The 72089-nt window shown below is 36.3% G+C and overlaps 1 protein-coding gene across 1 annotated transcript; it reads left to right on the top strand.

Moving 5' to 3' along the window:
- Positions 1 to 33314: 33314 nt before the first annotated feature.
- On the top strand, positions 33315 to 34543 carry LOC137777359 (tigger transposable element-derived protein 1-like). Its single transcript, XM_068564157.1, has 2 exons — positions 33315 to 33671; positions 34439 to 34543. Exons 1-2 carry the CDS (start codon positions 33315 to 33317, stop codon positions 34541 to 34543), a joined length of 462 nt encoding a protein of 153 aa, XP_068420258.1.
- The last annotated feature ends 37546 nt before the right edge of the window (positions 34544 to 72089 follow it).

Raw genomic sequence — 72089 nt, 5'->3', positions numbered from 1 at the left:
TTCTACCAAACATTTAAAAATAAAAATAATTAACAACAATCCTTCTCAAAGTCTTCCAAAAATTTAAAGAGGAGATAACATTTCCAAACTCATTTTATGAGACCAGCATTACCCTGATTCCAAAGCTGGATAAGGATAGCACAGGAAAAGAAAACCATATAGTCCAATATTCTTGATGAATATAGATGCAAAAATTCTCAACAAATTATTAGCAAACAAAATTCAACAGCACATTTAAAAGGATAATACACCCAAGTTGGATTTATCCTTAGGATGTAAGGTTACTTCAACATACACAATTCAGTAATGTGATACACCACATTAATATATAGAATGAAAGATAAAAATCATGATCACTTCAATAGATGCAGGAAAAGCATTTGACAAAATTCAGCATCCTCTCATGATAAAAGCCCAACAAATTGGATATAGAAGAAACATATCCCAACACAATAAAGGTCATATGTGAAAAACCCACAGCTAACATATACTCAATGGGTGAAAGTTTTAAAAATTTGCTACTAAATTTGGAAACAAGACAAGGATGCCCACACTTACCACTCCTAATCAACATAGTACTGGAAGTCCTAGCCAGAGCAATCAGGCAATAAAAATAAATAAAATGCATCTGTATTGGGAAAAAAAATCTAAAAATCCTCTCTCTGTGCAGATGACATGATTTTATGTATGGAAAATCCTAAAGACTTCACCCCAAAATTGTTTGATCTAATCAGAGTTCGGTAAAGTTGTAGGATACAAAGTCAACATACCAAAATCAGTTGTGTTTCTATAAACTAACAATGAAATATCTGAAAGAGAAATAAAGAAAACGATTTCATTCACGATATCATCAAAAACAATAAAATACTTAGGAATAAACTTAACCAAAGAGGTAAAAGATTTGTACACTGGAAACTGTAAGACTTCATGAAAGATATTGAGGAAGATACAAATAAATGGAAAGATATTCCATGTTCATGGACTGAAAGGATTAATACAGTATTGTTAAAATGTCCAAACTACCCAAAGCCATCTATAGATTCAATGCAATCCCTATGAAAATTCCAATGGCCTTTTTTATAGAAATAGAAAACACACCTAAAACTTGTACAGAACCAAAGGAAAAAAAAAACAACCAACTAACAAACAAACCAAAAAACCTGAATAGCCAAAGCAATCTTGAGAAAGAATAACAAAGCTGGAGGCATCACACTTCCTGATTTCAAACCATACTACATAGCTAGAATAATCAAATCTGTATGGCACTGATATAAAAACAAACACATAGACCAACGGAATAGAATCAAGAGCCCAAAAATAAACCCACATATATGTGGTCAACTAATATTTGATAAGGGAACCAAGACACTCAATGGGGAAATGATAGTTTCTTCAATTAATGATGTTGGGAAAACTGGACAGCTACATGCAAAAGAGTGAAATTGGACCTCTATATTACACAACTCACAAATATTAAATCAAAATGGATTAAAGGCATAAATATAAGAACCCAAAATATAAAACTAATAGAAGGAAACATAGGTTAAAAACTCCTTGATATTGGTCTTAGCAATGATTTTTTTTTATATGACACCAGAAATACTAGTAAGTAAGCAAACATAAACAAGTGGGACTACATCAAACAAAAAGCTTCTGCACAGCAAAAGGAGCAATCACCAAATGAAAAGGTAACATATAGAATGGGATAAAATATTTTGAAACCATCTTTTGATAAGGAGTTAATATCCAAAATATAGAAGGGAGTCATGCAACTCAATAGCAAAGAAATAAACAATCCAATTTAAAAAGTAAGAAAATGACTTGAGTAGACATTTTTCCAAAAAAGGCATATAGATGGCCAACTGATATATGAAAAGATCTCAGCATAACTAACCATCAGGGAAATGCAAATCAAAATCACAATGAGATACCACCTCACAGCTGTTAAAATGATTGTTATCAAAAAGAGAAGAAATAACAGGTGCTGGTGAGGATGTGGAGTAAAGGGAAGCCTTGCACACTGTTGGTGGGAAAGTAAATTGGTGCAGCCACTATGGAAAACAGTACAGAGGTTCCTCAAAAAATGAAAAATGAAACTACTGTATGATTCAACAGTCCCATTTCTGGGTATATATCTGAAAGAAATGAAATCACTATCTCGAAGAGACATCTATACCCACACGTTTACTGCACATTATTCCCAGTAGCCAAGATATTGAAATAAACTCAGTGTTTTTTGATGGATTAATGGATAAAGAAAATTATATATATATAATGGAATATATTTTAGCCATATAGAGGAAGGAAATCCTGCCTTTTGTGACAACATGGATGGACCTTGAGGGCATTATGCTAAGCAAAATGTCAGAGGAGACAAATACTGTATGTTTTTACTTTAATGTGGAATCTAAAAAAGATGAACTCTAGAAATAGAGATCCGAATTCTGGTTGCCAGGGGCTCTGGGTGAGGGAAATGTGGACTTATTGGCCAAAGAGTATAAACTTCCAGCTATAAGATGAATCATTTCTGGGGATTTAACGTACAGCAGGGTGACTATAGTTAACAGTACTGTACTACATACTTGAAAATTAAGAGAGTAAATCTTAAAACTACTTACCACACACACAAAAATGGTAACTATGTGAGGTGATGAATGTGTTAACCAACTGTACTATGGTAAAGATTTTACAATATATATGTGTATCAAATCATCACGTTGTATACCTTAAACTTACATGTGTTATGTGTCAATAGTATCTCGATGAATCTGGAAAAAAAGAGAGAGAAATTCTTCATTAGATTACGCATATTTTTATAAGTGTTGAATATGTTGTGGAAGGTTATACACTACACCATGGAGAAATGGGTTATCTCAGTAAAGTAGAAATAAGAATGGAAATTAGATCATTATCTTTTTTTAATATTTTTACCTTAAAACATACATGTATTATTTTTGCAGTTAAAAAATTGAGTACAATGAAATTTAGAAAAAAATGCAATTTGTGAACACCTAGAGAATTAATGATGTTAACATAATTTCAGAAGTATGAGAACTGTTCTCATTACATGTCTCAGTTTGGATTCTCCAATATCAGACCCTGAAAAAAGGCTTTATGCTCAAGTAGTTTACTGGGGAAGAATACTAAAAAATTCTTGACTATATAAAAGAACACAAGAAGGGATGGAAGTCAATATAGGGTACGATATGAAACACTTGGCCACTGTGAGTTATTCTGGCCAAGGGCCAAAAGAACTAAGGTATCTACATACCAACTCTAGTCAAATAGACATTAATTCCTGAAGGAGACATTAGCTTTAGTCTTTTGAAAGTTCGAATCAGGGTATTTCATCACTTTAAATAGAGTCTCGTCTGCAGTTTGTGAACATTTAGTTGTGTGTGTGTGTGTGTGTGTGTGTGTGTGTGTGTCTGCACGATTTCTCTATTTTTACAGTGAAGTTTAACTGATAATCTATAGGCAAAAAGATGAGCCTAAAGGCAGGCAGACTGCAATTTCTTATTTATACCTTTACGCTCTTTTTACCTGATAACTGTCAGGTTACATATATACATAATCTTATATGTTTATATCAGTTTCTATTTTAAAAGAATTTTTCTTTTTCCTAGATATGGTTATTTTATTATTAGGCACAATGTCTATAATATTTTGGAAATTCAAACACACTTCAACAGTTTAAGATTCTCTTTCTATTATTTTCAGAATGGACCATGCACATTTGAAAACTTGAGAAATCTTTCTCAAATATGTGAAGTTGTTATCTTGTTACCCAGTCTTTGTAAATGAATTACAAATAGACTAATTTTTAGCAATAAATATACTCAATTGAATTCTCATTTAAATTTTGGTGGCTTTGTTGTTGAATGAAAGGGGGAAATCTTCATACAGATCTAATGATCAAGCTTTCTGTGCACTTGCCACATTCTTTGCTGGCCATTGCTTTGACATCCAGCTGACTTCAAAATGACTGAGCAACAAGGTGATTTCTCTCTTCCTTCTGTCTCTTTTATAGTCAACCTTGTTTAGCGCTTGTTTATTGATTTTTTTTCATTGTAATACAATATGAGTTTGTTTTTATAGTACTGTTCCAATAGGTTATTATTTCCTTAGGTTTGTAGAAGGACTAATGATAAAGATGCCTGTAAGTAACCACAACAGGATGTGCTAGTATATGGAAAATTGAAGTAATTAATACAAGGTGAAGGGTAAAAGACAATTTTATTTTACTTTTTTAAATCTTGAAAATGGCTGGAGAAAAGCCGTGTATGCAAGAAACACTGGTAGTCTCTAGGTAAAATATAATTAGAGTCTTTTTCCCTCTATAGCTCTATCGAAGCCAATTCATCTCTTAGGTATTCTGAATTGTAAACCTCATTTCTGAAAATGGATCTGGGAATGATACCATGATTAGAAAACAAACTAAAATGCAATTAGTAATAATTGATTATGTGACTTAAGCCCATTGCTGGTAACATCTAATTTTAAGAGAAATAAACTTCCTTTCAATTTCTTCTGTGCCCATACTTTACCAATTATAAACCTTGATGACCTAGTTTTGTCATATGTTTCATTCCCTCAGGAAAACAAAATGAACCTATACGAACTGATGTGAACTTCACCTTTCCAGTATTCACTTTAATCCACATCAATATTTTAAGAGAGTTAATGGCGAAGCCCTTATCCTGCTGTGCAGAGTTCTGTAAATAGCCAGACGAGGCCCTTTATCTGGAGGAGCTTTTTCAGTCAGAACTCTTTGTTGTGACAGATATCCAACTTGGCCCAACTTAAGCAAAAAAGGGTATTTATTATCTCTAATAACTCAGAAGTCCAGAGGAGGATTCGTCTCTGGCTCAAACAAATCTAGGGATACAAATGAGGTCACTGGGTCATTCATTTATTTTTTTCCTGTACTCCCCTCCTTTCTTCCCTCCTCCTCTTCTCTCCCCTCCTCTCCTATTCCATGCATTCCCCTCCCCTCATCCCCTTCCCTTAGCCCTCTTTTGTGCTCTGTTGGTCTCATCCTCTTCTACTGAAGCCAGTTTTGTAGCCCTTGATTCATATCTTGTCAGCATAACAAACTATGCCAACCTATTAGCCTGAAAGTTTTTCTTTCTTTTGTCTGAGATTGGTGTTAAGTCATGGTGTCTTCACAAAATTAATTAAGTATCCTTTGAACATTTTTTTCCTATGTAAAATGTAATATTTTCCTTGGAAACCTTGGGAGAAATGACCATAAAATCATCTAGAACAGGAGCCATTATTTTAGGCAATATTCTAATAACGTTTTAAATTCTTCCATGTTTATGGGATTTTTAGTATTTCTATGCTAGAGTCAGTTTTTATAAATCATATTTTCCAGAAAAATTACTCATTTTATTGAGGTATAAATTTTACTATTACAGATTTTGTGTTTTAATCTTTCCACTTGCCTCTCTATATCAACCTTTCATCCATCTTTGCACCCCATAGACCTATATGGACTATATGAGTGAGATGCCTTACCCTCTAGCTTCTTGTTGGGTTCAGTTAGTGGGAAGCCATATCAGGATATGGGAGGAAAGGGAGGCCAGGTACTCACTACCCTGGCTCTCTCACTGCAGTTCAATTCAGGCTGTCAGTGTCACTGATGGTTGCCTTGTATTCAGCATTGTTATTCCATGTACTGCATCAGGCTTTGTGGTTTCCCTATACCTGCACATTCCTTTATTAAAACCTCCTTGAATTATCTGTGCCATATGTTTCCTCCTGATACAGAATTGAAGATACAGTTTTTTGATATTGATATCCATTTTTGTCTTTGCTATTTGTGGTGGTTTGTGTGTGTGTGTGTGTGTGTGTGTGTCCCCACTTGACTGGGCCATGGGGTGCCCAGTCATTTGGTCAAACATTATTCTTGCTGTGTCTGTGAGGATGTTTCGGGATGAGATTAACATGTGAATTGGAAGACAGAGTAAAGCAGATTGCTCTCCTTAATGTGGATGGGCCTCATCCAATCAATGAATACCTGAATTGAACAAAAAAAACTTAGTAAGAGGGAACTCCGCCTGCCTTACTACTTGAGCCAGGGCAGCAATCTTTTCCTGCATTTAGACTTGAACTGAAAAATCAGCTCTTTTTGGGTGTTGAATCTGCTGGCCTCCAGACTGGAACTTACATCATTAACTCTCCTGGTTCTCAGGCCTTTGGACTTGGACTGGAACTGCACCATTGACTCTCCTGGGTATCCAGCTTGACAACTACAGATCTTGGGACTTCTCGGCTTTCATACTCACATGAGCTGATTCCTTATGATCTATTCTATCTATCTATCTATCTATCTATCTATCTATAGATCTGCATGTATGTGTGTTTGTATATATATATGTATTCCTGAGCCTTAAGATCCAATGAAATTTACCTGGCTAGGTTTTGGACTTGCTTGAGGCCCTTCACTTCTTCCTTCTGACTTCTCCCTTTTGCAATGGGAATGCCTATTCTATGGCTGTGCCACCATTGTATTTTGGAAGCACATAACTTGACTGGTTTCACAGGTTCACAGCCAGAGAGAAGTTTTGCCTCAGGATGATTCATATCTTGAGTCTCACCCATATATGATTTAGATGATATTTAGGTGAGACTTTGGACTTCAGACTTAAAGTTGATGTTGGAATGAATTAAGAATTTGAGGCTGTTGAGATGGAATAAATGTATTTTGCATGAGAGAAGGACATGAATTTTGGGAGGGTCAGGGGTTGAATGCTATGAGCTGAATTGTGCCCACCACCCCCCCCCCCACCAATTCATATGTTGAAGCCCTAATGTGACTATTTGGAGATAGGGCTTTTGGTGGTAATTAACGTTAAGTGAGGTCATAAAGGTGGGGCTCTAACTGGATAGGATTGATGACTTTATTAAAAAAGCAAGAGAGACAGATCTCTTTCTCTCTCTGTGCACATGCACTGAGGAAAGGTCATGTGAGCACACAGTGAGAAGACGGCCATCCGTAAGCCAGGAAGAGAATTCTCACCAGGACTCAAACGTGCTGGCACCATGATCTCAGATTTCCAGCCTCCAGAACTATGAGAAATAAATTTCTGCTTAAACCACCCAGTCTATGGTATTTTGTTATGGCGGCCTGAGCTAAGACACTGTTATATCCCCTTTAAATGTGTACAGTTTATAATGTGCATATTCACTATTTTTATTAGATTTTTCATAAGTATGTCAATTTTTTTAAAAGAGCCACGTCTCAGGTTTTTATACAATTGCACTTATCATTCCAGTTCCTAAATCATCTACTTTAGCTTTCATCACTCAGTATTCTGTTATTTCTTTTATTTTGTTTTATTTTGTTTCCTTTGTTTTCCTTTCTTTCACTTTCCCTTTTGCAGTCAAAATAATATTTTGAGCTGAATGTTTTGTTCATTTTCTGCCTTTTCCTGGTATTCACATTTGGAAAGGACTAGACCTTTCACCTGAATATAGCTTTCTTTAGCATACACCGTGAGCTGCATTTATAGATTTTGAAAGCCGGTAATTTTATTTTGATGTGACCATAGGAGAGGAGATCCTTCTGGAACAAAGCAGGCATATACACGCTAACTTTCCCAGTGAACCAACTTGCTTATCTACAAGTATTTTGTACATACATGCATGGAATAATGTTTTTCAAATATCTGATTGGATTTTTTAAAATGAAATCTCTTATTTAGAATTTTGTGCATTTTGGGCAGAAGGTAGTCTGTGCAATTTGCTTTCTATCATTACTGAATTTTTATTTGTTCTGTAAAAATATGGCAAATTTTGTGATTCTTCCAACTATGTTAGGGGCAAAAAAACCCTGGGCTTTGTTTTCAGGATGCAATACTGTATGTAACACATTAATTTAACATCATTATTATATTATTTTAATTCTCAATGGCCCAATTTATTTTTGTCTCTTTGATTTATTATTGATTGATAATAGTGTATCAGCACAATACAGAAACTTTAAATGAGTAAGGATGATTTGAATAATAAAGTTTTAATGATGAGAAGAATCTTGAATTTTTCTTTACATTATTTTGTCTCTAAGTAGACAACAATTTGTCGCACACATACATCTATGTCACACCAGTTGTACTAGTTTCCTATTGCTGCTGTAACAAATTACTGAAATGGCTTTCACTGGGCTAAAATCAAGGTTTTGGTAGGGCTGCCTATTTTCGGGAGGCCCTAGGAAACAGTACTGTTTCCCTTGCCTTTTTCAGCTGCCAGAGGCCTTCTACATTCCTTGGCTCATGGCTCCATCCTCCATCTTCAAAATTAGCACAGCCTAGCATCCTCAGATCAATATTTCTCTCATTTTCTTTGTCTGACCCCTACTTCTGTTGTAATAGCTCCTTCTCTGACTCTCCTGCCTCCCTCTTTCACGTATATGGACCTTTGTGATTTTGTTGGACCCTCCCATATAATTCAGAATAATCTCTCAATCTCTGAATTCTTACTCACATCTACAAATTACTTTTGACATGTAAAAGAATATATTCACAGGTTCTAGGGATTAGGATATGGACATCTTTAAGAGGCCATTATTCTGCCTATGATACCAGACACTTCTAAAATGTTTTTCCCCAAGCCTTTCATGGTTGAAAATCATATAACTACATGGCTAGTCAAGAAAGTGTTTAATAAAGTGAATTTTAGAATCACTGTATGATGACTTTCACATTTCATTGGCTTAATTATGCTTCAGTAATGGGTTATTTTGATTTTTGTATGTTAATCTTCAATTCATTTATCAGCACAATGATGATTTTTATCATGTTTGAAAATGTGCCCAAAAGTTTCTAATTAGAATGATTACTAACCTGTTAATGGGCAGTATGAAAAATATAAACTCATTGTACGTTTTTGCAAAGGTGGAAGGATTAATTAATTACTTTACCTTGTCATCCATCCCCCAAGGAAGAATAACATAACTGCCTTTCTTCTGTAATTTAAATGGATGTGATTTTTAGCTTCTTGGAGCTGGTAAGGAAAAGATATGACACATTATTTGTCAAATATACAATAAACCATATTTTATATGCATTGTTTTTCTAATTTCGGCCCCAAATATAGTTAAGGTATGAATAAAGTATAAAACTGGCATCTTTTATTTATTTTTAAGGATATATGCTAGCATCAAAAAGCTGTAAGCTAAAATACTTAATATTGATCTTTATTTTCTGCAGAGTTCATCAAACCAGAAATCTCTAGTCATTTCTTTTAAAACATTTGTGTATTTGCTCATTGACAGATAAAATATTTATTTATCCTAGCCCTGAACACCTTACTAGCTAAAAGCCTGGCACTATTTTTTTAAAAAAAAGGACGAAAAAAAGGGTTCTGAAGGCTTTGTATTTATCAGCCAAAATATAAAACATCTCAGATTGATCTGGCCAAGAACAACAGCAGCACAAGTACCTTATGAGAATTGTCATTTTCTAAAAACTAGATTCACTGTCACAAATCTTCTAAAGGTCAAAGAAATAAGAAGATAGGAAGGAAAAACAAAACAAAGCAAAAACCTTAAGTCGTATATTGAGCTTCATGGCTTTCCCGTTTAGTTACACAGTGATTATTAACATCAAAATATGACCTAAAAGGTGAGGGGGATTAAAAATTAAGCTTAACTTATTTTCAATAGACTGTCTTTAATAATATAGATCTTAATGGTAATGATATTACATGGTTTATTCAAATGACCAAATTGCCATTTATTTTATAGATAAATATTAAGCAGAAAATTAAACACTGTCCTAAACCAGAAAATAAAGAGCTACTGAGGCTACAGGATTAGGATGCCTCTTACAGAGTATAAGTAGTGAATAAACTTCATGCTGTGAACTTGTAAAATATGGACCCTGGAATAATTTCCACTTGATCAAAATAATAATGAAAAATATGTAGGAGGGAAGGGGAGAAGTAAGAGAACTCAGAAAAGAGGAGATGATCTTGAGCAATTTAGAAGGCCCTTAATTTACATATTTTCTTAAAAGTTTATATTTAGTTACTGATCCTGATTTTTGGAAAGGGTATTAGTGGGTGAGGATGAACATGCTTTTTTTTTAAGGCTTAAAGCTATTTAAACATTACAAATTTGAAGGATGCTAAGCGTAAAAATTTGTTTTAATATTAAGTATATACAGAAGAATATTTATAGCAAATGTAGGTTAAAACAAATAAAAATATAACCAATATGATCATATGAATGCTCAGTTTAAGAAATAAAGCATCATCAGGGGGCTTCCCTGGTGGCGCAATGGTTAAGAATCCGCCTGCCAATGCAGGGGGTCTGGGAAGATTCCACACGCCGCGGAGCAACTAAGCCCGTGTGCCACAACTACTGCACTCTAGAGCCCACGTGCCACAACTACTGCACTCTAGAGCCCACAAGCCACAACTACTGAGCCTGTGCACCACAACTACTGAAGCCCGCGTGCCTAGAGCCCATGCTCCTCAACGAGAGAAGCCACCACAAGGAAGTGTAGCCCCCGCTCACTGCAACTAGAGAAAGCCCGTATGCAGAAACGAAGGCCCAATGCAGCCAAAAATTAAAATAAATAAATTTTAAAAAAAGGAATAAAACATTATCAGGAATCTTAAAACTCCTTGATTTCTCCCTCACCAATCTGATCCTCCTTTCTCCACCATAAATGACTGTATTATCAATTGTATTTATATAATTTCTTTGCTCTTCTTTATAATTTTACCATGTTTAGCTTTGCATGTTTTTGAATGTCACATAAAATTGTATATCCTTCTAAAGATTGCTTTTCAAAATTATCGACAATAAGTTTCTAAGGTTCATCCATGTGTGTTTCTATAGGTTGTCCAATGTCAGTGTAGAATAATCTAGTCTATAAATATACAAATATTTATAACCCAAGCTTCTTCCATGGATATTTGAATTGTTTCCATTTTTTTTTCCTTTCACAGCACAACATTTCTATGAACATTCTTGGATGTGCCCTCTGATGCACAGAGGTAAGAGTTTTCTCTGGTGTACATGAACAGGAGTAAAATTTCTGGGTCACAAGGAGTGAAATTTGAGTTGACATTTTTCAGTTGACTAAATATGCCAAACTGTTTTCCATAGTGGTTATACTCCTACCAGCAATCTATAGAGGTTCTTGATCCATATCCTTGTGAACTTGGTATTATCAATTTAGTTTTTCTCCAAGCAATGGATGTAAAATATTGTCTATTTGAAGACTTTAGTGTGTATTTCCCTGACTACTAATGAGGTTGAATAACTTTTGGTATGTTTATTACTCATTTGTTTTCTTTTTATGTGTTGGATCTGTTCATAATTTTCTGTACATGTCCTCTTGTGATGCTTGTCTTTTTCTTATTGATTTGCAGTTCTTTTTATCCTTTTGGTACTAAACATTTATTAGTTGTATATGTTGCAATATATTTTTACTTTATGGTGTGTATTGATGAACTGAAATTCTTGATTTTGAGTAGTCAAGTTTATTGACCTTTTATTATATTTCTTGCATCTTATTTTGTGTCTTGTTTTAGAATTCCTCCTTTCTTCTCAAGTATCTCAAATATGTGCTGTGGTAGTTTCATGTGTCACCTTGGCTAGGCTATAGGACCCAGTTATTTAATTAAACACTAATCTAGGTGTTGCTATGAAGGTATTTTGTAGATATGGTTAGCATCTATAATTAGTTAAATTTAAGTAAAAGAGGTTACCCTTGATAAATATGAGTAGGTTTCATCCAATCAATTGAAGATTAAAAACGGGTTTCCTGGAAATGAAAGAATTCTGACTCAAGACTGCAGCATTATCTCCTGCCTGAGTTTCTAGGCAGCCAGTCTGCCCTACAGATTTTGGGCTTAAGACCATAGCTTTACCTTCTGCTGAGTTTCTAGACTGCTGACCTAATTTATGGATTTCAAACTTGCCAGTCCCCACAATCATGTGAGCCAATTATTTAAAATTAATCTTTCTCTCTCTCTTTCTCATCTATTGCTTTTTTTTTTTTTTTTGTAAACCTGATGGATATATGTGCTTATGTTATTTTCAGAAAAGTTTATTTTTTCATGACTCATATTTAGAACTTTTAGCAACTTGGAATTGATTTGGTTGCATAGTCAGGTAGGGATAATATTCCCAATACTACTTACTGAGTAGCCCCTCTTTACCAACTAAGATATAATAACAGTTCTGTCCTAGACCAAGTTTCCATGTACATGTGGATTTATAACTGGTTTCTCCATTCTATGTCATAGTCTATTCATCATTTACTGAGGTATGACCAAGCTACTCTAATTACTAGAAAAAAACCTGGTATCTACTAAGACCATAAAAACTGTAAAGTGCCATACAAATATGCTGCTCAGGTTTTTTATCACATTAAATGATATGGATCAACGTAGAGAAAACTGAAAATTAAACATCCTGAACATTTTTATCAATAAACATTAACTACATCACTTATTTAGGAATTTTAAAAGTATTTATATATGGTATTTAAAATTTTCTCCTTAACACTCTTACAAGTTTTTTGTGATCCTTCTGTATCTGTTTGCTATTGTAACTAGTATCATATTCTAAATCAAATATCCTGTCAATACAAATGTAATTAACTTTTTATTTAGATATTTTATATCTGGTAAACTTTCTAAACTCTATCATTATTCTTTGGGGTTTTATGCATAGATAATCATATATGTGACTAAAACAATATTATTCTTTATTCTCTAGTCTTCATTTATTTTATGTTTATTTCTTATATATACATAATTCCATATCTTGGCTATTGTGAATAATGCTGCAGTGAACGTGCAGCACTGAGTGTAAGTACCTCTTTGATATCTTTTTTTCATTTCCTTTGGATAAATACCAAGAAGTGGGATTGCTAAATCCTAAAGTAGTTCTACTTCTAATTTTTAAAGGACTCTCCATACTGTTTTCCACAGTGGTGGTTCTGATATACATTCTCACCAACAGTGCACAAGAGTTTCCTTTTCAAATTATAGTTTTGTCTGGGTATATGCCCAGGAGTGGGATTGCTGGATCATATGGTAGTTCTATTTTCAGTTTTCTGAGGAAACTCCATACTGTTTTCCATAGTGGCTGTGCCAACTTACATTCCCACCAACAGTGTAGGAGGGTTCCCTTTTCTCCACACCCTCTCCAGCATATGTTATTTGTAGACTTTTTAATGATGGCCATTCTGACCAGTGTGAGGTGGTACAATACGTCATTTTAGTTTTGATTTGCATTTCTCTAATAAGTGATGCTGAGCATCTTTTCATGTGCCTACTGGCCATCTGTATGTCTTCTATGGAGAAATGTCTATTAAGGTATTCTGCCCATTTTTCAATTGAGTTGTTTGTTTTTTTGTTGTTGAGTTGTATGAGCTGTTTGTATATTTTAGAGATTAAGCCCTTGTTGGTTGCATCATTGCAAACACTTTCTCCCATTCCATAGGTTGTCTTTTCATTTTATTATGGTTTCCTTTGCTGTGCAAATCATGTAAGTTTGATTAGGTCCCATTTGTTTATTTTTGTTTTTATTTCTATTGCCTTGGGAGACTGAACTAAGAAAACATTTGTACAATTTATGACAGAGAATGTTTTGCCTATGCTCTCTTCTAGGAGTTTTATGGTGTTATGTCTTATATTTAAATCTTTAAGCCATTTTGAGTTTATTTTTGTGCATGAGGGTGAGTTCTAACTTCACTGATTTACATGCAGCTGTCCAACTTCCCCAGCACCACTTGCTGAAGAGACTGTTTCCCATTTTATATTCTTGCCTCCTTTGTCGAAGATTAAATGACTGTAGGTGTGTGGGTTTATTTCTGGGTTCTCTATTCTGTTCCATTGATCCATATGTCTGTTTTCATACCAATACCACACTGTTTTGATTACTGTAGCTTTGTAGTATTGTCTGAAGTCTGGGAGAGTTATGCCTCCTGCTTTTTTTTTTTTTCCCCCTGAGGATTGCTTTGACAATTCTGGGTCTTTTATGGTTCCATACACATTTTTGGATTATTTGTTCTAGTTCTGTGAAAAAAGTCACGGGTAATTTGATGGGAATCACGTTAAATCTGTAGATTGTTTTGGGTAGTATTGCCATTTTAAAAATATTAATTCTTCCAACTCAAGAGATAGGGATATCTTTCCATTTCTTTGAATCCTCTTTAATTTCCTTTATTAATGTTTTCTATTTCTCAGCATATAAGTCTTTCACCTCCTTGGTCAGGTTTATTCCTAGGTATTTTTATTTTTGGTGCTATTTTAAAAGGAATTATTTTACATTCTTTTTCTGATATTTCATTGTTAGTGTAAAGAAATGCAACCGATTTCTGAATGTGAATCTTGTATCCTGCTCCTTTGTTGAATTCATTTATTACATCTAGTAGTTTTCATGTGGAGTTCTTAGGGTTTTCTATATATAGTTTCATGTCATCTGCATATAGTGACCAAAAGGTACATGCACCCCTATGTACATAGCAGCACTATTCACAATAGCCAAGGCATGGAAACAACCTAAATGTCCACTGACAGATGAATGGATAAAGAAGATGTGGTACATATATACAATGGAATACTACTCAGCCAAAGAAAAAGAATGAAATAATGCCATTTGCAGCAACATGGATGCAACTAGAGATTATCATACTAGGTGAAGTAAGTCAGAAAGAGAAAGACAAATGCCATATGATATCACTTATATGTGGAACCTAAAATATGGCACAAACAAGCCTATCTACAAAACAGAAACAGACTCACAGACACATAGAAGAGACTTGTGGTTGCTGATGGGGTGGGGGGAGGGAGAGGGATGGAGTGGGAGTTTGGGGTTAGCAAATGCAAACTATTACATTTAGAATGGATAATAAACAACGAGGTCCTACTGTATAGCACAGGGAACTATATCCAATCTCCTGGGATAAACCATAATGAAAAAGAATATAAAAAAGAATGTATATATGTGTATAACTGAGTCACATTGCTATACAGCAGAAATTAGCACAACATTGTAAATCAACTATACTTCAATTTAAAAAAATAGAGAATTAAAAGAAGTTCCCTTTTCTCCTCATCCTTCCCAATATTGATCTCTTGTCTCTTTAATGATAGCCATTCTAACAGGTGTGAAGTGGTATCTCATTGTAGTTTTGACTCGAATTTCTCTGTGAGTTCATTTTCGTGAGTTCACATGGCTATTCAACACCAATTTATTGAAGAGACTATCCTTTCTCCATTAGGTATCTTGGGTCACTTGTCAAATATCAGTTGACCATATATGTGTGGGTTTATTTCTGGTCTCTTTATTCTGTTCCACTGGTCTATGTGTCTCTTTTTATGCCAGTACCATACTGATTTGATTACTATTGTAGAATGGATTGAAATGAGGAAGTGGGACACCTCCAGTTTTGTTCTCCTTTCTCACGATCTCTTTGAATATTTAGGTCTTTTATGACTCCAACAAGTTTTAGGATTGCTTTTTCTGTGCCTTTGAAAAATGCTATTGGACTTTGGTAGAAATTGCATTGAATACATAGACGGCTTCAGGTAGTATGAGCATTTTAACAATATTAATTCTTCCAATTCATGAACATAGTATATCTTCCCATTTGTTTAGCCTTTTAAATTTCTTTCATCAAAGTCTGGCAGTAAAGATGTTTACCTCTTTGTTTATGTTTATTCCTAAGTATTTCATTGTTTTAATGCTATTGTGAATGGGATTGTATTTTTTAGTTCTTTATCTGATATTCCATTGTTAGTGTATAGAAACACAACTGATTTCTATATGTTGACTTTGTGTCCAGCAATTTTTGAATTCATTGATTTGTTCTAACAGGTTTTTGGTGGTGCCTTTAGGATATACTCTATAGAAGATCATATCATCTGCAAAAAGAGATAATTTTACTTCTTCCCTTTTGATTTGGATTTCCTTCATTTTTTTTTTTCCTTTCCTAATTTCTCTGGTTATGACTGCTAGTACTTTGTTGAATAGGAGTGGTAAGAGTGGGCACCCTGGGACTTCCCTGGTGGTGCAGCAGTTAAGAGTCCGCCTGCCAATGCAGGGGACATGGGTTTGAGCCCTGGTCCAGGAAGATCCCACATGCCATGGAGCAACCAAGCCCGTGAGCCACAACTACTGAGCCCACGTGCCACAACTACTGAAACCTGCACACCTAGAGCCCATGCTCTGCAACAAAGAGAAGCCACCACAATGAGAAGTCCATTTATGCAACGAAGAGTAGCCCTGTTTGCCTCAACTAGAGAAAGCACACACACAGCAACGAAGACCCAACCCAGCCAAAAAAAAACAAAAACAAAAAAGAGTGGGCATCCTTGTCTTGTTCCTGACCTTAGAGGTAAAACTTTCAACATTTCACCATTGATTATGATGTTAGATGTGGGCTTGTCATATATGGCCTTTATTGTGTTGAGGTATGTTCCTTCTATATCCAATTTATTGATAATTTTTATTATGAAAGAAGGTTGTATTTTGTTGAATGCTTTTTCTGCATCTATTGAGATGATCATATATTTATAGTTCATTCTATTAATGTGGTATAGCACATTTATTAATTTGCATATGTTGAATCATCCTTGCACCCCAGGGATATATTCATCACGGTGTATAATTATTTTTAATGTGCTGTTGAATTTTGATCTCTAATATTTTTTTTGAAAATTTTTGCTTCTATATTCATCAGGGCTATTGGTCTGTAGTTTTCTTATAGTGTGCTTATCTGACTTTACTATCTGGGTAATGCATAAAACGAGTTTGACAGTGTTCTCTCTTCTTCAGTTTTTTGGAAGAGTTTGAGAAGGATAGCATCAATTCCACTTTAAAACTTGGTAGCATTGACCAGTGAAACAATCTGGTCCTGGGCTTTTCATTGTTGGGAGAATTGTAATTACTGATTCAATCTATTTACTCATTATTGGTCGGTTCAGATTTTCTGTTTCTTCACAATTCAATCACTGTAGGTTGTGTTTTTAGAAATGAATCTATTTTATCTAAATTATCCAAATTTGGGGCGTATAATAGTTCATAATAGTCTCTTATAATCCTTTGCATGTCTGTGCTATCAGTTGTAATGTCTCCTCCTTTGTTTCTGATTTTATTAGAACCTCTCCTCTTTTCCTTAGTCTAGCTAAAAGTTTTAAAATTTTGTTTATCTTAAAAAAGAAAAAGAGCTCTTAATTTCATTGATTTTTTTTTTTCCTATTCTTTTCTGGTGTCTATTTCACTTATTTATACTCTGAATTTTGTTATTTCTTTCCTTCTTCAAACTTGGTTTAGTTTGTTCCTCTTTTTCTAGTCCCTTGATGTATAAAGTTACACTGTTTATTTGTGAGATTTCTTTTTCTTAAAGTAGGTGTTTATCATAAGCTTCTTTCTTAGAACTGCTTTTGCACCTCCCATAAGTTTTGGTAAGTTGTGTTTCAATTTTTTTGTGTATTTCAAGATACTTTTTGATTGTTCTTTTGATTTCTTTTTTGACCCATTGATTGCTCAGGAGTGTGTTGTCCAAATTTTACATATTTGTGAATTTTCCAGGTTTTATCCTGTTATTGATTTCTAGTTTCATACCAATGTGGTCAGAAAGATTCTTGGTATGATTTCATTCTTCTTACATTTGCTAAGACTTATTTTTTGACCTATCATGTGATCTATCCTGGACAGTGCCTAGATAAGAACGTGTCTTCTCATGTTGTTCTGTATATGAAAGTTAGATCCATTTGGCCTAAATTATGGTTCAAGTCCAATGTTTCTTTGTTGATATTCTGTCTGGATTACCTATCCATTGTTGAAAGTGGGGTATTATAGCCCCCCACCATTATTGTATATACTGTATATATATATTTATGATTATTATATCTTCTTGGCGAATTGACCCCCTTATCATTATATAATGTTTTTGGCTTAAAGTCTATTTTGTTTTTTGATATAAGCGTAACTACCTCTGCTTTCTTTTGTTTCCCATTTGTCTGGAATATCTTTTTCCATCACTTCACTTTGAGCCTACATGTGTCCTTAAAGCTGAAGTGAGTCTCTTGTAAGCAGCATATAATAAGGTTTTGGTTTTTTTAATCCATGCAGCCAATCTATGTCTTTTGATTGGAGAATTTAATCTGCTTACATTTAGAGTAATTGTTGATAGGTAATAAACTACTAAGACCATCTTATTTCTTGTTTTTTTGCCTGTTTTCTAGTTCAATTGTTCCTTTATTCAACTTTTGCTGTCTTTCTTTGTGAACTGATGATTTTCTCTGGTGGTATGAAAGATTCCCTTCTCTTTATCTTTTGTGAATATGCTTAGATTTTTGCTTTGTGGTTACTATGAAGCTTACATAAAATATTTTATAGATATAGCAGTCCATTTATGCTGATAACAGCTTAACTTTTATCACATACAAAACTGTACCCTTTTACTTCATTCCTTTTTTGTAACGAGTGCTAACAATTTCCCTCCTTTTATATATATATCCATTAATAAATATATTACTGTAGCTGTAGTTATTTTTAATATTCTTGTTCTTTGACCTTTATAGTAGAGCTAGATGGTTAATACTCCACACCACATTATTGTATTAGAGTATTCTGAATCTGACTATATATTTTCCTTTATCCATGTGTTTAACATTTTCATGTTTTCCTGTTATTAGCATTTTTTTATTTCAGTTTGAAGAAATCCTCTCAGCATTTCTTGTAAGGCAGGTCTATTAGTGATGTATTCCTTTATCTCCTTCATTTATGAAGGACAAGTTTGCTGGGTGAAGTATTCTTGGTTGGCAGGGTTTTTAAAAACACTTCAAATATATCATGTCATTCTCTTTTGACCTGTGTGGTTTCTCATGAGAAATCCACTGATAGCCATCCATATGGGCTTTCCCTTGTAAGTTATAAGCTCTTTTTTTCTTGCATCATTTAAGATTTTCTCTTTGTCTTTTATTTTTGACAGTTTTATTATAATGTGTTGTGGAGAGGTTATCTTTAAGTTGACATTGTTTGGTCATATATGAGCTTCAAGAACTTGGATACCCAAATATCTCCCCAGTTTGGGGAAATTCTCAGTCATTATTTCTTTAATAAGCTTTCTGCTCTTTTCCCTCTCTTCTCTTTCTGGACCTCTAATAATTCATAACTTGGTTCTTATGTTATTCCATAGATCATGTAGGCTTTCTTCACTCTTCATCATCTTTTTTCTCTTTTGTTCCCTTGATTGGATAATTTCAATTGATCAGTCTTCAAGCTCACTTATCCTTTCTTCTGGTTATATATGCTGTTGAAGCTTTCTATTGAATTCTTTAGCTCCATCATTGTATTCTTCAGCTTCAGAATTTCTGTTTGGTTCCTTTTTATGTTTTCTATTTCTTTGTTGAACTTCTCATTTCTGTTTTTTATTGTTTTCCTGATATTGTAAATTTGTTTCTTTGTGTTCTCCTGCAGCTCTCTGAGCATCTTTAGAACAATTATTTTGAATACTTTGTGGGACAGTTCCTGAATCTCCAGTTCTTTGGGGTCAGCTACTGTAAGTTTATTGTGTTCATTTGGAAGACTCATGTTTTCCTGAAACTTCATGATCCCTGTAGCCATGCATGGGTGTCTGCACATTTGAAGAAGCAGTCACCTCTTCCAGACTTTATGGACCCTTTTGGTATGGGAAGACTTTCACCTGTGGGTTGGGGCACACTGGAGCATGCTGTGACCCTGGGTCTAATGGTGCAGGGTGCCAAGTGTGAAGGCGTGTGGCAGCACTGGACCCAAGGTGTGTGTGATGTCTCTTTAGTTCAGGCTGCCCGGATACAGCACTGACAATCATATGGTTCTTGGTGAGCACTGTGGGGGATCTTCTATGACTGCAAGGCTTTGAGATCCTCAGTGGCACCTCTAAGTCTAGCACCTAGGGACAAGGGCAGGCAGTTGTAGTGGCTGGAGCTGCTGGTGTTCACATGCTTGTCTGCAGGGGCCATGTATAGGTGCCTGTGAAATGGCCAGGATGATAGCAGACACAAAGATAATGGTGGGAGCCAAGGAAGGTAGCTAGGGCCAGGCCAACTGCCCAGGCACTGGTAGCTGTGTGGGCTCTGGTTGTCAGGATGTACTACTGTAGCTGCTGGATCTCATCACAGGCAAATGGAAGTAGAGACAATTGATATGGGGTCAGACCTGAGGCATGCAGGTGCACAGTTGGAGGGGGCTAGCTACAGGTGAATGCAGTCACAGAAAACTGCCTGATCCGGGCTAGGCTCACAAACAGCTGTGGGGGTCCTGCGTATCAGATGTGCCCTCATGTGGCTGCACAGTCTCGCCCTGGGCATGAGCGTGGCATGGTGGAGTCTTGTAGCAGGCATCAGGCTGGTAGTATGCAAATGTATGGCTGGAGGGGCTAGTCCTAAGTGTGTGCATGGTAGTAGGGGTCAGTCCTGAGTGTCTAGCCTGGTGTCTTGCACTCAAGCAGCTGAAGAGGTCTGGACTAGCTGCCATGTGGTCTTTGGGCTCTGGTGGGAGCAAGTGGGGAAAGAACAGGGACTCAGGCAACTGGCATCAGCAAATGCAAACACCTGTGAGGCAAAAGCTGGTGAAATCTACAAGAGGTCTATGGCAGCTATGATGGCCACTGGTTCCTTCTTCAGTAGTGAAAGTTGTTGGGTTTATCTGCAGAGCAGGTCATTGTGATTTGCCATGACTCCCACTGTGTGGCTGCTATTGGTAGCCCTGCTTTTCTTCCTTGTTCCTAGACATTTCTATACATTTCAGCTTTGCCAGTCTGGGTGAGGTGAAATCGAAAGGAACCTCTTTGTGGTGCCCTGAAAGGTTGGGGAAGTTGGTCACTCACCCTGTTCTTCCTTTCCTGGTGAGAGGAACTCTTTCTAGCTGAGCAATGCTATATCCTATTTTTAACATCAAGGTTATTGTATAGGAAAGTAGGCCTAGGCTACTGAAACCGTGTGCATTCCCTAGAAAAACATGTCTTTAGGACTAGCTCTTGGCCAGCACCTGGGAAATGAGTCATGAGCCCTTGGAATATTCTGCCTGATAAGAGTGTTTTGTGTGCTTGAGGCCTTGGGTCACTTGGTACCATTTCAATCAGATAATTAATGCTAAAAATATGATTTATGGTGAATGCCTATTTTTGATCTGGGGGTCTGGAGTCTGAGTATCCAAGGTCAGTCATATGAGCACTGCATGTCTACCTGACAGACTCTAATGAAAACCCTGATGCCAAACCTCACTTGGACTTCCCTGTTTGGTAACACTTTTAATGTGTTGTTATATATTCTTGCTGGGAGAATTGTGTCCGTGAGACTCTACCAAGAGTGTACATCTGGAAGCTTGTACCGGGATTCTCCTGGCATCCACCCATGTTCCTTTTTCTTTTCCTGAATTTAATCTGTATCCTTTCGCTGTAGTAAACCATAACTATGAGTATAACAATTTTTCTGAGTCCTGTGAGTCCTAGCTAATCATTGAGCAAGAGGATGGTCTTGGGGTCACAGTGGACTTCTGAAGTGGAATTTACTAGAATGACACTGACTCACTGAAATATGGTGAAAACATTGTTTGGGAAAAGGAAGTGGAGGGAGGATTGTCTGGGAAAAGGATGGGAGTGGAGGATGACAAACCTTTGAAACCTAAGTGGCTACCACATCTCCTATGGTGTAGGACAGCAGGTGTGATGTGATTAGTTACTCTAGGTAAAAATTATCGATGGAATTTAGAAATGATAGATCTACTTCTTGAGGAGTTGGCTCACTGGACACATACAAAAACACAAAATAATGAGAAACAAGCCAAATATGAAATCATTGGTTATTTTTTTCTGTAGTAGATAAAATGAAAGTAAAGGACAGGGTTGGCGTGGGTCCTGGCATTAGATTTTGGCTTTCCTGAGCTATGACCACTAGCTTCAGGGCTGTTACCAATAGGAAAATGTATTATAGAAAAAACAGGTAGCACTCCTAGTATCTATGGTCATTAAGAAGGTAGTTCAGGTGGCAGGGGTAGGTGTGTATGTCTTTACAAAACCAAGAAACTACTGAAACTGGGGGATATTGTGAAAGGGTTGTCTGATTTTGTGGATTAATATGATCAGCTTCCTGAAGAACTTTTACTAAAGTAAATTATGAGGGTGACTAACTTTGAAGCAGTCTTCTTATTTTGAATGCAGTGGAGTGGAGGAATATGTTTGGGTTGATGCCGGACCCATAGCTTGCTATTGAACAATCAGAACTGGCTGCTGTACATTATCCAAACACACAACAGGTTTCTTCCTGAAGGGACAACTGGCCTGGTGGACTGGAGCAAAGACACTATAAAGTTCGTTTATCCTGAGAAGGGGAATTGTCCTTTCCCTCCTTCACATGACAAGTGGAACTCCCCAGCTAAAGTGGCTGATATGCTGCATATGAAATGCATGCTGGAATAATTTTATAATTATTAGGATGTACATCCATTTAATACTCTCTTTAACCGTATTATGGTAAATACTGTGATTAAGTGGATCCTTTTGGCATGGGCACTCCATGTCACCTGCTGTAAAGTCAGGGAAAGATCAAAAAAGCCATATTAGATTTGTTGTCTCAGCTTCCCCTTCTGAGACTCAAAGATTCTAAGAAAATTAGAATGATTTGCTGGGTATGAGGAAAGACAAAGGAAATAATAGTCAAGGGATCCATCAAAGCAAGTTGAAGGTTTTTAAATACTTACTAAGGAATTGGATGAATAAAAGGGCATTGAAGGGTTCAAAACAAAAGTCTTCAGAGACCTGATAAACAGATGGGAGCCACCCCTGGTCCCCCAGCACTGAAGAGCTCTAAACAAATCTTTTCTATTTACCCTAGTTTGGAGAAGTTTAAAAAACCAGAAGACAAAGATCACAATGACAAATGTGACCTCAAATTACCAGGGGGTGATAATCTATAAAATGAGGATGAGGATTGATGAAAGCACCAGGGTCTCTTGGCCTGACCCTTGGCTGGGGGCCCAACACCATGTGCACACGTGTGGGCAAACTGGAAAACGGACAGGGAGTTGGAGAGAACGCTACCTGGAGCTCCTTGACATGGAAGTCCAATGCACTTTGATTCCAAAACCTATTGGTGAAGTCCCAACAGGGACTACAATTATAACGAGATGATATAGAGATGCAATTGTCAGTGGGATTAAGGTAAAAAGCTTGGGTGAAAATTAGAATGTTTGAAGAGACTTTATGTGACATAGTCATGTCTCCTTTACCTAAATGTATTATTTGAATGGATATTATGTCTAACTGGAGAATACTTCTCCTACTTAATATTATAAAACAGAAGGCATATAAGTTTGTCCTTCAGGTATTATTAATTGGACATGCTAAATGAGAATTTATAGTATATCCCATACAGGTTATTAATTTAAATCAATATTAAATAACTGGTGGATAAAAAGAGATTATCACTTTAATTAGTGACATGTTAGAAATGGGAGTACTGGTACCATTAAATTTTCTGTGCATTTGCCCTATGTGATCCATACAAAATGCAGATGGCTCATGAAGACAAGAAGTAGATTATCAAGGCTGGAGTGAAATAGTATTCACTGTAGCATCAGCAGTCCCTGGTATGGTTTCAAAAGTATAAAAAAATACAAGGTAAAGGAGACTGGTACTTAATGACTGATCTTACAAAGGCTTTTGCTCCATCCTGATCTTACAGAAGAGCCAACCAGTTTGCCTTCACCTGGGATGAAATCCAGTTTACCTTTATTATATTGTCATAGGGTTATTTGGAGTCACCAATTTACTGGCATAATTTTGTTAGAAGGGACTTGGATTTGAGGCATGTCCCAAGCGTGGTAATATACGATCTCGATGATATGATAATATCATAAACTAAAGAATAAGCTAGAACAGACAGATTTTATGGTGACACACATGAGTAACAGAGGCTGCTTGATTAATCCAGGAAAGATCTAAGGACCCACTCAGATGGTGAAATTATTAGGAATAACCTGGGCAGGAGACATCCATGACGTTCCACAGGCAGCTAAAAGTAAATCGTTGTATTTCCTACCTCTAGAACTAAGCGAGAAAAACAGTACATGGTCAGGTTGTTTGGATTTTGTAGGATGTATATTCCACAGTTAGGAATATTGTTAGCTCCTATCCATAAAACTGCCTGAAAGGAGGCAGTTATTTGAATGGGAACCTAAATAACACCAGGGTCTACCAGAATTTCAAAAAGCAGTGTCTCAGCCGATACATTTGTACTTTTATGATCAGTACTCAGGTACAATTTTGGAAGAATCTGTAACCTACATAGATTGGAGGTTATGGCAAAATCCCATGAATGCCACTTAGCAACAACAGCTGGGCTTTGTACCAGAAAATTTCCATACGTGGTGGTATGGTACAAGCCATTTCAGAGACGATTATTGACTTGTTATTGGACATTAATAGAAACTAACCCTATTACTGAAGAACATAAAATAGACCCTGAAACCTAAAATACCTATAATGTCCTGGTTGTAATATCAGAGAAACACTCTAATGAGGAAGTCAGTGTCCAGAAGAATTCTATAATGTAATGGAAATGGTTTATATAGGAACATGCTACCTGAGGAATGTAAGGAGATACTTACCGTATTCATGAGCAGATAGCTTCTTTTCCTCTAGGACTGACTTGGAACATCTGAGTTGTTGCCTGATCCTATTGCCATATGAGTGGTGCCCTATGAACAGATCTCAACTGATCAAAAGGAAGTTGCTTGGTTTATGGATAGCAGTTCCAAGTACACGCTTTGAAAGTCCACTGCTCCACGAGCAACTCCTGGAAAACCCTGATTGATAAAGGTTGCAAAAAATCAGCTCAGTTGACTCAACTGCATGCCATTTGTTTGTAGTGATAGAATAGTTAAGCAGAAGAACCCCAATGTTTGGGTATATGTAGTGTCATGAGCAGTGGCCCCGCCATTGAGTCAGGCAGATGGGCAGTGGAGAACTGTACTGTTAAAAGAAATACCTGTATGGGGCATGGACCTATTGATATCACTATAAGAAATTATTTGGCACATTAATGTAGTATTAGAGCAGGCAGATAGCTAGATATGAGCAGAGAAAGGGGGAGAAAGGCCAAATGGCAGGAAGCCATACATCTTGTGAACAATGGGGTTCCTTGGGCAGACAAAGAAAAGCAGGAACCTCTGGACTGACAGGAAGCTGTATATCTTGAGGTGACAGGGGTCCTAGAGGCAGACAAAGAAAGGTGAGGAAAGGTAGGAATCTCCGGTGTCTGAATGTAACATTTTGCTCATTATGCCCTCATTACAGTAAAATTAGTCTTGCAGATAAGAAGTACTGATCATGCACTGATGCCCTGACACTTCTGATCAAGACTGAATAAAGGACAAAAATCCCTCCTCCCTTAGGGAAGGTGGAGCTGGGATGAAAATCAGGAAATACAACCCCAAATCCCTCCCTCCTCAATGAATATTCCACCCATTCATTTTCAAGTCCCATATAACCAGCTTGCCAAAGAAACTCAGGGCATCTACTCACCTAAGTCTGCCTACTTTCCTCTTGAGAGCATACTATCATTTAATAAATCCTCGCTTTGCTTTCTTGACCTCCCTGTCTCATCTCTGAATTCTTTCTGTGAGGAGACAAGAACCTACTTTCTGGTAACAATAGGGCATGTTGATGCCCATCAAAAGAACCAGGATCAGAAGTTGACTGGGACTTCCCTGGTGGCACAATGGTTAAGAATCCACCTGCCAATGCAGGGGACATGGGTTCAAGCCCTGATCCGGAAAGATCTCACATGCCACGGAGCAACTAAGGCCGTGTGCCACAACTACTGAGGCTGCATTCTAGAGCCCACATGCCACAACTTCTGAAGCCCATGTGCCTAGAGCCCACGCTCTGCAACAAGAGAAGCCACCACAATGAGAAACCCGTGCACTGCAATGAAGAGTAGCCCCGTGCTCGCCGCAACTAGACAAAGCCCACATGCAGCAATGAAGACCCAACACAGCCAAAAATAAATAAATTTATTTAAAAAAAAAAAGTTGATTGGAACCAGCATGTGGACATCCTGGTGTACTTGCTTGACCTGGTCAGCTGGGTTCATAAAACGAGAGTAAATGGAGGAGCTGCAGCAATGAGGAGATGGGCTGGGCATTGACATATTCCTGTTGCACCATCTGAGACATGAAATGTCAGCAAGATCTGTCCTGTTTGCCACCAAGAAAGACAAACTGCAGATGGCTATGGGGGAAGACTCCCCAGGGGAAGGGCCCTCACACAAAGCTGGCAAGGAGATTATATCAGACAACTGCCAGTAGCCCCAGGAGGCTATAAATGGACTCTAGCAGAAATAGACACTTATTCTGGACTAGGTTTTGCCTACCCAATGGTTGATGCAAATGCTCAGAACACTGTAAAAAACCTGGAACAGAAGATACAGTACTAATTTGGACTACCAAGTTACATTTCTTCAGACAAAGTAATACATTTACAGTTCATAGTGTCCAACAATGGGCAAAGGGTTATCACATCAAATGGACATATCGCATTGCATATCATCCCCAAATAAATGGCTTGATAGAGAATTGGAACAGACACTGGAAACAGTTGTCTAAACTATGAAGAGATAAAGGCATAAAGACTGGTTTACATGCCTTCACAAGTGTGTGATCACACACAACATAAGGGGCCCCAAGGGAGAGCTCCTCTGCTTTTCTAGGGGATCCGAAAAAGAGGGTGTGGAGCAAGATGCTGGTATGACTATATAATCCTTCACAATGTCACCTCAGCTTTCTTTTTCTCCTGCTTACTGCAGTGGTCTTGGGACCAGGGCTGCAACTGTGGGTGCTGGGAAGTGGAATGACCCCTAAGAAAAAAATGTAACCATACCTTTTAACCTTTATACCAGGATTTTTAAGGGCCTTCACCCCATCTGGAAAAATTAAGATCAACAGTGAATGTAGCTGTATTGTCTAGTGGTTGGGATAGCCCATTAATTCTGAACCTATGTAACCCTAAACTATCTGCATGAGAATGGACTGACAGGGAGGTAGTTGCTAGACTGCTATTACTGTCAGCAATTTGGGCAAGCACACTGGCTGAACCTAACATTCCTTCCAGAAGTGGGAAAGTTTGGGTTAAAATCAGTCAAAAGAGAGAGGGAGATATAGTAGCTGAGAGTAAAGCTTATGCAGAGAGGGAAATCCATGACATTGGTGCCTTGAAACAGGCTCAGAGAAAGAGACTGACACTGTCTCTTAGCACAGTTATACCAGACACCTGAAAGGGTGAAGCCATAAGTGCAGGAACGCCAGTTTTTTGGAACCTGACAAGGTCAAATGGAAGCCGAAAAGCCTGAGGGGTATCACGCTGGGAGACATTTTGGCCATACACTATGATCACGTACTGGACCAGTTTTTGATGACCGACTAGAGCTCTAGTAATCTGCCAGTATAGTTGACTCCTAATTTTCAGGTTGCATCTATTCAAAGGATGTAATTTCGAAAGAAATTTCCAGGAACTACTTTCCTCTGGGTCATCAAACCATGCACTGTACAATCCTGGCAGATTGATTATTGTGTAACTATAAATCTTGATGATCAACTTTTTAGAAAGGTACCTGTTCATAATGGACAAAATATAGTAGCTGCATATCAGCATGGCAATGTATGCTGTGCTTAAATACATACTACCCTTATTTATGTGGGTGGAAAGCTACTGAAAATGTTCTTGGTTTTTTTTTTTGTTCTGGAGCAGGTTTATTTCTAGTTCATCTTTACACTGTGGATGTAGCCCTGGAGTTAGGATTTTGCAGGGGGTCTTATTAGGTTGTCAGCATTGGGCAGGTGTTAGGTTTTCTCTTATCCCTCATTCTCTCTCAAAAATACACATCAAAACAAAAGCAAAGGGGCTTCCCTGGTGGCGCAGTGGTTAGGAATCCGCCTGCCAATGCAGGGGACATGGGTTCGTGCCCCGGTCCGGGAAGATCCCACATGCCGCGGAGCAACTATGCCCGTGAGCCACAACTACTGAGCCTGCGCGTCTGGAGCCTGTGCTCCGCAACGGTAGAGGCCGCGACAGTGAGAGGCCCGCGCACCGCGATGAAGAGGGGCCCCCACTCACCGCAACTGGAGAAAGCCCTTGCACAGAAACGAAGACCCAACACAGCCAAAAATAAACAAATAAATTTATTAAAAAAACAAAAACAAAAGCAAGGATTTGGCAAATGCCACACAGTGAAAACCTGCCTCAGAGCTGGCTTTAGCTGTTAGATTTCAGCTGTCACCAATTTTTGGCTCCTGATCAGTGAGCTTCTTTTTTCATTATATTAATTATTCATTTAGTTTTTCTTTAACTTTGTAATTTGTTTGTATTTATGAAAGTTCCTGTGTATTTATTCAAAAAGAATCATGTAATACCTTATTTTCTCATTTACAAAAGCACGGAGTGGAATTCTGATTGTTTAGAAAAGTAAAAATTAAATTATCACATAGAAAATGTATTAGCATTTTGAATATATCTTATTCCAATCACACACACTCATACACACATGCACCTATACACTCCATGTGTGACACTAGTTACTTTATGAAGAGCATTTTGTCATGTGAAACTTTCTTTAGAAACTTAATTCTTTATATCTTCTTAACTTTGTACTGCAAAGATAGTAAGTGGTGATTTAGGAAACAAAATAAAGACAGTGAGAGAAAGAGAATTAAGAATTATTACCACCTGTTTAGAGTGGCTCTAGTTTGATTTTATGACAAATATGAGTTCACACCATACATGCTCTCCTGTAGCTTCCTTTTCTTTACTAAAAATATTGTAGATGGTTTTCCCAGTTATTGAATGTACTTCCAAAATATTTGAAATGATTTATAGTATTGCCTTTTACATAAGCAAGATGCTTTTAAAACCAATACTATATTTCTGGGCTTATGTGTTATAAAATATATTTATCCACATTTCAGATTATTTCCTTTGTATAGATTTCTAGAATTAGAGTCATTGAGACCCCCAAGTAGGAATGTTCTTAAGGATCCTTATTGATTATTGCCAAATTGCTGTTTGGAAAACTTGTACTAGTGTCAATTCTTACCAGCAGTTTTTGAATATTTACATTTCAAGTTAGGTTTTCCCCTCATTAATCATCAGTTAAAAAGAAAATCTTTGCTTATTCTTTATGTTAAAATATTTATAAGAGTATTTTATTGTTTATATTTTAATATTTTAAATTACAAGGCTAGATGTTTTTATATACTGATAGGGTGTTTACATTTCTTCTGCTACTAATTTTTAATGAAATTACCTGGTTTTCTACTTGGTTTTAGTGCTTTTCTCCTCATTTTGACAGTCTTTTTTAATCAAACTTTCATTTGTACAATGTTATTTTTTAGTGCTTTATTGGCTATTTTTATTTATTTATTAAAATTTTTCTTTTTTTACTGAAGTATGTAGTTGACATACAATATTAATTTCAGGTGTACAACATAGTGATTTGACATTTATCTATATTACAAATCGATCACCATGATAATTCTAGTAACCATCTGTTACCATACAAAGTTATCACAATTTTATTCACTGTATTTCCTATGTTGTACATTATGTGCTGGTCATTTATTTTTTTATAAGTGGAAGTTTGTGTCTCTTAATTCCCTTCACCTATTTCCTCTAATCCCCCACCACCATCCTTTTTGACCACCACCAGTTTGTTCTCTGTGTCTATGAGTCTGTTTCTGTTTAGTTTTATTTGTTTGCTTTATTTTTCAGATTATTCATATAAGTGAAATCATATGTTATTTGGCTTTCTCTGTCTGACTTATTTCACTTAGCATAATCCCTCTGGGGCCATCTATGTTGTGCAAATGTCAAGATTTCATTCTTTTTTATGGCTGAGTAATACTCCATTATATATATGCACACATATATATATGTATGCAATATCTTCTTTATCCATTCATCTATTAATGGACACTTAGGTTGTTTCCATATCTTAGCTATTGTAAATAATGCTGCAATGAATATAAGAGTGTATATATCTTTTGAATTAGTGCTTTTGTTTTCTTCAGGTAAATACCCAGAAGTAGAATTGCTGGATCATATGCTAGTTCTCATTTTACTTTTTTGAGGAACCTATATACTGTTCTCCATAGTGGCTGCACCTATTTACATTCCCACCAACAGGCACAAGTGTTCTCTTTTTCTCCACATTCTCACCAACACTTGTTTTTTATTATTATTCTAACAGATGTGAGGTGATATCTCATTATGGTTTTATTTGCATTTCCCTGATGATTAGTGATGCTGAGCCTCTACTCATGTGTCGGTTGTCCATCTGTATGTCTTCTTTGGAAAATGTCTATTCAGATCCTCTGCCCATTTTTTAATAGCAGTTTTTGATAATGAGTTATGTGAGCTCTTTTTATATTTTTTGATATTAACCCCTTATTGAATATATCATTTGTAAATATCTTCTCTCATTCAGTTGGTTGCCTTTTCATTTTGCTGACAGTTTCCTTCACTGTACAAAAGCTTTTTAGTTTGATGTAGTCCCATTTGTTTATGTTTGCTTTTGTTGCCCTTGCCTGAGGAGATGGATTGCCCCAAAATATTGCTAAGACTTATGTCAAAGAGGGTACTGACTAGGTTTTCTTCTAGAAATTTTATAATTTCAGGTCTTACATTTAGTTCTTAATCTGTTTTGAGGTTTTTTTGGTTTTTTTGTTTTTTCTCAGTATGGTATAAGACAGTGGTCCAGTTTCATTGTTTTGCATGTAGCTGTTCAGTTTTCCCAACATTATTTATTGAAAAGACTGTCTTTTACCCACTGTATATTCTTGCCTCCTTTATCATAAATTAATTGATCATACAAGCATTGGTTTATTTCTGTTCCATTGGTCTATGTGTCTGTTTTTGTGCCAGTACCATACAGTTTTGATTACTATAGATTTATAGTATAGTTTGAGATCAGGGAGTGTGATACCTCCAGTTTTAATCTTCTTTCTTAATATTGCTTTGGATATTTGGGGTCTTTTGTGTTCTACACAAATTTTAGGATTATTTGTTAAGTTCAGGAAAAATGCCATAAGTGTGTAGGTAGAGATTGCATTGAATTTGTAGATAGCATTGGGTATCATGAACATTTTAACAACATTAATTCTTCCAATCCATGAGCACAGTATATCTTTCCATTTGTTTGTGCCATTTTCAATCTATTTCATCAATGTCTTACAGTTTTCAGAATACAAGTCTTTACCTCTTTACACCTAGGTATTATATTCTTTTTGATGCATTTGTAAAGGGGATTGTTTTCTTAATTTCTCTTTCTGAGAGTTTGTTATTATTATACAGAAATACAACAGATTTCTGTATGTTAATTTTATATCCTGAAACTTTACTGAATTCATTTATCAGTTCTAATAGTTTGTTGGAGCCTACAGGGTTCTCTATACATAGAATTATATTATCTGCAAATAGTGACAGTTTTACTTCTTCCCTTTTAATTTGGATGTCTTTCATCTCTTTTTCCTGCTTAATTGCTATGCCTAGGATTTCCAATACTGGGTTGAATAAAAATGTCAATAGTGGGCATCCTCATCTTATTACTGATCTTAGATGAAAAGCTTTCAGCTGAATGTGATGTTAGCTGTGGATTTGTCATATAAGGCCTTTATTATGTTGAGGCACATTTCCTCTATACCCACTTTATTGAGATTTTTTAACATAAATGGCTGTTGATTTTGGTCAAACGGATTTTCTGCATCTATTGAGATGATCATATGATTTTTATTCTTTGTTTTGTTAATGTGGTGTATCATGTTGATTGATTTGTGAATATTGAGCCATCCTTACATTCCTAGAATCTATTCGACTTGATCATGGTATATGATCCTTTTAATGTATTGTTGAATTCAGTTTGCTAAAATTTTGCTAAGAATTTTTGCATCTATATTCATCAGGTATAGTGACCTATAATTTTCATTTTTTTTCTAGTGTCTTTTCTGGTTTTGGTATCAGGGTAATGATGGCATGTAGAACGTGTTTGGAAGCATTCCTTTATCTTCAACTTTTTGGAATAGTTTGATAAGAATAGGTATTAACTCTAAAGGTTTGGAAGAATTCACCTGTGAAGACTTCTGGTTCTGAACTTTTATTTGTTGGGAGTTTTCTGACTGCTGAATTCATTTAATTACTAGTGATTGGTCTGTTCAGATTTTCTATTTCTTCCTGAATCTGTTTTGGAAGATTGTATGTTGCTAGGAATTTATCCATTTTTTAGTTATAGCTTGTCCAATTTGTTGGCACATAACTGTTCATAGTTTTCTGTTATGATCATTTGTATTTCTATGATGTCGGTTTCAACTTATCCTCTTTTTTACCTAATTTTACTTATCTAGTCCTCTTTCTTGATGAGTCTGGCTAAAGGTTTATCAGTTTGTTTGTTTTTTTTTTTAATCTTTTCAAAGAACCAGCTCTTAGTTTCATTGCTCTTTTCTTTTTCTTTCCAGTATCTATTTCATTATTTTTGCTCTGATCTTTATTATTTTATTCCTTCTATTAATGTTAGGCTTTGTTTCTTCTTTTTCTAGTTCCTTAAGGTTTAAGGTTAAATTGTTTATTTGATATTTTTCTTACTTCCTGAGGGTAGGCATGAACTTCCCTCTTAGAACTGCTTTTGCTGTATACCACTGATTTTGGACAGCTGTGTTCCATTTTCATTTGTTTCAAGGTATTTTTTTGATTTCCTTTTTAATCTCTTCATTCACCTATTGGTTGTCTAGGAGCATGTAGTTTAGCTTCCATGTGTTTGTGTTTTTCCCAGTTTTCTCCTTGTAATTGATTTCTACTTTTATACTGTTGTGGTCAGAAAAGATGCTTGATATGATTTCATTCTTCATTAATGTATTGGTACTTGTTTTATGGCCTAACATGTGATCTATCATGGAAAATGTTCCATCTGCACTTGAAAAAAATGTATACAGTAGGCCCCCTACATACGAATTTTCAAGTTGTTAACTTTCAGAGAGGCAAACGTGTGTTTGCATGTCTGATCATGTAAATTAGTTCATGTGTCTAGTGTACATTGTCACGTGAGTGCATCCTCTACAAGTGGTTGTGCTTTTGTATACTTTACTGTACAGGACTGTATAGAGTACAGTAGTACAGTATCTTTATTTCCAGCCCAGGATGTCTGGAAGCAAGCATAAAAGCAGCAGTGATGTAGCTGGTACTGCTAAGTAGTGCTAAGTGATAACGGTGGAAACAAAAGTCAAAATAATTGAGAGAGCGGAGCAAGGCAAAAAGATGGTAGACATCACTCGTTCTTATAACAAGAATCGTTCAACTATAGGCACGATTCTAAAGAACAAGGACAAGATCATGGAAGATGTGAAGTCTGCTGTGCCAATGATGCTGACAATAACATTGAAGAAGAGTGGAAAAGTGATGGAGGAGATGGAGAAACTTCTCAGTGTGTGGATGCAGGATCAGCATCATCAGCATCGAGTCCCGCTCAGCTTAATGCTGATTCAAGAGAAAGCTAAAAATCTTTATGAAGACTTGAAGAAGAAACACAGTGAAGAATCAGAGGGCACAACTTTTAATGCCAGCTGTGGCTGGTTTCATTGGTTCAAGGCTAGAGCCAACCTTCACAACATAAAAGTAAGTGGTGAGGCAGTGAGTGCTGCCCGGGAATTTCCTGAAACGTTTTGAGAAATTGATGAAGGTGCCTGTTTACCTGAGCAGGTTTTTAATGTGGATGAGACAGGACTGTACTGGCAGAGGATGCCAGACTGAAGTTACGTCAGTAAGGAGGAAAAGTTGATGCCAGGCTATAAAGCAAGAAAGGATAGGCTAACTCTGTTGTTTGGTGGCAATGCTTCTGGTGATATGAAGCTGAAGCCTCTCTTAGTTTATCATTCAGAGAACCCAAGAGCCCTTAGAAACACAGCCAAGGGCTCTCTTCCTGTTGTGTGGAAGAGTAACCCCAAAGCCTGGGTTACACAGGCCATTTTCCAGGACTGGTTTTTCCACCACTTTATCCGGGAGGTAGAGAAATATTGCTTGGAGAAGGATGTCCCATTCAACATTCTTTTACTGCTTGACAATGCTCTGGGCCACCCCCCATTCATGGACGACTTTCACCCCAATGTCAAAGTAGTGCATCTGCCACCAAATACTATGTCACTCATCCAACCTACGGACCAGAGAGTTATAGTGACTTTCAAGAAATATTATTTATCTCATACTTTTTGTCAGGAAGTAAAGGCGAGTGATGAATCAGGAACAACCTTGCAACAATTTTGGAAGGACTATAACATCTACAAGGCCATGGCTTTGCTTGGCATGAGGTTATAGCTGTCACCGTGAATGGAGTTTGGAAGAACCTTTGCCTGAAGTTTGTTCACGATTTTCTTGGATTCGGGAAGGTGGATGAGGAGCCTAAAGAGGTCTTCAGCAACTTAGTGACCCTCAGTGAGAAGCTGGAGCTAGATCTGCAAGAGGACGACTTCATTGAACTCCTTGCTATGTAACACAAGGAGCTTCCAAATGAAGATCTGATTGAATTGGAGGCCCAGAGAAAGGACAAAGAGAGACAAGAGGAAGAAGAAGTAACTGAAGAGATTCATGACACAGGAAATGGCAAGGGGATTTTCTTTATTTGAGGAGGCACTGTTAGTTTTTGAGGCACAGGACATGAACATAGAATGGTACACAAATGTTGCAGCAGCCATTCAGAATGCAATCCAGTGCTACCATGTCATCTATGACGAAAAAACAGAGCTACTACCCAGACATCACTGGATCGTTTTGTCAAGAGGGTAGATAGAATTGAATCCAGCAAGGAACCAGAACTTGTGCCATCAATGCCAGGCATGAGTGAAATTACAGCTTGCCCTGTCTCCTATTGCTGAGGATCCTTCAGCTCTACCATCTCCCACCTCCTCTCTCTCCTCTGGTCAGTAACTCTTCTTGCCTGTTCACTTGATGCCAGTGCCTGTATGCCAGTTGTTGTACTGTACTACTGTACATTTCAAGGTACTGTACTGTAAGATTAAAATTGTTCTCTTTATTTTTTGTGTTCACTTGTTTTTTATGTATTATTTGTATGAAAAGTATTATAAACCTATTACAGTACAGTACAGTCCTATATAGCTGATTGTGTTAGTTGGGTACCTAGGCTAACTTTGTTGCACTTATGATCACATTGGTCTTACGACTGCACTCTTGGAATGAAACTCATTCGTGTGTAGGGGACTTACAGTATTCTGATGGTTTGGGGTGGATTGTTCTCTATATATCTATTAAGTCTATCATGCCTAATGTGCCATGAGGCCAATTTTTTTTAATTGATTTTCTGTTTGGATGATTTATCCACTGATTTAAGCATGGTGTTAAAATCCCTTACGAGTTTTATATCCTGTCCATATCTCCCTTTATGTCCGTTAATGTTTGCTTTATGTATGTACGTGCTCCTATGTTGGGTGCATAGATATTTACAAGTGTTATATCCTCTTGCTGGATCAATCCCTTTATTTTGATGTGATGTTCTTCTTTATCTCTTGTTACAGTCTTTTTTTAAAGTTTATTGTGTCTATTATTACCCCAGCTTTTTAAAAATTTCCGTTTTCATGGGATATCTTTTTCTATCACTTCATTTTACCCTGTGTTTTTCTTTAGATCTGAGGTGAGTCTCATGCAGGCAGCATATATATGGGTCTTTTTTTTTTTTTTAATGCACTCACTGCCCTATGTCTTTTGATTGAAATATTTCGTCCATTTATACTTAAGGTGATTATTGATAGGTAGGTACTTATCACAGTTTTGTTAATTGTTTTTTGGATGGTTTTGTAGTTCTCTGTTCCTTTCTTCACTTGTTATCTTCCACTGTGATTTGATGATTTTCTTTAGTGTATGTTTGTATTCCTTTCTCTTTATTTTTGTGTATCTGTTAATAGGTTTTTGTTTTGTGGTTACCATGAGGTTCATATAAAACAACATATTTATATAGTAGTCTATTTTATGCTGATGGTTTCTTAAGTTGGAGTGCATTCTAAAAGCAGTACATTTTTACTCTCCTTACTACCTTTTATGTTTTTGACATTATTTTTTTTTTAATTCAAATTGAAGTATAGTTGATGTACAATATTATATAAGTTACAGGTGCACAACAGTGATTGACAATTTTTAAAGGTTATACTCCATTTATAGTTACTATAAAATACTGACTATATTCCCTTGACATATTTTATATTTTATTATTTTGTGTATTGCTTAACTATTTTAGATATAAAAGTCTTTCAACCTATATACTAGATTTATAGGTAGTTGATACACTATCTTTACTATATGTTTGCCTTTATCAGTGAGATTTTTTTCTTTCATAATTTTCTTGTTTCTAGATATGGTCTTTTTTTTTTCTTTTTAATAAGTCCCTTTAACATTTCTCATAACGCTGGGTTAGTGGTGATGAACTCCTTTAGCTTTTGCTTCTCTAGGAAACTCTTTATCTCTCCTTCAATTCTGAATTGTAATCTTGCCAGGTACAGTATTCTTGGTTATAAATTTTTCCTTTCAGTAGTTTGAATATATTGTGCCAGTCCCTTCTGGCCTGTAAAGTTTCTGCTGAAAAATCAGCTGAGAGTCTTAGGGAGGTTCCCTTTTACATGACTATTTGATTTTCTCTTGCTGCTTTTAAGATTCTCTCTTTAACTTTTGACATTTTAATTATAATGTGTCTATCTCTTTGAGTTCATCTTGTTTGGGACTTTGTGCTTCTTGGACTTAGCTGTCTGTTTCTTTTGCCAGGTTAGGGAAGTTTTCAGCCATTATTTCTTCAAATAGTTTTCTGTCCCTTTCTCTCTCTCTCTTCTCCTCCTGGGACCTATATAATGCATATGTTAGAATTCTTGAGGATGTCCCAGAGGTCCCTTAAACTATTCTCATTAAAGTTTTTTTTTTTCCTTTTTGCTCTTCTGATCATGTGATTTCCACCACCCTGTCTTCCAGATTACTGATCTGTTCTGCATCCTTTAATCTGGTCTTGATTCCCTCTAGTTGATTTTTCATTTCAGTTATTCTTCAGTTCTGATTGGTTATTTTTTAAAATATTTTCTGTTTGTTGATGTTCTCACTGAGTTCATTCTTCTCCTAAATTCAGTGAGTATCTTGATGACTATTACTTTGAATTCTTTATCTGGTAAATATCTTATTTCCATTTTGTTTACTTCTTTTTCTGAGGATTTTTCTTCTTATTTCATTTGGGAAGTATTTCTTTGCATTCTCATTTTGCCTAATTTTCTGTTTTTGTTTCTATGTATTAGGTGTATCATCTACACCTCCCATTCCTGAAGGAATAGCGTTATGTAGACAGCATCGAATGGTGCCCAGTGAAAAAATTCCCCCTAGTCACTAGAGCTAGGTACTCCAAGGGTATCCCCTGTGTGGGCTGTGTGTACCTTCCTGTTGTGGCTGGGCCATGATTACTGCAGATGCCCTGGTGAGTGAGTGTGGCCCCCAGCTCAACTGGCTCTGAGGCCTGGCCACAATTATTGTGGGTATGTTGCTGTGCTGGTCCCCCAGATCAAGAGCCACTTCAGAGGGACACCAGTGCTGGCTTGGGCCACCTCTTGGGGTAGGGTGGGAGCTGCTTTGAAGGGGCCAGCTATGGTGGGTAGGTTGGGCAGGGGCAGGGCTGGTCTTCAGGGGAACACTGGGGTTGGACTCACTGTGTTTGCTAGGTTGATGGAGAGTGATATCAGTGGTGCCCACCAGAACTGGGCCAGCTAAGTGGAAGGATAGTAAGAAAAATGGCACCTGCCAGTGCTTCTCTCCCTGGAGAAAGTTCCACTAGATCCCTGCACCTCCAGCACATGCCGTAAATTAGTCAATGAATCTCCTTTTCATATGAAACAGGCACTTTTCAAGCTGCTGCCTCTGCACTAGGACTTGGAGTGAGTGTGTTTGTGTATGAGCCCTTCAAGAGCAAAGTCTCAGTTTCCCATAGTCCTCTGGCTCTCCCAGATATAAACCCCACTTGTTTTCAAAGTCAGACATTATGGGAGCTCATCTTCTTGGTGTAGATCCCCTGGGCTGGGGAGCTCTATGTTGGGATTGGAATTGGACACTTCGGTCTGGAGGAGGGACATCCACAGGTGTTATATCCCTCCCACTTGTGGGTCACTGTACCAGGAAGGTGTGCTCTGACTAGCCCACACTTCTTCCCCTCCTACCTGTCTCAATGTGGCCTTTTCTTTATATCCTTAGTTGTAGAAAAATCTTTTCTGCTAGTCTTCAGGTCATTTTCAGAAATAGTTGTTCTATATGTAGTTGTAGTTTTGGTGTGTCTTGGGATGGAGGTGTACTCAGGATCTTCCTACTCTACCATCTTGATCTGGCCCCTACCTGATTTTTTAATGATGCCTTGGCATACAGAAAGCTTCCATCTTTATATCTTCACTTTATTAGTTAATGATTTTGTTATCATTGCTTGTATTGCATTTTCTTAAACCATCTTTATTGGAGTACAATTGCTTTACAATGTTGTGTTAGTTGCTGTTGTATAACAAAGTGAATCGGCTCTATGTATACATATATTCCCATAACCCCTCTCTCCTACATCTCCCTCCCACTCTCCCTATCCCACCCCTCTAGTAGGTCACAAAGCACCGAGCTGATCTCCCTGTGCTATGCGGCTGCTTCCCACTAGCTATCTATTTTACATTTGGTAGTGTATATATGTCAATGTAAATCTCTCACTTCATCCCATCTTACAATTCCCCCTCCCCGTGTCCTCAAGTCCATTCTCTACGTCTGCATCTTTATTCCTGTCCTGCCCCTAGGTTCATCAGAAAGTTTTTTTTTTTTTAGATTCCATATGTGTTAGCATACAGTACTTGTTTTTCTCTTTCTGACTTACTTCACTCTGTATGACAGACTCTAGGTCCATCCACCTCACTACAAATAACTCAATTCCATTTCTTTTTATGGCTGAGTAATATTGCATTGTATATATGTGTCACATCTTCTTTATCCATTCATCTGTCAGTGGGCACTTAGGTTGCTTCCATGTCCTGGCTATTGTAAATAGAGCTGCAATGAACATTGTGGTACATGACCTTTTTTGAATTATGGTTTTCTCAGGGTATATGTCCAGTAGTGGGATTGCTGGGTCGTATGGTAGTTCTATTTTTAGTTTTTTAAGGCACCTCCATACTGTTCTCCATAGTGGCTGTATCAATTAACATTCCCACCAACAGTGTATGAGGGTTCCCTTTTCTTCAAACCCTCTCCAGCATTTATTGTTTGTAGATTTTTTGATGATGGCCATTCTGACCAGTGTGAGATGATATCTCATTGTAGTTTTGATTTGCATTTCTCTAATGATTAATGATGTTGAGCATCCTTTCGTGTGTTTGTTGGCAATCTGTATATCTTCTTTGGAGAAATGTCTGTTTAGGTCTTCTGCCCATTTTTGGATTGGGTTGTTTGTTTTTTTGATATTGAGCTGCATGAGTTGCTTGTATGTTTTGGAGATTAATCCTTTGTCAGTTGCTTCATTAGCAAATATTTTCTCCCATTCTGAGAGTTTACTTTTTGTCTTGTTTATGGTTTCCTTTGCTGTGCAAAAGCTTTTAAGTTTCATTAGGTCCCAATTGTTTATTTTTGTTTTTATTTCCATTTCTCTAGGAGGTGGGTCAAAAAGGAGCTTGGTGTGATTTATGTCATAGAGTGTTCTGCCTATGTTTTCCTCTAAGAGTTTGATGGTGTCTGGCCTTACATTTAGGTCTTTAATCCATTTTGAGTTTATTTTTGTGTATGTGTTAGAGAGTGTTCTATTTTCATTCTTTTACATGTAGCTGTCCAGTTTTCCCAGCACCACTTATTGAAGAGGCTGTCTTTTCTCCATTGTATATTCTTGTCTCCTTTATCAAAGATAAGGTGACCATATGTGCATGGGTTTATCTCTGGGCTTTCTATCCTTTTCCATTGATCTATATTTCTCTTTTTGTGCCAGTACCATACTGTCTTGATTACTGTAGCTTTGTAGTATAGTCTGAAGTCAGGGAACCTGATTCCTCCAGCTCCGTTTTTCTTTCTCAAGATTGCTTTGGCTATTCAGGGTCTTTTGTGTTTCCATACAAATTGCGAAATTTTTTGTTCTAGTTCTGTGAAAAATGCCATTAGTAATTTGATAGGGATTGCATTGAATCTGTAGGTTGCTTTGGGTAGTATAGTCATTTTCACAATGTTGATTCTTCCACTCCAAGAACATGGTATTATCTCTCCATCTATTTGTATCATTTTTAATTTCTTTCATCAGTGTCTTATAGTTTTCTGCATACAGGTCTTTTGTCTCCTTAGGTAGGTTTATTCCTAGGTATTTTATTCTTTCTGTTGCGTGGTAAAGGGGAGTGTTTCCTTAATTTGTCTTTCAGTTTTTTCATCATTAGTGTATAAGCATGCAAGAGATTTCTGGCATTAATTTTGTATCCTGCTACTTCACCAAATTCATTGATTAGCTCTAGTAGTTTTCTGGTAGCATCTTTATGATTCTCTATGTATAGAATCATGTTGTATTGCATTTGGTTGAGAAAGTCATTTTCACATTATATTGTTGGAATTTTCCATTAAAATATATTTTAGTTAAAATATATTTTAATACCTGATATGAAATGTGGATCCAACCTTATATTTTTTTCACAATAGTTAGCCACATAACCAGCCCAAGTACATTTGTATCTTTCAACTCAGTTGTACTCATGGGGTGTGCCTTTTTTTTTAGTACATAAAATAAATTAAGAGCAAAAAGCTAAAAACAGATGTATGAAAAATAAAAACATTTTCTTCTACCTCTACCTTTCTGTCATTGATGTTTAATTGTAATATGGCTGCTCATCTTATTTTATATGCTTGCATCATTAAATGAAACACTGCATAGATTTTATTTCTTGCTAAGTATTGGCAAAGTTTCTTTTTTCTCTATTTTATTTCTTCTTGGCCAGTTTTGCCAATTATAATATAGATTGGTTGTGGATGGATGTGTCTAAAAGGATATTTATATCTGAGCACAGCTAATTCTAGTCACAGATCTAGTATCAAAATAAAGTAATCAGCATATATCCTGTCCCCTGCCTTTCTTCACCTGTTTCAGATTCTGTTTCAGGAAGCAAAAATACAGCCCCTTTTTCTTCTGCAGTGATAATCCAAGTGAGATAACAGAGGGTTCAATTAGCTGAGCTAATGGAGCAGCTCCCCCAGTTAAACAGTGAGAAGGGTTTTGAAGCCTTCATGCTTCCTGTTCAATTTCACTCTCTCTGATAACATTTTTAACTGCCTTGCGAATCTTCTTTATTTAAAGGCATTCTTCCCATACCTTATTGGTAGGGCGATATTCCAGCTAAATCCCAAAGATGTCAGTCTTGCTGGGCACATGGAGAAACACTTAAGTCTTATACTCAGTACATTTCTCCAGCCCATCTTACCTCTTCCATCTTTGAATTCATTCAAATTTAGGGGAGAGCTGCCAGCTGTGGGAGAAATCCTTGCCACAGGCCTTCCCATAGTTTGCTCCAGATCTACTGTCTTCCTGGAGAGGAAACTTTCAAATGTCTGAGAGAAGGAAGTTGAATTTCAATTTCCCTGCAATATACAGTGTTGACAGCAAATGTGGTAATTAGCAGAAAATAAGGAATGCAGACACAGCAGTGGGACTAATGGTACGAATTCATTCCTTTAACTCTGTCAATGCTGGAGGAAGCTGTGATGAGCTGATGTGTCTGTGGCAAATGGAACACTGGACTTGCATTCAGAAGATTTGAGTCTGAGAACAGGCTTTAACACTAACTGTGAAGGTTGACACTCCCTTCATCCTTCAGCCTGTTTCCTTATCTTTATTCCATCTAGTTACTCGAGAGATGATTTTGAATGTGTTTTATAAACCCAAAGTGTTGTACAAAATAAAATAAAATGCTATTATTGTTATTCCTAATATATAAACAATGAGGGAAGGAGGGAATTTTACTTATAAACCTTTTCTAGGAAGACTTGTAGAGTAAGACTATGAGGTGTATGACAGAAAAAAAACCAGAATTACAGATGGTCAGTCATCTTACAGGTTGCATAAGTCCCCAGGCACGTCCTTCAGAATCTGGTCAGAACATTTACATTTTATTTACTTTGCTTGAAATAGACACAATGAGAAGATGTTATTTTTTTTACTGAGTAGGTAAATCCTAAAACCCAAGTCTTTAAAAATAGGTTCATGTATCTATCCATCTTTCCATCCATCTATCTATCCACTTATTCATACATATGATTAATATGCATTCTGTGTAATGTACTATGTTAAGCTATGTGATTGCAAAGATGAAAAGGACAAGGTTTCTGCCTTTGAAGGTTCTCAAAGTTTTAAAGAGGATATGCATATAGCAAGTACAGATGTGGGTATTCTTTTTTAAAATAAAATCTTAAAAGAAGGCCAGATAAATAAAATTAAAAGTGGTATACAAAAACCACTCTTAGGTACAAATTTGAAGACAATTCTATATAATTTTGAGGGGCTCCTGACTACTCTTGTTTCTTTCTATTTTCAGGCTATTTAATTTTACTCCAATGTGGCTAGTACGTAATTCTTATTTTAAAACGTCCAGATCTATTTAAACTTTTCTTATAAAGTCAGTACTTGTATACTAGCTGAAACAATTGTGTTTAAGCATCTTCTAGTAAGTCTAGCCAAGTTACCAGAATCAAAACAAGATTATTCAAATAAGACTAAAGCAGAACCTTCCAAACTACATGGGACCTAGACAGGCTAATGATTTAGTTTACATTTAAATGTTTTCTTTGTGAATAATTTCAACATTTATTTAAAGGGGTTAAAAGAAACTTGGGTTAAGGCATATTTTGTTGTTGTTATTTTCTCTTCTAGGGAAGGAAGTCAGTCATTTTATATTTCACTAGTTGATCATGTGTAGAGAGATCTGTGTTAAATGGCAACAAATTTTAGATTTACTGAAGTGATATTTTAGTCCTTTTTATAAGTTGGCTTGGTTGGCAGCTACCCAGCTGGCTTCCCCTTAATCTGGCTTGAAAAGGAGCCATGCATATTCTTGTCTTTTATGCTTTACCTCTCATTAGAGGAGAAACACAACCCTGACAATTCTGTGTCAGGGTAGAATCAGATCTCAGTGTTATCAGTTTTCTCCTCTGTCTTCCACTCACTCACCTTTAGGGAACTCTGATTAAGCAGCTATAAAGGACTATGGGCTATACTTAAATTAGGCTTCTTTTTCTTTTTCCTTCCTCCCTTCTTTAAAATAAAGAGAAATTTTATCAGAGAATATTTAGAAACCACATAAGACAGTAAAAGTCACTCAAGAAAGGAAAGATTACTCATATTTTAGTGCATTTCTTTCTACTTCCTATATAAATATATATGTAAAGGTAAGTGTATGTTTATACATTTTAAAATATGACTTGTTACCTGTATATATGCTGTCTACAAGAGACCCACTTCAGACATAGGGACATAACAGACTAAAACTGAGGGGATGGAAAAAGATGAATATCTTTTTCCATGCAAATGGAAATCAAAAGAAAGCTGGCGTAGCAATTCTCATATCAGACAAAATAGACTTTAAAATAGAGACTATTAAAAGACACAAAGAAGGACACTACATAGTGATCAAGGGATCAATCCAAGAAGAAGATATAACAATAGTAAATATTTATGCACCCAACATAGGAGCACCTCAATACATAGGGCAAATGCTAACAGCCATAAAAAGGGGAAATCGACAGTAACACAGTCATAGTAGGGGACTTTAACACCTCACTTTCACCAATGGACAGATCATCCAAAATGAAAATAAATAAGGAAACACAATCTTTAAGTGATACATTAAACAAGATGGACTTAATTGATATTTATAGGACATTCCATCCAAAAAAAACAGAATACACTTTCTTCTCAAGTCATGGGACATACTCCAGGATAGATCATATCTTGGGTCATAAATCAAGCCTTGCTAAATTTAAGAAAATTGAAATTTTATCAAGTATCTTTTCCACCCCCAATTCTATGAGACTAGATATAAATTACAGGAAAAAATCTATAAAAAATACAAACACATGGAGGCTAAACAATACACTACTTAATAACCAAAAGGTCACTGAAGAAATCAAAGAGGAAATCAAAAAATACCTAGAAACAAATGACAATGAAAACACGACGAGCCAAAACCTATGAGATGCAGCAAAAGCAGTTGTAAGAGGGAAGTTTATAGCAATAAAATCCTACCTCAGGAAACAAGAAACATCTAAAATAAATAACCTAACCTTACACATAAAGTAATTAGAGAAAAGAAAAACCAAAAAACCCCAAAGTTAGCAGAAGGAAAGAAATCATAAAGATCAGATCAGGAATAAATGAAAAAGAAATGAAGGAAACAATAGCAAAGATCAATAAAACTAAAAGCTGGTTCTTTGAGAAGATAAACAAAATTGATAAACCATCAGCCAGACTCATCAAGAAAAAAAGGGAGAAGACTCAAATCAATAGAATTGGAAATGAAAAAGGAGAAGTAACCACTGACACTGCAGAAATACAAACGATCATGAGAGATTACTACAAGCAACTCTATGCCAATAAAATGGACAACCTGGAAGAAACAGACAAATTCTTAAAAGAGCACAACCTCCCAGGACTGAACCAGGAAGAAATAGGAAATATAAACAGACCAATCACAAGCACTGAAACTGAGACTGTAATTAAAAATCTTCCAACAAACAATAGCCCAGGACCAGACGGCTTCACAGACAAATTCTATCAAACATTTAGAGAAGAGCTAACACCTATCCTTCTCAAACTCTTCGAAAATATAGCAGAGGAAGGAACACTCCCACACTCATTCTACGAGGCCACCGTCACCCTGATACCAAAACCAGACAGAGATGTCACAAAGAAAGAAAACTGCAGGCCAATATCACTGATGAACATAGATGCAAAAATCCTCAACAAAATACTAGCAAACAGAATCCAACAGCACATTAAAACGATCATACGCCATGATCAAGTGGGGTTTATCCCAGGAATGCAAGGATTCTTCTAAATATGCAAATCCATCAACATGATACAGCACATTAACAAACTGAAGGAGAAAAATCATATGATCATCTCAATAGATGCAGAAAAGGCTTTTGACAAAATTCAACACCCATGTATGATAAAAACCCTTCAGAAAGTAGGCACAGAGGGAACTTACCTCAACATAATTAAGGCCATATATGACACACCCACAGGGAACATCATTCTCAATGGTGAAAAACTGTAAGCATTTCCTCTAAGATCAGGAACAAGACAAGTTGTCCACTCTCACCACTATTATTCAATATAGTTGTGGAAGTTTTAGTGACAGCAATCAGGGAAGAAAAAGAAATAAAAGGAATCCAAATTGGAAAAAAAGAAGTAAAGCTGTCACTGTTTGTAGATGACTTGATACTATACATAAAGAATCCTAAAGACTCTACCAGAAAACTACTAGGGCTAATCAATGAATTTGGTAAAGTAGCAGGATACAAAATTAATGCACAGAAATGTCTTGCATTCCTATACACTGATGATGAAAAATCTGAAAGAGAAATTAAGGAAACACTCCCCTTTACCATTGCAACAAAAAGAATAAAATACCTAGGAATGAACCTACCTAAGGAGACAAAAGACCTGTATGCAGAAAACTATAAGACACTGATGAAAGAAATTAAAGATGATACCAACAGATGGAGAGATATACCATGTTCTTGGATTGGAAGAATCAACATTGTGAAAATGACTCTACTAACCAAAGCAATCTATAGATTCAATGCAATCCCTGTGAAAGTAGCAATGGCATTTTTCACAGAACTAGAACAAAAAATTTCACAATTTGTATGGAAACACAATAGACCCTGAATATCAAAGCAATCTTGAGAAAGAAAAACAGAGCTGGAGGAATCAGGTTCCCTGACTTCAGACTATACTACAAAGATACCGTAATCAAGACAGTATGGTACTGGCACAAAAAGAGAAATACAGATCAATGGAACAGGATAGAAAGCCCAGAGATAAACCCACGCACGTATGGTCACCTTATTTTTGATAAAGGAGGCAAGATTATACAATTGCGGTAAGACAGCCTCTTCAATAAGTGGTGCTGGGAAAACTGGACAGCTACGTGTAAAAGAATGAAATTAGAACACTCCCTAACACCATACACAAAAATAAACTTAAAATGGATTAAAGACTTAAATGTAAGGCCAGACACTATCAAACTCTTAGAGGAAAACACAGGCAGAACACTCTATGACATAAATCACAGCAACATCCTTTTTGACCCACCTCCTTGAAAAATGGAAATAAAAACAAAAATAAACAAATGGGACCTAATGAAACTTAAAAGCTTTTGCACAGCAAAGGAAACCAGAAACAAGACAAAAAGACAGCCCTCAAAATGGAAGAAAATATTTGCAAATGAAGCAACTGACAAAGGATTTATCTTCAAAATTTACAAGCAGCTCATGCAGCTCAATATCAAAAAAACAGACAACCCAATCCAAAATGGGCAGAAGACCTAGATAGACATTTCTCCAAAGAAGATATACAGATTGCCAACAAACACATGAAAGAATGCTGAATATCACTAATCATTAGAGAAATGCAAATCAAAACTAAAATGAGGTATCCCCTCACACCAGTCAGAATGGCCATCATCAAAAAATGTACACACAATAAATGCTGGAGAGGGTGTGGAGAAAAGGGAACCGTCTTGCACTGTTGGTGGGAATGTAAATTGATAGAGTCACTATGGAGAACAGTTTGGAGGTTTCTTACAAACTAAAATAGAACTACCATACGACGCAGCAATTCCACTACTGGGCATATATCCTGAGAAAACCATAATTCAAAAAAGGTCATGTACCACAATGTTCATTGCAGCTCTATTTACAATTGCCAGGACATGGAATCAAGCTTAGTGTCCATCGACAGATGAATGGATAAAGATGTGGCACATATATACAATGGAATATTACACAGCCATAAAAAGAAACGAAATTGTTTATTTGTAGTGAGGTGGATGGACCTGGAATCTGTCATACAGAGTGAAGTAAGTCAGAAAGAGAAAAACAAATATCATATGCTAACACATATATATGGAATCTAAAAAAAAACGGTTCTGAAACGTAGAGGCAGGACAGGAATAAAGACACAGACATAGAGAATGGACTTGAGGACACAGGGAGGGGGAAGGGTAAGCTGGACGAAGTGAGAGAGTGGCATGAACATATATACACTACCAAATGTAAAACAGATAGCTAGTGGGAAGCAACTGCATAGCACAGGGAGATCAGCTCGCTGCTTTGTGACCACCTACAGGGGTGGGATAGGGAGGATGGGAGGGAGTCGCAAGAGGGAGGAGATATGGGGATATATGTATATGTATAGCTGATTCACTTTGTTATAAAGCAGAAACTAACACATCATTGTAAAGCAATTATACTCCAATAAAGATGTTTAGAAAAAAAGTTGTGGTTTAAGGCCAGAATGTAATAACTGTAATAGTTACGTAACATAACTGTTGAGTTACATAGTTCACTGAGATTGGTTATGTTGCTTGACTTCATTCATTCATTTATATAAGAAAAATATATTGTGCACCTTTAACATAAATGGTACTGTGAAGGCTTCTTAAGATGTAATAGTTAGAATATATTAAATTTACTCCATCTTTAAAAAAAAAAAAAAAAAGAATAAGTGGAACTAAGCCTGGCAATTTAGAGGCACAATATTCTAGTGTAGGAAATATTCAGTCTAAAGGTAGAAGTCAAAAGGAGAGTGTGGTGCATGCTGGGAGTGACAGGTAGTTTATTTTAACCATAGCTTAGGGTAAATGTGGGAATTTATATGACGTAAACCTGGAGAGGTGGTTGAAGGCTACATCATGAGGACTCCTTATTCTGTGCTGAACAATTCAATTCCTATTTCCAAACTATGCTAAGTATTAGGGAATTTTAGGTAGGAAAGGATCTGATTAGATTTGGATTTTGGAGCAATCACTGGTAGCAGTTTTTGAGGATGATCTGTAAAAATGTTATTTATCTCTGCTATGGACTGAATTGTGTGTGTTTCCCCCAAATTTATATGTTGAAGCTCTAACTCCCAATGTGATAGTATTTGAAGATGGGGTCTCTGGGAGATAAGTAGGGTTAGATAAGATTATGAGGGTGGGGCCTTCCTGATGGGATTAGTGCCCTTATAAGAAGCCACACCAGAGAGCTTGCTGTCTCTTTGCCACATGAGGACACAGCAAGAAGGCAACCATCTGCAAGCCAGAAAGAGAGTCCTCCTCAGGAACTGAATTGGCCAGCACCTTGATCTTGGACTTCCCAGCCTCCAGAATTGTGAGAAAGTAAATTTCTGTTGTCTAAACCAGCCAGCATATGGTATTTTGTTATGACATTCTGTGCAGACTAATACAATCTATTTTAGGTATTTGGGTAATTGTGAAACTAGGAACAGGAAGGATATTACAATAATTCAAGTAAGTAACAGTCATTTGGCTTAGTCTGTTTTGAAAAATACTTGACTGTGGAACTATTCATGTTAAACTTAAAAAATCTAGTTTTGAGATATTATTGTTAGAACATCACTTCTGTGATAAGTCTTATGAGAGATCATTCTTAAACATCTCAACATACTATCTTTTATTAAAGTAATCCACTCATGCCTTGAAAAAAAAAACCATAACTTGACTGGTATTCATGTGTTATCCTTCGTGGATAACTGTGTAATGCTCCCTGGTTTGGCATGATGCCATCAGGATCATCATCAAGATCACCATCACATCTAACATTCCTGTGTGAATATTTTGCTTTAAATATTACAGACATTACATTTGTAGTGATGAGTAGATATTGTTATTCTGATTTTATAGATAAGAAAACTCAAGGTCAGAAGGTTTAAATGATTTGCCCAAGGTTTCTCAGCTAGTAGTTAGATATGAATTTAAAACCATTAATATCTAAACTCAAAGCTCATGGCTTTTGTTACAGTGATTTGAAGGTGAATGACAAGTACATGGCTGATTCAATGGCCCTGTTCTTAAAGCAGAAAAAATGTCTAATTTTGTGAAGTGTATTAACCAACCAGGAAGGGAATAACCCTTTTTGTGAAGGTCTCTGGTCTATCTTATGGGTCTGAATTCTTTAAACCAATTGAATTTTTCCACTTAATATTTTAAATACAGAACATAGTGTGTCATAAAATAGTGTGAGATATTTGTAAGTGGAAGATGGATTGGTTACCAACGTTTAGTTTTCTGTAAACTTTGTGTAAAAGAAAAACAAACAAGCTGTTCTAACAACATTGTCTTTACAAAAGAATAATATTGGATGGTTAAATTTTGTCAAAATCCATGCTTCTAAGTGCTGGAGCAGTGTTGTAAGATGGATATATAGCTTAGTGGTTGAGAGTGTGGCTTCTGAAATCAGATATTTTCATGTCTAAAACCTGTGTTACCACTGCTTTGGGAAATGTCTTACCATTTTAAAGCCTCATATTCTTTAATTTAAAAAATATAAATAGTAGCATTGTTTTGGAGGATAAAATGAAACAATCTATGAATGTATATTTAACACATTTTCTGTCATGTAGTCAATAAATGATAGCTATTATCATTATTGTTATTATTTCCTCTCTGGATCGTAAGTTTATTTTATTGTCGACATGGTACAGTTTTTATAGTAGGAAAACCACTGAGATCAAGGATCAGAAGTGTGTTGATTCTAGTTCTGGCCCGTGACTTGTTCACTTAATCTTCTTGGACGTACACTTTTCTGAAAATTGGAGATGGGCATAGAGCGTGAGGCTGAGCTCTGTAGATTCATGTGTCCCTTTGGTATCTACCTCATTTGCCTTTCCAACAGGCTCTAGAATTCTGTACTACTGGAAAATTTGAAGAATATTCACAAGCTGAAATTTCATAGAATTCAATAACAAGTCTTTAAATCCAAGAAATTAATCAGGCGAGTGTGGCACGGCAGAGGAGGTGATGGTGTTAGGAGCAGTTCAAGGCCAGAAGGTAAAGGTCTTTAAATTGACTAAGTTCATTGTGAACCAAAAAGTGTGGCAAGTCTGTTAAAGAGTTAATGGGACTTTAACTTTACATAGACCATGATGTTGTCTTCCTGATCAGAGCCCTTGTGGAGGCTGCATCTAGTTCTGGGTAAGGACATATGCAAGAATAATGTTGCCAAGTGTGAGACGGCTAGACGGGGAGAAGAGGAACGTTGGAATGGTGAAGGTTCTGGGAATCATGTTGTGTGTAGAATGTTTGAGGAAGCTGGAGCTTGTCAATCTAGGAAAAGGACAAATTCAAGAGATGGCAAGAGGCAAAAGCAGGGAGTTCTCTTCAAACATTTGAAACATGTCTATATGTCAAAGTGTTTAGATATCCTCAGAGCAGCCCTAGGAGGCTGAACTAGGGCCACTGATAGAAATTTCAAGAAGAAAAATTTGACTTAATCAGCAGTGTAATTATAAACAATTAAAGCTCTTCTAAAAGGGTTTTTGGGTAGAGTAATATGATTTCATCAGAAATGCTTATTTACGATTAAATCAGTATCTCTCAAACCTACTCCATGAAAAGAATAACCTAGGCTTCCTAACAAAAATACAGACTTCTTTTTTTTTTTAATGTTTTAATTTAATTTAATTTATTTTTTTATACAGCAGGTTCTTATTAGTCATCAATTTTGTACACACCAGTGTATACATATTAATCCCAATCGCCCAATTCAGCACACAACCATCCCCAACCCCCCACGGCTTTCCCCCCTTGGTGTCCATACGTTTGCTCTCTACATCTGTGTCTCAACTTCTGCCCTGAAAACTGGTTCATCTGTACAATTTTTCTAGGTTCCACTTACATGCGTTAATATACGATACTTGTTTTTCTCTTTCTGACATACTTTACTCTGTATGACAGTCTCTACATCCATCCACGTCTCAACAAATGATTCAATTTTGTTCCTTTTTATGGCTGAGTAATATTCCATTGTATATATGTACCACAACTTCTTCATCCATTCATCTGTCGATGGGCATTTAGGTTGCTTCCATGACCTGGCTATTGTAAATAGTGCTGCAATGAACATTCGGGTGCATGTGTCTTTTTGAATTATGGTTTTCTCTGGGTATATGCCCAGTAGTGGGACTGCTGGGTCATATGGTAATTCTTTTTTTAGTTTTTTAAGGAACCTCCATACTGTTCTCCATAGTGGCTGTATCAATTTACATTCCCACCAACAGTACAAGAGGGTTCCCTTTTCTCCACACCCTCTCCAGCATTTCTTGCTTGTAGATTTTCTGATGATGCCCATTCTAACTGGTGTGAGTTGATACTTCATTGTAGTTTTGATTTGCATTTCTCTAAGAATTAGTGATGTTGAGCAGCTTTTCATATGCTTCTTGGTCATCTGTATATCTTCTTTGGAGAAATGTCTATTTAGGTCTTCAGCCCATTTTTGGATTGGGTTGTTTGTTTCTTTAATATTGAGCTGCACGAGCTGTTTATATATTTTCGAGATTAATCCTTTTTCTGTTGATTCGTTTGCAAATATCTTCTCCCATTCTGAGGGTTGTCTTTTCGTCTTGTTTATGGTTTCCTTTGCTGTGCAAAAGCTTTTAAGTTTCATTAGGTTCCATTTGTTTATTTTGTTTTTATTTCCATTACTCTAGGAGGTGTATCAAAAAATATCTTGCTGTGATTTTTGTCAAAGAGTGTTCTTCCTATGTTTCCTCTAAGAGTTTTATAGTGTCTGGTCTTACATTTAGCTCTTGAATCCATTTTGAGTTTATTTTTGTGTATGGTGTTAGGGAGTGTTCTAATTTCATTCATTTACATGTAGCTGTCCAGTTTTCCCAGCACCACTTATTGAAGACACTGTCTTTTCTCCATTGTATTTCCTTTGTCATAGATTAGTTGATGATAGGTGCGTGGGTTTATCTCTGGGCTTTCTATCTTGTTCCATTGATCTATGTTTTGACTTTTGTGCCAGTACCATATTGTCTTGATTACTGTAGCTTTGTAGTATAGTCTGAAGTCAGGGAGTCTGATTCTTCCAGCTCCGTTTTTTTCCCTCAAGACTGCTTTGCCTATTCAGGGTCTTTTGTGTCTCCATACAAATTTTAAGATTACTTGTTCTAGTTCCATAAAAAATGCCATGGGTAATTAGATAGGGATTGCACTGAATCTGTAGATTGCTTTGGGTAGTATAGTCATTTTCACAATATTGATTCTTCCAATCCAAGAACATGGTATATCTCTCCATCTGTTGGTATCATCTTTAATTTCTTTCAGCAGTGTCCTATAGTTTTCTGCATACAGGTCTTTTGTCTCCCTAGGTAGGTTTATTCCTAGGTATTTTATTCTTTTTGTTGCAGTGGTAAATGGGAGTGTTTCCATAATTTCTCTTTCAGATTTTTCATCATTAGTGTATAGGAATGCAAGAGATTTCTGTGCATTAATTTTGTATCCTGCAACTTTACCACATTCATTGATTAGCTCTAGTAGTTTTCTGGTGGCATCTTTAGGATTCTCTATGTATAGTATCATGTCATCTGCAAACAGTGACAGTTTTACTTCTTCTTTTCCACTTTGTATTCCTTTTCTTTCTTTTTCTTCTCTAATTGCCGTGGCTAGGACTTCCAAAACTATGCTGAATAATAGTGGTGAGAGTGGACATCCTTGTCTTGTTCCTGATCTTAAAGGAAATGCTTTCAGTTTTTCACCATTGAGAATGATGTTTGCTGTGGGTTTGTCATATATGGCCTTTATTATGTTGAGGTAGGTTCCCTCTATGCCCACTTTCTGGAGAGTTTTTATCAGAAATGGGTGTTGAATTTTGTCAAAAGCTTTTTCTGCATCTATTGAGATGATCATATGGTTTTTATTCTTCAATTTTTTAATATGGTGTATCACATTGATTGATTTGCATATATTGAAAAATCCTTGCATCCCTGGGATAAATCCCACTTGATCATGGTGTACGATCCTTTTAATGTGCTGTTGGATTCTGTTTGCTAGTATTTTGTTGAGGATTTTTGCATCTATAGTCATCAGTGATATTGCTCTGTAATTTTCTTTTTTTTTAGTATCTTTGTCTGGTTTTGGTATCAGGGTGATGGTGGCCTCATAGAATGAGTTTGGGAGTTTTCCTTCCTCTGCAATTTTTTGGAATAGTTTCAGAAGTGTAGGTGTTACCTCTTCTCTAAATGTTTGATAGAATTCGCCTGTGAAGCCATCTGGTCCTGGACTTTTGTTTGTTGGAAGGTTTTTAATCACAGTTTCAATTTCATTACTTGTGATTGGTCTGTTCATATTTTCTATTTCTTCCTGGTTCAGTCTTGGAAGGTTATACCTTTCTAAGAATTTGTCCATTTCTTCCAGGTTGTCCATTTTATTGGCATAGAGTTGCTTTTAGTAGTCTCTTAGGGTGCTTTGTATTTCTGCAGTGTCTGTTGTAACTTCTCCTTTTTCATTTCTAATTTCATTGATTTGAGTCCTCTCCCTCTTTTTCTTGATGAGTGTGGCTAAAGGTTTCTCAATTATGTTTATCTTCTCAAAGAACCAGCTTTTAGTTTTATTGATCTGTGCTATTTTCCTTGTTTCTATTTCATTTATTTCTGCTCTGATCTTTATGATTTCTTTCCTTCTGCTAACTTTGGGTTTTGTTTGTTCTTCTTTCTCTAGTTCCTTTAGGTGTAACGTTAGATTGTTTATTTGAGATTTTTCTTGTTTCTTGAGGTAGGCTTGTATAGCTATAAACTTCCCTCTTAGAACTGCTTTTGCTGCATCCCATAGATTTTGGATCGTCATGTTTTCATTGTCATTTGTCCTTAGGTGTTTTTTGATTTCCTCTTTGATTTCTTCAATGATCTCTTGGTTATTTAGTAACATATTGTTTAGCATCCATGTGTTTGTGTTTTTTACGATTTTTCCCTGTAACTCATATCTAATCTCATAGCGTTGTGGTCAGAAAACATGTTAAATATGATTTCAATTTCCTTAAATTTACTGAGGCTTGATTTGTGACCCAAGATGTGATCTATCCTGGAGAATGTTCTGTGCGCACTTGAGAAGAAAGTGTAAGCTGCTGTTTTGGGGTGGAATGTCCTAAAAATATCAATTAAATGTATCTGGTCTATTGTGTCATTTATAGCTTCAATTTCCTTATTTATTTTCATTTTGGATAATCTGTCCATTGGTGTAAGTGAGGTGTTAAAGTCCCCCACTATTATTGTGTTACTGTCAATTTCCTCTTTTAGAGCTGTTAGCAGTTGCCTTATGTATTGAGGTGCTCCTATGTTGGGTGAATATATATTTATAATTATTATATCTTCTTCTTGAATTACTTCCTTGATCATTATGTAGTGTCCTTCCTTGTCTCTTGTAACATTCTTTATTTTAAAGTCTATTTTATCTGATGTGAGTATTGCTACTCCAGCTTTCTTTTGATTTCCATTTGCATGGAATATCTTTTTCCATCCCCTCACTTTCAGTCTGTATATGTCCCTAGGTCTGAAGTGGGTCTTTTGTAGACAGCATATAGATGGGTCTTGTTTTTGTATCCATTCAGCAAGCCTATGTCTTTTCGTTGGAGCATTTAATCCATTCACATTTAAGGTAATTATTGATATGTATGTCCTTATGACCATTTTCTTAATTGTTTTGGGTTTGTTTTTGTAGGTCTTTTTCTTCTCTTGTGTTTCCCACTTAGAGAAGTGCCTTTAGCATTTGTTGTAGAGCTGGTTTGGTGGTGCTGAATTCTCTTAGCTTTTGCTTGTCTGTAAAGCTTTTGATTTCTCCATCGAATCTGAATGAGATCCTTGCTGGGTAGAGTAATCTTGGTTGTAGGTTCTTCCCTTTCATCACTTTAAGTATATCATGCCACTCCTTTCTGGCTTGTAGAGTTTCTACTGAGAAATCAGCTGTTAACCTTATGGGAGTTCCCTTGTATGTTATTTGTTGTTTTTCCCTTGCTGCTTTCAATAATTTTTCTTTGTCTTTAATTTTTGCCAATTTGATTCCTATGTGTCTCAGCCTGTTTCTCCTTGGGTTTATCCTGTATCGGACACACTGTGCTTCCTGGACTTGGGTGGCTATTTCCTTTCCCATGTTAGGGACGTTTTGACTGTTATCTCTTCAAATATTTTCTCGGGTCTTTTCTCTCTCTCTTCTCCTTCTTGGACCCCTACAATGTGAATGTTGTTGCGTTTAATGTTGTCCCAGAGGTCTCTTAGGCTGTCTTCATTTCTTTTCATTCTTTTTTCTTTATTCTGTTCTGCAGCAGTGAATTCCACCATTCTGTCTTCCAGGTCACTTATCCGTTCTTCTGCCTCAGTTATTCTGCTATTGATTCCTTCTAGTGTAGTTTTCATTTCAGTTATTGTATTGTTCATCTCTGTTTGTTTGTTCTTTAATTCTTCTAGGTCTTTGTTAAACATTTCTTGCATCTTCTCGATCTTTGCCTCCATTCTTTTTCTGAGGTCTTGGATCATCTTCACTATCATTATTCTGAATTCTTTTTCTGGAAGGTTGCCTATCTCCACTTCATTTAGTTGTTTTTCTGGGGTTTTATCTTGTCCCTTCATCTGGTACATAGCCCTCTGCCTTTTCATCTTGTGTATCTTTCTGTGAATGTGGTTTTTGTTCCACAGGCTGCAGGATTGTAGTTCTTCTTGCTTCTGCTGTTTGCCCTCTGGTGCAAAATACAGACTTCTTGACTCTCCCCTGGAGTTCTGATTCAAGACGTCAGGGAAAAGGCATAGATACATGTAATTTTTAGCCAGCATATCATGAAATTTTTATGAGCAAGAACGTTTGGGAAAGCCTTCGCTGTTCATCTGCCAAGGGTATAGTAGGAAGGTTCTTGATTTTGATGGGAGAATTGTTTCTATGATGCTGAAGATTCATTTTAAATTTCTGGTAGATTCTCAAAAGACTTAGTGATTGACTGTTATTGTGATCATTGTAGTAACATTTTATGAAATACATATTAATTTGATACATAATATACACACCAGCATGGAGAAGGTGTTTTATCTTAAGATGTGAAAATATTTTTAGAAAGCTTAGGAATAATTTAATGATCAGTATTCAGGTTTTTAAAAGATGTACATATTTTCATACTCTAAGATGAGATTTTTCTGTATGTCTTTCCATGAAATAAAGGTATATCTTGCTAGTTAATATGATGGATACCTTTTTAAATGACATCCCAAGGTTGAAAAAATACTAGTCTGCAAAGTATAAACTATTAAAGTTTGAGCAATTTATGAATCCACAATTCAGGATATATATTTTTGTATGATTCAGAAATAATTAGCCTCTGACATTTCAGACTGTGGAAGTGATGGCTGTTAGCAGAAACATCCACTTTTAAATTATTATTTTACAAGCTAAGTTACAGTAACCATCTAGGGATCTTTGTGCTTCTGACTTTGTGTCAATTTTATTTCTGTGGTAACTGAGCCAAATCTAGTGTAGTGTCAGCAATTTGATTTTGCAAAATGAAGAAAAATATGTTGAACTAAAGTAAACTAAGGAAACATTCAGAAATCCTTTCTAGTTATCAGGAGCAAAACCAATTTATCAGCATACACTGTCATTTTCTTTTACTTCTAGAGGGGAGAAAATGGAAATTTAGACACAGGAAAACTTGCCAGCATTTATTGTGGAGGAAGGATAAGAATCAGCAGGATTTATATACTGCCCATTAGGTAGAACAATAAAGCTTATAATGTAGAGGCCTTCCAAGCAGCTTGGAAAGATGGGAGTGTGAAAGAAAGAATCTGACCAAAGGGTTTTTGATTTCCAAGAAGAGCATGACCTTTGGGCAAACACATAATGCTATTTCTGTGGTTTTAAAATTTGTCCATGGATTCTTTGATTCTCTTTATTCAGGAGGCAGAGCGTTATTCACTTCCCCCTGAGTGCGGTCTTGCCTTAGCTCCTTGAGGAAGTGACACTTTGGAACATCAGAGACTAGGTAACCAAAAGCCTCTGTAGATTCTGTCTTGGTTGTTCTGACTTGCTCTCTCTGGAATCACTTAGGCTGTGAGGAAACTCAGGTAGCCTATGCAGGGGTCCATGTGGCAAACAACTGAAGTCTCCCACTGATGGCCAGTGGGGAACCGAGGCCTCCTAAGAACTTGGAAGTGAATCTTCCTCTAGTTAATTATCTAACTGCAACCTCATGAAAGATCTTGAGCCAGAATCAACCAGCTAAGTGCTTTCAAGATTTCTGACCTAGAGAAACCTCAGGATAATAAAAATGTGTGTTGTTTTAGATACTGACTTTTGAGGTAAAATTGTTACTCAGCAATAGGTAACTAATACAATCATTGACCTCCATGTTTGTTTTTTTCTACGCTTGAGTTAAGAGTCTTTTGGGCCCTACTCTTCTGCCAACTTAATTACTGCATCTTTTAAAAATAAATGTTTGGGTTTTGGATATGGTTCAAGAAATATTTTAGAAGAGCCTTGAGACAAGTTTGTATCCCTTCTAGCTAAATCTTGTCTCTGTTATAAAAATGAAGTGTGGTGGTTATTTTTTAAGGTGCTTTAACTGAAAGCACCCTAACTGATACATTCTAAATGATCTCACTTTATCTTATCTTTACATAATATCAGATACTTACATATTATCTTTTAAAGATTGTTAGAAAGAAATCATGAGACATTCTTGTGTAAATGGCCTTCCTTCCCTTAGTGCTGGGAGAATCCTTTTGCTCTACTTAAATATAATATTCTTGGAAAGAATTCCACAAAAATGATCTGCGTTCTCCTCAGTGTATCATATCAAGGATCACATCCATCTGTCTCATTGTTGGTGATGCTAACTTTGATCACTTAGTTGAGGTTGTATGTTCCAGGTTTTGCTAATATAAAGTTATTATTTTTCACTTTGTAATTTAATAAGTATTTTGAGACTAGGCAGATATCCTATTTCAGATCATATGTTTGCTCATTAACCTTATCTTAGGATAATTATTACCGTGCTGTTTGGCAAATGTTGATTTTCTATTTCTATCACTGTTTCTACATTTAATAATTGGAATTCTGCTATAAGAAAGAGCATTCCCTTCCTCTCTTTAGCTTATTTATTCAATTATTTATTTAGAATTATTTGGTACTATTTTTGTAACTTTCTTGCAAATATAAAACTATTTCAAAATAAAAAGTTAGAAAATTTAAACATCTTATAAATCTCTTAACGTTCAATTGCGGAAGGCATTGAGGGGTCTGGTAACTTTAATGTAGTGTCGGGCTATTTGTAAATTTAGATGTTTCCAAATAATATGTACATCACCAAAATAGCATTGACAGAGAATTGTCAAAATCACCATTGACTTCACCAATTATAATATGATGTCTATTAGAGCAGCGATCCCCAACTTTTTGGCAGCAGAGACCAGTTTTGTGGAAAGCAATTTTTCCAAGGACATGGGGGGTGGTGGTTTCGGGATGATTCAAGCGCATTACATTTATTGTGCACTTTATTTCTGTTATTATTACACTGTAATATATAATGAAATAATTGTACAACTCACCATAATGCAGAATCAGTGGGAGCCCTGAGCTTGTTTTCCTGCATCTAGACGGTCCCATCTGGGGGTGACAGGAGACAGTGACACCTGAAGTGTGTTGCTTATGTCCAGTCTACTCCGTAATCTCGTTTTGGTTGCTGTCACTGCAGAAAACCCTGCTCACAAAGATAGGATGCTGGAAATGGAAGCAGGCTTTTCATTGCTTTTGTGGCAATCTCAGGATATCCCGCCTTGTCTTTAATCCAGAGTGTATGGAAATTTGAAGTTGCCTCAAACATACTTTTAAGAGCACCGTCATGTGCAATCTCAAGCAGTTGATCCTCTTCTAGCACGGACAAAGTTGATTTACCTGGCTTATTCACAAATGGGTCGCAAATCTACTCCTTCCCGGTTTAGGGGTCTTTTGTGGTTGGGAAGTAATGCTCAAACTCTTTTGAAAGCTGAGATAGGTGATCATGCACCAGCTGGGAGAAAGAAGGCCCTGGCTCGGTCTCTTTCAAAATCTCTGCTAATGTTTGAAACGTCAAAAATCTCAATGTTCACTCATCACTCCCATAATTCCAGTTTGGCTTTGAATGCAGCCACTTTATCTGCCGACTTGAACACAGTTGTCATTCTCCCCTGAAGTGACAGATTGTGTACGTTGAGCAGGTTGCATGTGTCACACAAGTAAGCAAGTTTTCAACCCATTCTGTGTCACTGAAATGTGCTGCCAGTTGTGACTGTTTTTCTAAAAGAAATCTCTGGAGCAGCTCTCGTAACTCAAAAACTCTGGCCAGTGATCTACCTTTAGAAAGCCATCTCACTTCTGTGTCTAAGAGAAGACGTGTGTGCTCTGTGTCGATCTCCTCACAGAGCTGTGTGAACAGATGTGAGTTAAGGGCATGTACTTTAGTGGTTGATAATTTTAGTCACATCCTGCAAAACGTTGTTAAGTTCAGGTGACATTTTTTGGCTAGCCAATATTGCTCTATGGATGACACAGTGCGTAGACTCACATTCAGAAATGACCTCTTTGACCCAAGTAGTGAAACCAGAAAGCCATCCACTCATGGCATCCGCTCCATCCATGCATATACCAACACAAAATGACCAATTCAGTTTTCCTGTTATATAATCATTCAAAGACTTGAATAGTTCTGTAGCTGCGGTGCTGGTTGGCAACAAAAGTGCACATAACATATCCTCATGCACATCCTCCTGAAAAATATATCACACCAAAACAAGCATTGTTGCCTTGTCAACATTGGTAGACTTGTCAACCTGGATTGCATAACACGGTGACTCATTAATCCTCTCTAACAATTGTGCCTCAATATCCTCTGCTTTTTTGCCAATTCATCTAGTTATGGTGCTAGCTGAAAAAGGAACATGCACCATCTTTTGAACTGCAGCCTCTCCTAAAAGTTCATGAAAAATGTCCTTAGCAGCAGAATTCTTCACCAATAGTAAAGGGCTTCTTAGCTTTAGCAATGCAGTTAGCCACTAAGAATGATGCTCTCAGTGCAAACAAATTTGATGAAGTGGCGGCCTTCAGTAATTGCTTCTGTTCTTCGTGTTCCCTTTTTTTTCTTTTGAAAAACTCCAAAGGCTTGTCTTTGAATGTAGGGTGCTTGCTCTCCATGTGGCGAAGCAGTTTTGAAGGTTTCATGGTTTCGTTGGATAGCCGGTCAGCACATATACAAAGTGGGCTTGGAGAATGTGAATCACCTGTTGCAATTAACCTGTAATTTAAGTAGGACTCTTGGTATTTTCTTTTAAACACAGCTTTCTTTTTGTTGTCAGTCTTAGACTCTTCTGCTTTCTCATCATTGGGTCTTTCCCCCTTTTCAAAGAAGCTCTCCAGTGACATTTGTTTTTTACTCGTTTTGGCTAGGGTTAGATTGTGGGTTTACCAAAACTGTGACTGAGACAAGTGCAAAGTACAGGAAAGAGGTGAGGACAGAAGTGGTAAATAAAATAATGGGCAGGCCATGCACAGACTAAAATAAGTGTCAGATTCTGACTTAAAGCCTACCATCAGATGCAGCTGGACAATTGAATTACACCAACTCACTTGCCACTATAAAGCCTGCCACCTGATGCAGCTTGTCACTTGTCACTCACTGATAGGGTTATGATATGAGTCTGCAAGCAATTGATTTATTATGGTCTCTGTGCAGTCAGACCTCTCTGCTAATGATAATCTGTATTTGTAGCCACTCCCCAGCGCTAGCATCACCGCCTCAACTCCACCTCAGATCATCAGGCATTAGATTCTCATAAGGAGCACGCAGCCTAGATCCCTCGCATGCACAGTTCACAGCAGGGCTCGTGCTCCTATGAGAATCTAATGCCACTGCTGATCTGACAGGAGGCGGAGCTCAGGTGGTAATGCATGCAATGGGGGTCAGCTGTAAATATAGATGAAGCTTTGCTTGCTTGCCCGCTGCTCACCTCCTGCTGTGTGGCCCAGTTCCTAACAGGCCATGGACTGGTACCAGTATGTGGCCTGGGGGGTTGGAGATCCTTGTATTAGAGGATAATCAATGTATACAGAAATCTGAGACAAATATTATTATAGTACTCATCTCTCTCAATTATTGGAATTCATCCTAGTAAACTTCCTTTCAATGTGTACATCTCCAAATTCTAAATAATGAACAAATTTATTTTTAAAGAAAGAAGCATATGTTGAGGAGTCTTTAAGTTTATCCCAGTTTTTCCAGTGTAAGTATAAGCGCAAGGAATAGAGAAATGCAAAAATAAAAAGATTTATTTCATATATTAAAATCTTTAATCTCATATTTTAAATTCATATACTGTCAAGGAAACTAAATTTAATTGAACTTGTACCATTCAACTGAATCTATTACAGATTTTTATACATATATTAGATAGTATTTATCAACACTGATAGCATTTTCATCTATATTAGATTAATGGATTCTCAAAACAACTTTTGTGATAGGTATTATTTCCATTTTTTTCCCCCTGGACTCTCTGATCCTACTTCTGTCATTATATCTCTTTCTGTGTCTCTCTCTCTCTTTTTTTTTTTTTTAATATTTACCTATCTATTTGGCTGCACCGGGTCTTATTTGCAGCACACGGGATTTTCATTGCTGCATGTGGGATCTTTGTTGTGGCATGTGGGATCTTTAGTTGCAGCATGTGGGATCTTTAGTTGCAGCACACGAAGTGTTAGTTGTGTTATGTGTGATCTAGTTCCCTGACCAGGGATCAAACCCAGGCCCCCTGCTTTGGGAGCCCGGAGGCTTAGCCACTAAACCACCAGGTAAGTCCAAGTATTATTTCTATTTTATAGATGAGAACATGGAATCAGAGAAGCTAGTTATCTTTTCCATGTCTCCCAGTGAAAACTATAAGGATTCTGATTGTAAACCCCATGATTTTTCCTTTATATTGTTAATTGTGTCTGTATTTCTACAAAGAACAATGTTTAACCAAATTATTCCATATTTATTGAGATAGTAATAATTCTTATCTGTATTTTATCTTCTTTCTTTTCTTTTCTTTTTTTAACATCTTTATTGGAGTATAATTGCTTTAAAATGTTGTGTTAGTTTCTGCTGTATAACAAAGTGATCAGTTATACGTATACATATATCTCCATATCCCCTACCTCTTGCGTCTCCATCCCAACCTCCCTTTCCCACCCTCCCTATCCCATCCCTGTAGGTGGTTACAAAGCACTGAGCTGATTTCCCTGTGCTATGTGGCTGCTTTCCACTAGCTATCTATTTTACATTTGGTAGTGTATATATGTCAATGCCACTCTCTCACTTCATCCCAGCTTACTCTTCTCCCTCCACGTGTCCATTCTCTACATCTGTGTCTTTATTCCTGTCCTGTCCCTACGTTCTTCAGAACTTTTTTTTTTTTTTTTTTAGATTCCATATATATGTGTTAGCATACAGTACTTGTTTTTCTCCTTCTGACTGACTTAACTCTGTATGACAGACTCTAGGTCCATCCACTTCACTACAAATAATTCAATTTTGTTTCTTTTTATGGTTGAGTAATATTCCATTGTATATATGTGTCACATCTTCTTTATCCATTCATCTGTCGATGGACACTTAGGTTGCCTCCATGTCCTGGCTATTGGAAATAGAGCTGCAATGAACATTGTGGTACATGACTCTTTTTGAATTATGGTTTTCTCAGGGTATATGCCCAGTAGTGGGATTGCTGGGTCATATGGTAGTTCTATTATTAGGTTTCTAAGAAACCTCCATACTGTTCTGCATAGTGGCTGTATAAATTTACATTCTCACCAACAGTTCAAGAGGGTCCTCTTTTCTCCACATCTTCACCAGCATTTATTGTTTGTAGATTTTTTTGATGATGGCCATTCTGACTGGTGTGAGGTGATACCCCATTGAAGTTTTGATTTGCATTTCTCTAATGATTAGTGATTTTGAGCATCCTTCCATGTGTTTGTTGGCAATCTGTATATTGTCTTTGGAGAAATGTTTATTTAGGTTCTGCCCATTTTTGGGTTGGGTAGTTTGTTTTTTTGATATTGAGCTGCATGAGCTGCTTGTATATTTTGGAAATTAATCCTTTGTCAGTTGCTTCATTTGCAAATATTTTCTCCCATTCTGAGGGTTTACTTTTTGTCTTGTTTATGGTTTCCTTTGCTGTGCAAAAGCTTTTAAGTTTCATTAGGTCCCATTTGTTTATTTTTGTTTTTATTTCCAGTTCTCTAGGAGGGAGTCAAAAAGGATCTTGCTGTGATTTATGTCATAGAGGGTTCTGTCTATGTATTCTTCTAAGAGTTTTATAGTGTCCGGTCTTACATTTAGGTCTCAAATCCATTTTGAGTTTGTTTTTGTGTATGGTGTTAGGGAGTGTTCTAATTTCATTCTTTGACATGTAGCTGTCCAGTTTCCCCAGCACCACTTATTGAAAAGGCTGTCTTTTCTCCATTGCATATTCTTGCCTCCTTTGTCAAAGGTAAGGTGACCTTATGTGCGTGGGTTTATCTCTGGGCTTTCTATCCTGTTCCATTGATCTATATTTCTGTTTTTGTGCCAGTACCATACTATCTTGATTACTTTAGCTTTGTAGTGTATTCTGAAGTCAGGGAGCCTGATTCCTCAGCTCCAGTTTTCTTTCTCAAGATTGCTTTGTGTATTTGGCGTCTTTTGTGTTTCCATACAAATTGTAAAATTTTTAGGAACAAAATATTTTAAAACAAATGATCTATAGCACTTTGTACACAGTTGCTGTCCAATAAATATATATTGACACTGATTAATGCCTTTATCTAGTGTCTGTCAGTGAATTGATGTGCAGTACCTTCAAGAATTAAAGTTATAGTGTCTTAGGTATGAAGAGCTATTCATAGCATCCTGGCGAATGGTCTGGTGCCTCACTCTTTGTTCTGTATCTATCTGCATCACTATGTATTCCCTTTTTCTTCAAACTGTAAGAATCTGATAACACTGTTCCATTCCCATGTATAGCCCAGCAAAACTTTTAGAGCTAGACATGAGCTCTAAATGAGCAAAGCCTTGAATCAGATCATTAAGCGGATGCTGGGTTCTGGGTCTGAAGAAATGGACATCTTGGGTTATAAATATTAATTGGACAACATAGCAGTCAGGCAACACTTCTAATTATGAAAAATGTGCAACAACAGAGAGTGTTATAAGTACATGATAAATAAGCCACTCTGAAGACATCCTCTGAGAAAAAACCACTTGAAAATGCATAAACAGAGTTGTAACTTGTTACAGTAATTAGAGAGGAATACTCTGATTTTCTAAAGTATTTTTAGGATAGACATCTTACTTTTACTTTTCTTTGTGATTCACTGGATTTAGAATGCTCATTTGGGAGTAATGTCAGTAAGAAATTAGAATACGAAGTTCCATCCTTTGTCCCCCACAGAAACACTGATTTAACAACAATATATGGAGCAAAATATTTTATGAGAATTTCTGTATCCAGTTAAGAAGCTGCAGTGCTCTAGACAAACACACACACACACACACACCTTACATTGAAATGGGTAAAAATAGCAATTTTACCTTATCCCCATCAGCCTGTCCTCCAAGCCAGCACAGCTCAGTGATTTGGCCTGTGATTTTCCCCTCAAGGAGAAAGAGAAAGAGGAGTGTTTATCCAAAGTCCCTGGACTGTCAGTACACTGCCTGAAAGAGTTGTTTCTACCTCACCTCACCTGGAACACTGACAGAACTGGCATAGTTTTGGCAACTAAGAACAAAAGAAAGGTGTGATGGCTTGCTGCTGCCAGCACACTCTGCAAGATTGTGAACACACAGAATCTGAGGCACGGTGTCTCAGAGAGAGGAGTAGACCATGCTTCCAACATTCTGGTCTTAAGTGTGCTTCCAAAAGACTCATTTCTATCTTGCCTCACATAGAGGGCTGATGGAATCAGCATAGTTTGGTTGCCTGGGGATCGCTGAAAACAAAGGAAAGGGGAAGGAGGTTTTTGCCCAGCATGCAAGATTGGGAGAAGGTGCAGAACCTGAGGCTTCTTTCCAGAAGAGTAGTGGAGCATGACACCAATGTTCTGGGCTGCAGTGGAGTCTAGACACCAGAGGGAGCCAGAGATTATGGGCTCCTAAAAAAAATAGTGAAACTGGTAAATCCCTCTAATTAGGAGTCTACACACAAAAATTTAGAGAAGATACATTCGTAGAAAAGATTTGAGAGGCTCCTAGAATGTCTAGCTGGGATGATTGGTGAATATCTCTCCCCACTGAAACCAGTCTGTAAAGACTGGGAAAAGCAGCTGTTTCTTCAAATTTGTAGATACCAACACAAAGCTACAAGGAACAGCAACAACAACAACAAAAATCAGGGAAACATAACCCAATCAAAGGAACAAAAAAACTTCCAGTAACCAACCCTAAAGAAATGGAGATCTATGTATTATTTGACAAATAATTCAAAATAATTGAATTTAAAAGTCTCAGTGAATTACAAGAGAACACAGATGGTCAACTCAAGAAAATGATACATGAACAAAATAATATCAACAAAGAGATAGAAACTAAAAAATAACCAAAGAGAAATTCTGGACATGAAGGAATACAGTAACTGAACTGAAAAACTCACTAGAGTTATTCAACGGCTGACTTTATCAAGCAGAAGAAAGAATCAGTGAACTTGAATCTGGATAATTTAAAATTATCCAGTAAGAGGACAAAAAGAAAAGAGTGAAGAAAGCCTATTGTCGCCAGCAGACAATCCAACATATACACTATGGACAAAAATTTCTAATTCCAAGGAGAAAAACGGAAATCCAGATTCATGAAGCCCAAATATGATGAATCCAAATCACTGCATCCCAAGACAGAATATAATCAAACTGTTCAAAGACAAAGACAATTGTGAAATCAGTGAGAGAGAAGTGACGCATCATGCACAAGGGATTCCTCATAAGACAATGAGCAGATTTCTCAGTAGAAACCTTGCAATTCAGAAGGCACAAGGATAATATATTCAAAGGGCCAAAGGGAAAAAAAAAACAAAACTGCCAACCAAGAGTGCTGTATGTGGTAAAACTGTCCTTCAAAACTGAAGAAGAGAAAAAGACTTCCCAAACGAAAGCTGAAAGAATTTATCACTGCTAGACTTGCTTAAAAAATGGCAAAAGGAGTCCTCTAAGTCTCACATTCAACAAAGGATAAAACATCCACAGAGAAAATCAATAAGGAAACAGCAGACTTGAGAAACACCATGGATCAAATAGACCTGAGACATATACAGAACATTTTACCCAACAGCATCAGAGTATACATTCTTTTCAAGTACATATTAAACATCCTCTAGGACAGATCACATGTTAGGCCACAAAGCAACTGTTAACAAACTTAAGACAACTGAAATCACACCAAGTAACTTGTCCATCCACAATGCAACAAAACTAGAGATCCCTAATAGAAGGAAAACTAGAAAATTCATAAATATGTGGACACTAATACACTCTTGAAAAATCAATGGATCAAAGACAAAATCAAAGGGAAAATCAAAAAATAGTTTGAGACAAATGAAAATGATAATATGACATACCAAAACTTATGAAATGCAGCAAAATCACCCTAAAAAATTTTTATAGTGATGAACACCTACATTAAAAAAGAAGAAAAATTTCAAGTAAGCAACCTAACTTTACACCCCAAGGAATTAGGAAAAAAAGAACAAACTAGACCCAAATTTGCAAAAGAAAGGATCATAGAGATTAGACCAGAAATAAATGAAATAGAAAAACAATTAAATCAAAGCTAAGAATTAGTTTTTGAAAAGCAAACAAAATTGACAAATCTTTAGGTGGAAAGGTCTAAGAAAAAAAGGAGTGAAGCCTCAAATAAATTATAAACAAAAGATGAGACATTACAAGTGATACCACAGAAATACAGAGGCACTTAGGAGACTGCTATAAACAATTATATGCCAACAAATTGGATAAACAAGAATAGATGGATAAGTTTTTAGAAACACAACCAACCAAGACTGAACCATGAAGAAAGAGAAAATCTGAACAAACCAATAAGGAAATTGAATCAGAAACCAAAAACCTCCCAAGAAAGAAAATCCCAGGACCAGATGACTTCACTGGTGAATTTTATCAAACATGTAAACAAGAATTAACATCACACAGTGTTAAATGTCAAATATATTTCAACAAAAATCCAAATATCTTTATTACATGGTTTTTAAACCACTTATGTAAATGTATTACAGAAGAGCTATCACAACTATTCCCTGAAATAATACTCTTATCAAAGTAGCTTGTACAGACCACTCATATACTCATGGTTAATACAAACAAAGAGAATTCAACAGCAATTCTTCTTAAACCCTTCCAAAAATTTGCAGATGAGGAAATACTTCAAACTTATTTTACAATGGCAGACTTACCCTGATACCAAAGTCATACAAGGAAACTACACAAGGAAAACATTACAGTTCAATATCTCTGATGAACATAGGTGCAAAAATTCTCATCAAATTACTAGTAAACAGAATTTAACAGTACATTAAATGGATCATATACCATGATCAAGTGGGATTTATCCCTGGGATGCAAGGTTGGCTCAACATATACAAATCAATAAATGTGATACATGACATTAATGAAATGAAAGATAAAAGTCATATAATCATCTCAATAGATGCAAAAAATTTGACAAAATACAATATCCTTTCATGATAAAAACTCTCAACAAATTGGATTTAGAAAAAATGTTTTTCAATGTAATAAAGACCAAATATGATAAACTCTCAGCTAATATCATACTCAGTTGTAAAAGTTTGACAGCTTTTCCTCTAAGATAGGAACAAGACAAAGGTGCCCACTGTCACTACTCTTATTCAGTGCAGTACTGGAAATCCTAGCGAGAACAATCAGGCAAGAAAAGAAAAAAAAAAATAGAAGGCATCCAAATCAGAAAGGAAGAAGTAAGATAGTCTCAGTTTTCAGATGACATAATCTTATATGCAGAAAACCCTAAAGTCACCACTGAAAAACTTTTAGACTAATAAATGAATGTAGTAAAGGTGCATAATAAAAAATCAATATACAAAAATCAGTTGCATTTCTATATACTAACAGTAAACTATCTGAAAAGGAAATTAAGAAAACAATCCTATTTACAGTAGCATTAAAAAGAATAAAATACTTAGGAATGAGTCCAATTAAGGAAATACACCAAAAACTATAAAACATTGATTAAAAAAACGTTTTAAAGACACCAATAAATGGAAAGTCAGACCTTGTTTGTGGATTAGAGGACTTAATATAATTTAAATGTACACACTATTCAAAGCAATCTGCAGATTCAATTCACTCCCTATCAAAATACCAAAGGCAGTTTTTGCAAAAACTCAAGAAAATCCATTCTAAAATTTGTAATGAACCATGAAAGACTCCAAATAGCCAAATAAATCTTTAAAAGAACAACAAAGTTGGAGACATCACACTTCCTGATTTCAAAATAGACACAGATCTACAGGATTAAAACAGTTGGTACTGACATGGAGACCTACAGAACAATAAAATAGCCCAGAAATGAACTCATACATATTTGGTCAACTAATCTTTAACAAAGGTGCCAAGAACACATAATGGGGAAAAGAAAGTCTCTTCAACAAATGATGTCAGAAAAACTGGATAGCCACATGTGAAAGAATAAAATTGGACCCTTATTCCACAGACAAAAAATAATTCAAAATGGATTAAGACCTAAATGTAAGACCCAACACTGTGAAACTCATAGAAGAAAAGCATAAGGGAAAATCTCATGACATTGTTTTTGACAATGACCTCTTGGAGACGAGACCAAAACCACAAGCAATGAAAGCAAAAATAGACTAATGGGAGTATATCTAAGACACTCTTGCACAGTAAAAGAAACAGTCAACATAGTGAAAGGACAACTTTGGGAACTGGAGAAAGTATTTGCACATCATGTATCTGATAAGCAGTTAATATCTAAAAATGTATAAAGAAACTCTTACAACTCAACAACAAAAAACCAAATAGCTTGATTTAAAAATGGGCAAAGGACTTGAATAAACATTTTTCCAAAGAAGACATATAAATGACCAACAGGAGTACGAAAAGATGCTCAACATCACTGACCATCATGGAAATATGATTCAAAATCACAATGAAATATCACTTTACACAACTTAGGATAGATTTTATAATAACCCCCTCACCACAAAAAAGATAAAAATTGTAGTAAGGAGCTGGAAAAATTGGAACTCTTGTACATTGTTGGTGGGAATGTAAAGTGATGCAGCAGTTATGAAAAACAAAATGGTGGTTCCTCAAAAAATTAAAAATAAAACTACCAACATTCACACTTCTGGTTACACACCCAAAAGAACTGAAATCAGGACCTCAAAGAGTTGTTTGCATTCTCATATTTATTGCAGCACTAGTCACAATAGCCTAGATATGGAAACAAGCTATATGTCCATCAACATATGAAGAGATAAAGAAACTGTGGTGTAGACATACAATGGAATATTATGCAGTCTTAAAACACTAGGAAATTACGCCATTTGGGAGATGTGATTAGAAAGCCAAGTTAAAAAAAAAAAAAAAAAAGGCAAGTTGAGCATATATTAATTTCCTAGGGCTGCCATAACAACTGACCACAAACTTGGAAAGCTTAGAACAATAGAAATTTATAATTTCACAGTTCTGGAGGCTAGAAGACTGAAATGAAGGTGTCAGTAAGGGCCTTGATTTCTCTGAAAACTCTAGGGAAGAATCCTTCCCTGCCTCTTCCTAGCTTCTGGTGGTTGCAATTGTTAATGTTCCTTGGCTTGTAGATGTGTCATTACAATATTTGTCTCCGTAGTCACATGGAGTTCTCCCTGCGTCTGTGTCTGTGTCCAAATTTCCCTCTTCTTACAAGAGCACCATTGATTGAATTAGGGCCTGTATTAATCCAGTATGACTTCATCTCAACTTGATGACATCTGCAAATGTCCCACTTCTAAATAGAGCCACATTCACAGGAATCTGTGTTTAGGACTTGAACACATCTTCTTGGAGGATATAATTCAACTCTCAACCAAGCCAGATTATAGAGGACTTTGAATCCCAGGTCAAGATACTGTTTTGTATAATAAAGGCAGTGGAGAAGCAAGAAAGCTTTTAAGCAAGAGAATAAAAATTAAAAATTTGCTTCAGAAAAAAGGATGCTGTTATAGTGGAGATGATCTGTAAAGGAGAGAGGAGAGAGAACTAGAAATCCCTAAAAACTTTATTGAGGATTTTATTTTTAAGTTTACAGAAAATTTTTTCTCATAATTATTTTATGACTAAAGACCTATAACTATTTAGTATCTAAAATCTGTGGCATTATCAAGTAAGAAAATATTGTTATAGTAATAGGAGACCATTATTTTAATGTCAGAATTTGATTCATTCCTTTCCTTGATCTTCTAGTGGGGAAAAAAACAGTAAAAAAATGAATGCAACTGCCTAATGAGTTTTTGGAAGTAAGATCATAGTAATAAAATGTCATTCTCATCATATCATATCAAGAATGCATACAATCAACATGACTTATCACTGTTGTTGTTCATCTGACCAAGTTGCTCGGGTAGTGTTTATTATGTTCATCCATAGTTGCTCTTCTCCTCCATTACCATACTATACTCTTTGGAAGGAAGTCCTACTTCAGTCCACACTTAAGGAATGAGGAGCTATATTTCACCTCCTTGAGGATGAATGAAATTTCTACATCAATTATTTGGAATTCTCCTGCATGGGAAACTTGTTTGTTTCCCCCCATTTATTTATATAAGTATGGATTCATGGATATTTGTTTTATACATTAGGTTATAATTCAATACTATATTATTTATGTTGTTGCTAAAATTGTTCCAGTTTTGTCCATTGGGAGTTCTTTCAGTTGATTCCTGTGTCCCTTTGACATACTCCATTATTGTAAATTTTTAAAACACTTCCTTACTTTTGGGGCACTACAAAATGCTCCAGGTTCATCTTGCATATTCCCTCCCCCAGTCCTAGTGTCAGTCATTTCCCCAAGGAGCTCCAGTTCCCTAGGTTGAAGAGTGATATTAGAAACCAAGATGGTGCTAGACATGTTCATTGACCTCTTAACTGACACAAAAAGGAAATAATATGCGTGCACACCTAATCATATATATACACATATAAATATTTCTATATGTATCCAGCTGTATCTATATTTAGCTAAACGTGTGTTCATTTTAGGTCTCCAAATATAATACACTACCACAAGGAGCATTTTGACCTTCTCCCCTTGCTTGTCTGTGACCCCTCACTCTATCAGTGAAAAACCTGACTTCCCTCATCTGCCATCCATTTACTTAATTGTTTAATTCTGGTATATATGTATAGAAGTTTCAAAGTTGTTAATCCATACCCTTGTGGGAAACAATTTTATCAACTAAAGTACAATGCTATCTACAGTTCCTTTTGTCTTTACTCTTCCAGGCTCCTTTCATTTCTAAAGTTACTTAGATCAGCACCTCTTTCCTTTACCCACTTCTGTGAGGTTATTTTATATATTTGTGATATGGTTATATCTTTTGTCATACTCTGCAATCCTTCCTGGGATTTCCTGACTTCCTAATTGACTTTTTAAAACATCTGCATACATTAAGGTTCATTCTTTTTACTATACATTTTTATGAGTTTGACAAATGCATTGTCATACGTCCATCATTACAGTATCATATAAATTAGTTGTATGGCCCTAAAAAAAAGACACTGTGCTTCATTTTTTCAAATCTCTCCTTCCCAAATTCCTTGTTACCATGATCTGTTCACATCTCTATGGTTTCTCCTTTTCCAGAATGTCATATAAATGGAATCACACACTATGTAACCTTTTCAAAAAAGTGGAAAAAGTGGCTTTTTTTTTTCACTTAACAATATG

Source organism: Eschrichtius robustus, chromosome 15 (assembly GCF_028021215.1).
Source record: "Eschrichtius robustus isolate mEscRob2 chromosome 15, mEscRob2.pri, whole genome shotgun sequence".
Lineage (NCBI taxonomy): Eukaryota > Metazoa > Chordata > Mammalia > Artiodactyla > Eschrichtiidae > Eschrichtius > Eschrichtius robustus.
This window is presented reverse-complemented; position numbering and strand designations above follow the sequence as displayed.

Bases quoted from the DNA above. Each gene is read 5' to 3' on its own strand.
- LOC137777359 (XM_068564157.1), top strand. From the start codon at position 33,315: ATGGTAGACATCACTCGTTCTTATAACAAGAATCGTTCAACTATAGGC. The intron at 33,672-34,438 runs GTAAGTGGTGAG...GGATTCGGGAAG, and splicing joins CCAACCTTCACAACATAAAA to GTGGATGAGGAGCCTAAAGA.